This window comes from Solanum lycopersicum, chromosome 2, assembly GCF_036512215.1.
Source record: "Solanum lycopersicum chromosome 2, SLM_r2.1".
In the NCBI taxonomy this organism is placed as follows: Eukaryota; Viridiplantae; Streptophyta; class Magnoliopsida; order Solanales; family Solanaceae; genus Solanum; species Solanum lycopersicum.
The window spans coordinates 24,723,053-24,795,141 of NC_090801.1; the positions used below are offsets into that span (position 1 = coordinate 24,723,053).

General features: G+C 34.4%; 1 pseudogene; it reads left to right on the forward strand.

The window, feature by feature from the left end:
• The first annotated feature begins 48,130 nt into the window (after positions 1–48,130).
• LOC138341953 (uncharacterized) lies at positions 48,131–60,408 on the forward strand (annotated as a pseudogene).
• The last annotated feature ends 11,681 nt before the right edge of the window (positions 60,409–72,089 follow it).

The window sequence follows — 72,089 nt, forward strand, 5'->3', positions numbered from 1 at the left end:
AAGAAGTGAATGAAAAATGAAGATAAATAACAATAGGGTGTGGATAAGAAAGAAAAATAGGTTGGGGTTGGAATGACTAGAAAAAAGGTAGTGTGGGGAAAAAGATGAAGGTAGTGTTGGAAGAAGATGGAGTTTTTTTTTCTTTTTAAATTTACTTTTTTAAAAAATAATTTTAATAACTTAAAGTAAAAGTTGAAATTTCTAATATCATGTTCACTTGCCTTTGCAGGCATATTACTACACTCTCTTGCAAACTCATCTATATTAATTCTACATAAGGATAATCAATGGTCAGAGGGGTTTAATATATTGTTTTATGTTGAGTAGACGGGTCGAAATGACAAAAAACTAAGTAGAAGATTCCATAATACAATCCAATACAAGTACGAGGGTCCACCAAACTATTCTGCCTTTTTATTATTAATAAGAACAGCTAACCTCAATTAGCAAAGAGATGAGGATAACGGGACATCATGTCGGCTCGTCCTCCAATGTTGCTCTCTCAACTAGGTTGTTCATCCATAAAACCTTTACGGATGCCACCTACTTGTTTATCAACTTCTTCACTTGTCGATCAAAGATTTCAGTCATAATCTCTTCATAGGAGAGATTATTATCCACACCTAGACCTTCAATCGAAAGAACGGACTCGGGGTCATCAATGCACTTCTTAAGCATGGATACATGGAATATCGGATGAACTAAAATAGCTCACTACGTAATGTCAACTCATATGCAACCTTACCGGCCCTTTAAAAGATCTCATAGGGACCAACATAACGAGGACTCAACTTCCCTTTCTTGCCAAATATCATCACCCTTTTCATGGTGAAAGTTCCAAATACACTTTGTCACCTTCTTCAAACTCTAACTCTCTTCTCCTATTGGGGGCGTAGGACTTTTTCCTGCTATAGGTTGTTTTCAACCGGTTCCTTATGACCTGAACTTTCACTTAAGTCTTATAGATCAATTCAGAACCAAAAAGTGAAGACTTTCCAACTTCAAACTTACCAATCGGAGATCTACACCTCTTACCATACAAGGCTTCAAATGGATCCATGTATAGAGTAGAATGGTAACTATTGTTATAAGAGAACTCAAGCAAAGGCAAGTATTCATTTCAACTTTCCTTGAAATCGATCACACAAGGGTTTGAATAGTATTCTCCACTTGACCATCCATTTGGGGATGAAAAGCGGTACTTAGCATCACTTATGTACCTAACCTTTTTTAGAACGACCTCAAAAATCGAGACGTAAATTGAGCACCTTTATCCGAAATAATGGATAAATGGATACGATGAAGACTCACAGTTATATTGATATAGATCCTTGCATACTCTTTCACCGAATAAGTAGACTTAACGTAGATAAAATTCACAGATTTCGTCAACCACCCATATAGAGTCATTTTACCTTCGTGTCCGAGGAAAAACAACTACGAAGTCCATATTAATGTCTTCCCTCAAGCGGGAACTTGTTTTTCTTGAAGTAAGCCACCCAAATTTTGGTGCTCGGCTTTCACTTGTTGGCAATTTGGACACTTTGCAACAAATTTGCTATGTCTATTTTTTAAGTCATCCCACCAAATACTTCTCTTAGGTCATAATACATCTTCGTAGAACCTGGATGGATCGAATAACAGGAACCATGAGCTTTCTCTAGGATTCAATTTCTCAACTTATTCACATTAGGCACACACAACCTCTCTTGATACCTCAAAACACCATCCCCCTCTTAGGATAATGACTCATTCAGTTTTCCAAGAACCAATGCCTTTAACTCCATCAATTATGGATCAACGCATTGTTTAGACTTTACCTCAACCACAAAGATGATTCCGAGTTATGATGGACCATAAAACCATCATTAGGAGAATCTTCCAATCTCACACCCAAACGAGCCAACCTATGGACCTCTTTGACTAGGTCTTTCTTACCCTCTTCAAAATGCAATACACTACCCATGGTCATACGACTTAGGGCATCCGCAACCACATTGACCTTGCCGAGGTTGTAGAGAACACTAATGTTGTAATTTAAAAATAATTCGAACCACCTTCATTGTCGGAGATTTAACTCATTTTAAGTAAACACATATTAAAGACTCTCGTGGTCGGTATACACATCAACATGAACACCATATAGGTGATGCCTCCATATTTTCAAGGCAAACACCACGACCACTTACTCAAGATCGTGAGTTAGGTAGTTCTTCTCCTTAACTTTGAGTTGCCTATAAGCATATGCTATAACCTTTCCTTGTTGCATAAGGAAGCAATCCAATTCCACTCAGGATGCATCACAATATACAAAAAAACCCTTGGTACCCCTCTGGTAAATTCAACACCGGAGCGGTGGTAAGCCTATATTTCAAGATTTGGATGCTTCATTCACAAGCCTCCGACCACTCAAATTTTTACATTCTATTGGGTCAAAGTAGCCAAAGGAGATGCAATGGACGCAGAGCCATCCACAAACCTCCTATAGTACTAGCCAGACCTAAGAAACTTCTTATGTCGGTTAGAGCCAATGGCTTAGGCCTATTTCTAAGAGCCTCGTTTTCTTTGGATCAAACTCTACACCCTCAATAAAGATAACATAACCAAGAAACGCCACCGACCTTAACCAAAACTTACATTTTCTATACTTAGAAAATAGTTGGTGTTCCTTCAAGACTTGTAACCACTCTCAAATGCCCCATATGATCACCCTTATTTTTTTGAATGCACAAAGATGTCATCAATGAAGAATATGACAAAAGAATCGAGGTTGTTTCGAAACACCCTATTCATGAGGTCCATAAATGTTGTTGGGGTATTAGTCAACCTAAAGGACATCTACCTAAACTCATAGTGACCATATCTTGTTTGAAAGGCCGTTATGGGAATATCTTCATCTCTCACCCTAACTTGGTGATATCCCAACCTCAAGGCAATTTTGGAAAAGTAGCTTGCCCCTTGGAGTTGGAAGAAGATACTTATTCTTAATGGTCGCTTTATTTAGTTTTCGGTAGTGAATACACATCCTAAGCGATCCATCCTTCTTTTTTACAAATAAAACATGATCACCCCATGGGTAAATACTAGGTTGAATGAAGAATTTGTCTAGTAAATCATTGAGTTAAGCCTTCAACTCTTTCTATTCGGACGGAGCCATCTGATAAGGAGGAATCAAAATGGGATTAGTATCTGGTAGCAAGTCAATACACAAGAAAATTTCTTGTTCAGGAGGAATTCCAGGAAGATCATTATGAAAGACCTCCAGGAATTCCCTCACTTGAAGTTTACATAAACCTCTCGCTTACACATAGCATATACATAGGGAGTTTACATAGACTCCTCGCATAGGAAGCACTGCATAGACTTGTACTTTTATTTCATGTACATAATATAGCAATATAATATCATAGAAAGTCTAGGATAAGTCTCACATATAAACCATCTATGTCGAGTACTACATTCGGGCATAGCCCTTAGTTCATTACAATAAAAGCAAGATATGGGCATACACAATATCATCAAATAAGAGAGAATGAACAAAATTGTCTTAAGAATAAAACAATATCCAATAGCAAGATAGTGACATGTCCTCAGAAAGTGAGGACCTACCAAATTTGGAGGATAAGTATCCAAGTTATTTTTAAAAGGCCCATCTAGAAGCTCAAAGGCCACAACCTATATAATTGAAGAAACATAGAAATATGGGTTTGTATAAACTTGTAATAAGTATGAGAATATGCACATAAAACATTTGAAACAATGCATGAGGACGGGACATTTACTTTTTGAAGACATGCTATGTCATTTAGAAACCTTTAATGCACATACAAGATCACATTCCATATAAGGAATCACAATATCCTAAATCATGTTCATAATTAATACAACCTAACATAAGAACCATGTATATAACACAAGACCAACATCATCAAGTATAACCAAGTTAACATGTATCACAACATAATTGAGTACATAACCAAACCAACTCCAACATCAAGATATAACGACCAAGCATGTATAATAGTTCATAACATTCCAACACATACAAGAACCTTACTTATAATCCAACATCAAGTCCACAAATGCAGTGACAAAGTAAAGGCCCATAACCTTACTTAACCAAGTAAACCAAAAAAAGGATAACAAGTATTGTCTAACTTCATATTGCATAGAATCAAGAACAATAATCATCATACGTAGCAATATAGACCAGTAGCATGTTCATAAGTGAAACTAACATCATATAGGATCATAAACATGTATATTTAACACATAGGCAGACACTGTCTGCACTGCTTGAATTGGCAGGTTTTGATCAAATGCAAGTGTCATTGGGTGATCCTTGGGGAGTCGTACCCAGATGTTTCAATCCTAAACATGTTTCAATGATAGTTAAACACCTTTCCATCAAATTTCATAAATTTTTGACTTCTATAACATCGGGAAATAGGCTAAGGCACACTATCACCTCTTAAACTAGTCTCCGAACGTCATGAACGTTTCTTGACGTCTAGACTCTACAACTGCCTAAATGACTCATAAACATTATTTTTAACTTTAAAATAGAGTTATAAACTTAGACATTCATGGGATACTCTAGATTAGGTCTTGTACTTTTGGAGTGTTACACATACACCCGCAAATAAGGAATTGCACAAATCGAGGTGCACACTATTGTGCGATATTCTAAAAGTACAAATGGAAGTTTCTTATGCCATTGTCTGGTGCATTGAACCATCCTTCTGAGAATATTTTTGATATTTTTGTTGGTTTCCTCCACACCTCAGCTAGATTTTTTTTAGTATGTGGTAGTTTTGTGGTACACAATTTTTGAACTGCTCACATACCTCTTTCATCAGATTGATATTAAGGTTTGAAGCATTATCTGTGATGATATCTCTTGTGATACCAAATTGACAAATGATGTTCGAATGGACAAAACCCATGATCGCCTTATTAGTCTCTGTTTTGACAGTGATCGCCTTCATCCATTTGGTAAAGTAATCAATTGCGACCAAAGTGAATCGATGTCCATTAGAGGCTTTTGGCTCGTTTGTCCGATAACATCCATTCCCCATGCAACAAAGGGACAAGGAGAGGTCATGGAGTGCAACTCTAAAGGAGGGTAATTAATGAGATCACCATGAATTTGACATTGATGACATTTTTTCACAATGCGAAAGTAATCCCGTTCAATGCCAATAATACCCCGCCCGTAGTATCTTTTTTGCAATGACATATCCATTCATGTGTGGTCCACATACCCCTACATGTACTGCATTCATTATCTTCTGAGCTTCTTTAGCATCCACACATCTCAATAAGTTCAGATCCGGAGTTCATTTATATAATTCTTCCCTGCTTAAAAGGAAACCATTAGCCAGACGTCTAATAGTTCTTTTTGGCTTCAATTGGCATGTTCAGGACATCTCTATGTCCTCAAAAATTTATTGATGTCTAAGTACCATGGATCACCATCTTATTTTTCTTCCACTATATTATAACAGCCATGTTTGTCCCTAACATGAATGTCCAATAGAGTGATGTAAGTGTTTCCAGGATATGGAAGCATTGAGGCAAAAGTAGCCAAGTCATCAGCCAATTCATTATGAAACCTGGGGATGTATTAAACTCAATGGACCAGAACTTTTTCCTAAGATTTTCCGCACATTGTCTGTATGGAAGAGCTTGAGGTCTCGAGTTTTTCATTCGCCTTGAGCTTGTCGAATATGTAAATCAGAATCTCCTAACATAATCAATTTGTGCACACCCAGATATGTTGCCATATTTAGGCTCATGATGCAAGCTTCATACTCAGTCGTGTTATTTTTAAAGAAAAAATAAAGTCGAGCTGTTGCAGGAAAATGCTGCCCCATGGGCGATATTAGAATTGCCCCAATGCCGGTGCCTTTTGTGCTGATTGCTCCATCAAAGTACAATTGCCAAGCCTAATTTAAATCTAAACCTACTTCCTCAATTGAGTTAATCTCTTTATCTTGAAAAAATGTATCGTAGTCACCATCGACTATATTCTCTACCAAGTTGTTAGCCAAAGCTTGGGCTTTCATTGCAGTTTAAGTGACATATATAATGTCAAATAGTGAGCAATATTAGCCATTTCGTGAGTCTACCAGTTGGTATTGGCTTCTGAAAGATGTACTTCAAAGGATATATCCTAGATATGAGGTAAGTTGTGTTGAACGGGAGGTAATGCCTTAACTTTTTAGCTACCAAGTTAAGTAACAACATGTCATTTCCAAAAGGGTGTACTTGACCTCATTACTACTGAATTTCTTGCTCAAGTAGTAGATAGCTTTCTCATTCCTTCCTGTGGAATCGTGTTGACCGAGAATGCACCCAAAGGAATTTCTTTCACTGAAAAGCATAGAAAGAGAGTCCTATAAGGTTCAAGTGGGAACAATACGTGAGGGTTGGACAAATACTCCTTGATTATTTCAAAAGCTTGTTGACAATCTTCTGTCCACCTGACATCACCATCCTTCTTCAAAAGTCCGAAAATGGGCTCACAAGTGGTTGTGAGTTGAGCAACAAACTTGCTGATGTAGTTCAACCTCCAAAGTAGACTCACTACTTCCGTCTTATTTTTGGGGGTGATGAATCCCGAATGGCTTTTATTTTGGAAGAATCAAATTTGATTCCTTTTCTACTAACAACAAAAGTTTTCAGATGGAACTCCAAATGCACATTTTGCTGGATTAAGCTTGAAATAAATGTCTTCTCACTCTTTCCAAGAACTTTCTGAGATCTTACTCATGAACAACTTGTGTTTTAGATTTGATGATTACTTCATCGACGTATACTTCAATTTCTTTATGCATCATATCATGAAACATGGTGGTCATAACCCTCATATAAGTTGCCTTAACATTTTAAAGACCAAATGGCATGACCCTGTAAAAATAAGTCCCCCATGGAGTGGTGACAATAGTTTTCTCGACGTCCTCTTCATCCATCAAGATTTTATGATACCCCCCATAACAATCCACAAAAGATTGAATTTCGTGTTTTGCACAATATAAGCTAGAATGAGGATATTTGACCAGGAAAAGTTGTCCTTTGGACTAGCCTTGTTCAAATCTCGATAGTCAACACAAACTCTTGTCTTCGCTTCCTTTTTCAGAACAGGAGCAACATTGTCTAACTAAGTAGTAGAATGAATGACTTGGATCACATTTGCATTCAATTGTTTCATGATTTCTTCCTTGATTTTTTCACTCACATCTAGTTTGAATTTCCATCTTTTCTATTGGATGGGTGGAAAATTAGGATAGAATGGGCAACTTATGTACCACTAAATAAATACTCAAACCTATCATGTCATCATAAAACCAAGCAAACACATCTTTGTATTCTTGTATTCAAGGCCTCTTTAATTTCGTGATTGATATAAAGACTTATTATTATTTCCTTAACCTCCTCAATACTTCCCAAATTGATTGTCTCAGTTTCACTAAGATTAGGCTTAGGTTTGTGCTCAACAGTTCCAATTCCCTATTAATTTCCCTAAAAGCCTCTACTTCATCATAAGTAGCCTCTTGACTTGGTGATTCAAGAATAAACAACTCTTTGAAATCTGGAAGTGAATTCTGCATCCATTTCATGTTAACAAAGTCGACATTTACAGTACTGAAAAATAAATAATAAGAATTAGGGAAGGGGAAAAGAGTAAATTTAATATAAAATTAGAATTTCATTTCATTGAAATCGAAAAAGGGACTAAAGGGTCGACACTAATACAAAATACTTTGAATCATTCGGATCACAACACTGACAATAACAAAATAAAAAATAGTAAAAAAATAAACTACCACGAGTCCTTCCTTTTGGAGAAATGAGTGACTTCCCGATTGCTTAGCTCAGCACCTGAGCCCACAAGCTGCGTACCGACATGACTTGTACCTTCACAAACTTAGACCATGTTTACTTCACAAAAAACTGACTGAGATCCTCAATAACTTCTTCAGTGTCTTAAAGAGTAAATGAAGCTTCCATTTATGAACCCCAGGCTTGATAAAAGAATGAGAAATATGGGGAATCAGTTGCGGCAGCACCCAATCTGTTCCTTTGTTTGTGCCCGAGGCCAGAGTTGACTTGGTTTCCTATGAGTGTAATGAGATCCATAATTCCTTGTAAACATAGTCCCAAACCTTTACAATGTTGATAACCATATTTGAGCATTGTCGTTTCTACCATTGAAGCGGAAAAAAAGAGACATGGTTGGATGATGTGGTCTTTTTCTTTAAAGAGATCAATTGATAAGACCTCAATATACTAGTAAACAACAAAATACTGAATCATCACTGCAATTTTGTTATAGTTCCAAGGGACTTCTTTTGTATCAGTTATCGAAACTTATTGAACGGGCTTAACAAAGGTAGGATCTTTACACTTTGTCAAAGAACTTTGGTCCTGTTGTGTTAATGAAAAGCCTTTTGATACATACAACTTAGGAATACCCCGCTTTAACTTCAATACCCTTGGAAACCCCGGGACTCACAAAACTTTGGTAGCACGACTTACACCTTCCACACTCAGAGTTGCAACTCGTTCTAAACTCTTTATTGCCTTGTCTTCTTCTTTGATCTTCTTAAACAACTTTCCCATTTTTCCAAGAAGGTTATACTCCTGATCATCACAAACCATACCTACTAAGTTGTTTTGAGCTGGAAGTGGGTTATTCTCACATTGGGAGTATTTTGATAATCTATCACAACAACATCTCCATTATTGATTAAATTCTCTATTGCCCCTTCAAGGTCAAACAATTATCAGTATTGTGTCCTAGGGCCCTGAATGATACTCACTTATTTCATTGGCTTGGAAACCTGAAGCATTTGGATTCAGAAGATGTGGTGGGATACTCTCAATCACTCATATCTTTCTTAACTTCTGAAATAAGCTGGAGTAAGACTCTCCTAATGGAGTGAATTTCCATTTTTTTCTACTCTCGAGCATAATTTTGCATAGGAGGAGGGTTGTAAGGAACCTGATTAAGTGGTCGTTGTGGGTGAAGGTTACTTGAGATGGGGCCCAAATATGTGGGCGATTGGGAGGATGCACATATGACTGAGCATTGAAGACTATGTATGGAGATAGAGATACCGCATATTGAGGGACATAAGGGTATTATTGCTGAGGATAGCTAGATTTTCCCTAAATTGGTGGGTAAGGAAAATTAGAATTCCTCTAAGCACCCCTTGACCCTGATGCCAGCGAAGAAACTTCCTATTTTCTTTTATGATTTCCAAAACATCCTGAACTACCTTGAACGGCCTGTGTGGTACCTTTGATTATTGCTTGGCTTAAAATTCTTCTTGTCTTGAGATCATTTTTAGACCATTTCTCCAATTTTTATTACTATGTGAAACATTCTTCCCATTGTGGTTTTCAGGAGGTGGAATAATCTGGATCTTGAGCCTTTATGAAGATATCAACCAATTCTTGCTCATCTAATGATTGATTAATTCGAGATGCTTGATCCCTCCATTTGATAGCATATTCTCTGAATCTTTCATTTGGCTTGTTTATGATATTGTAAAGTGTATTGCAATTTGGCATAATGTCGACAGTGTACTTAAATTGTCTAACAAAATCTTGAATCATATAATCCCATATGTGCTAGTGGGATATTTCTTGGTAAATACACCATTCTGAGGCTACAACAGTAAGGCTCTCACTGAAATAAGCCATAAGAAATTCCTCTTTACCCCTACACCCCGAAGTTGATTGCAGTATCTCTTAAGGTGAGATATGGGATCACCGTGCCCATCATACTAATCAAACTTAGGGATTTTGAATCAAGGTGGTAGGTTGACATTTGGGAACATAAACAAGTCTTTGAATGCGACAATTTTGTGACCTCCTAACCCTTGCATACTTTTAATGTGTTGCTTGATGCTTTTCATTTTTTTCAACATTTCTTCTTGCTCTGAGCCTTGAGTGGGCCTGTCAACATCAATGGGGGAGACAAATTTTACAGAGTTAGGGCCCCAAATGCTATCGAGAAGTATAGTGCTACTCTGAATCAGTGGTGAACTGTCTCTCTTGAGCTGCTCTTTGCGTCACAATTGGTTGTGGGAGAGTATACACTGTGAAGATGTCATTAGAGTTGGATTATTCTTGAATATCATGGCTTGAGGGAATTTGTTGATTTACCGACCCCATAATTATCAAATGGATCATACCCTAGAGGGAAAAAAGGGTTTGATATTGTGACATGAGAAGATGAAGATCGGGTACTAGTGATCTCAAGAAAAACAAGAATAGACGTTGGTTGTTCTTGGCCATTGGCTCAGGCTTGCAACAATTGTGCCATAACATGTCTCAATGTTCAATTATCTTTAATAGTGGCTGACTCTCTTGTTGTTGAATCAATTGGAGTATCCATAGGGTCCACCATAGTTTTAATATTAGTTGTCATTGACGGTCTTCCCTTAGACCTTGTAAAGTATGAGTGTTCAGCTAGTTTAACACAAACCAACCAATGAAAGCCAACTAAAGTAGAATGAACTGAACAAACTTGTTATGGGTTAGACAATTTTACACATCAATCACACATTTTTTAATTACATAGTATCATGAGTTTAGAAGGACATTGTCTCATTCCAGCTTTGTTTCACTCGTTATCTTTCTTTTTTCTTTTTGAAAAAAAAGTGTTGATCGAACCCTTTGGAGGTTGACTACATACCATGTTGTCGCATGAATCAGATCATTACGTAGTTTAGATATTTAGATAACTCAACATAATTAATTTGGTATAGCAAAATAATGCCCTTTCATTCATACTAAAAACATCAGGCAAAACAACAAAACTAATGGATTCAAACACAAACCTAATCAACATGATCTCCTTCAAATCCAAACTTTAAATGGAAACACTGAGTTTTACCAAAAATAAAATGAAGAAAACAAACAAACTAAAACAACTAAACTTCTCTTCAATATCCATCACTTTCCAGGGGATTTCTTTTTCCTCCCTAGGTCTCATGCAAATTTAGCAACACCTTTGGCGGATGGAGAACAATGGCCCGTGATTGCTCAACCATTTCAGGATCATTCATACGACAGTGATTTTTAATAACATGGATGGTTTGTTCTACTAGATGATGAACTTGAAGCCTAGCCCTTCCCATATTTTGATGATAGATATTTAACCAAGCCTGATGATCACCAAGATTGTTTATCAAGAGGATCTCTCACTCCTCTGTTGCTTCAAGTTGATGGTAAAGGGTTTCTCTTTCAATGATCATTTGTCTTTGCTCCTCTTCAATAATAAGACAACGACTAATTTTTCATTTATATTCTTCTAACTGATACATCCCACACGACCTTCTTTTTTGAATTTCTCCTTCTGCCGCTTATGTTCTCCTTTTTGATAGTGCATTACTCTTTAGATGCCACTATGTCCTCTACAATCGAGAGATCTCAAAAGTCTGCTCATTTTTTATTTTTCGTGCCAAGTGAATTCTACTATCCAACTCTTCTTCTTACCAGGATAATTTCTCCTCTGCATGCTTCAATTCCCCTTCCATATCTTGCAACTCCAGATGGTGGTTTCTCCACTTTGGACTTGAACTTCTTGCCGGACAATGGTGGCCTTGGCCTTCTTCAACTCTTTTTTCAACTGTCTTATAATGTGTTGATCCTTTCTTTTCCTGCTAGATCCTTCAGGAGTGTCACCAAATGTCATTGGATCATGAAATCACGATACGAACCCATGAACCACTTTTTCTTTATCTTGCTCCACGACCATTTCACTTAGCTCAGAAATTATGCTGTCGTACCAAATCTTAGAATATTTTTGATATTAAAGGCAAAACCTTGTGGAGTATCATATGCTAACCTACTCATATCATCATTAGGTGATATTTCTTGAACTTTAGCCAGCTGACTCATAACCCGACACAAGAAATGAGATACCACTAGACATGCTAATGATATTTATAGCTGCGAACCAGTAATAATTCCACACTATTTCATCAGACGTGATCACCGAAAGTTTTTCTTCACACGCTATAATTCCTTTTGGAAAATAAACTTTTGATTCCCTTTCCTTATGGGAGGAAAATATTACAGCCTTCAAAGTACATTTCCTTCATTTAAGCATTTAGTCAATGCACGAAACATATATGCTAGGATAATAGGAATAATAATTGGACTTTCCATTGTGGTAAACGCTTCACCACACCCGCTAAACGAATGTCAATATGCTTGTCCCATTTGGGGAAAACAATGAGCCCTAAAAATGTGACCATGAAGGCAAAACATCCATTCGACTTCCAAGCCTCTTCACCCCCTTGTTGCTTAGCTAGTTCCGATAGTTTTTGAATCCATGCTTTAGCGATGCCTCTCGTATAGAAAGTCCAGTGAGACCCACCAATTTTCAAACTCTCTTTATCTATTTGGTTGATCTTGAGGAGTTCCATGAAATTTTTGACATACACATTTTTTGGAATTATGGGTCTTTTATTGCATAGATCAGCATCTCGAACAATGACCCCTTTTCTATGAAGCTGGCGATTTCTTGTAAAGTTGGTGTCATTTCAAATTCAGAAAATAGAAATACATTATTTTTTGGACCTTAGAACGAAATCAATGCCTCGATCATATCCCTTATAGGGTCAATCTCAATAGGATACACTAGATGCCCCAAGTGTTCTTTTACTCTCTTTTGCTCATGACTCCCCATTTTCGTCCATCATCGCCATAAATCTTTAGGTATTGTGTCAACAATTATGAACTCTGAAATTCCTTCGCTTTTAGGCCTTTGGAACCTTGTCCTTTGGTCGAAGGTGCCATTTGTATCTTTAAATAGAATTCAATTAAAATTTTATGACAAACTCTAACAAAGGGAGGAAAAAAAGTAAGAAAAAAGATAAAACACCCATTTTTACAAACACCGAACCCGAGAAGGATTGCCTACAAATCTTTTTTTAGTGAGAGTGAGGTGTGCGTAGTTAATAAGAAAAAAATAAGACTTGCCCTTGGAAGATTACTCATTTTACTTCGACACTTTACTTTTAACGAAAAAGAAAAATCACAAAGCTATCTTTAAGCTGGTCAACAATGTAAAGGACTTCTGAACCAATTATTTTCACATAACACATAAAATGAACATCTTGGTCTAGAATGAGTACTTATCTTAGATTTTGCTACGTCAAATGCACATGATGCAAATAAACGTAACATACATTGACATATTTTATAGGTTTAACATTTATATGAAAGGTGTCTAGACTGGCTTCACTAGAGTGATAACTCACGCCGGGGAGGATAAGCGTACCGGTAGAAGAGCTGTTCCGAGTTAATCAGTGGTCCAACCGCGCCTAACATGTGTGACAACCTAGAATCAGGAGTGTAACTGCACACTGACTCATCCTAGACAGAAGTGCTAAGGAGCGTATCCATACACACACTGTGTAACAAAATTTCCAAGACTTAGAGAATGTGCAAGAGAAGACAATTTATATACAATACACATATCAAAACAATGAATCATTGAAATATAACAATTAGCCAACAAGTATAAAATTTATCCAAATAACCAAAATATCCAAAAATAGTCAATGTACAAAGCTGAAATTCTAAAAGATGTCCCCAGCAGAGTCACCAGATCTTTCACACGTATTTCATTTACTATTTTTCAATTGTTAGGGATATGACGGGTTTTTTGAAAATAAAGTAAAAAAAAAATATTTTTATTGTTTTCAAAGTCGCCACTTGAAATTGGATTTTTAGTTGTTCCAATCACACGTTAATTCCTAAATTAAATTAAAAAAACTCTTTAATATTTTTAGTATACGAAAAATAGAGATTGGGTAAGGTATTCTATTACCGGCGAATAGGTATAAGGCACCTTGAGTCCCGTGGTTCTAGCATGGTCTTTTTATTAACTTATATTTGGCTAAAATAATTCTTTGGATAAAAAAGAAATTAATTTTAGTTACTATTTTTTAAAAAATTTGATTGTTGTAGGAGTGTAACAACACACAAGACTTTTTTTTTATATATAAATGGAAACACAACAAGGATCGTCTGAACGCATGATCATATTTAATTTTTTTTAAAAACAACTGATATTAATTGCTCAATTTTTTTAAAAAAATAATGATAAAAATGAAAAAATAAATATGATGCAATATATAGACAAGAAAATGATTTTATTTTTTGCAAATTGCGTATTAGTATTTATTTTTTATCAAAAGAAAAAAATAAGTATTTTAATTTTTTTAATAGATTGATAAAATTTCATACAGATCCATTTTAGTATAATTTTTGTTTTATACAAAATGACTACATTACTCTCTTTAAAAGAAGATTACAAATATAGTCAATTTTATATAATAGTTGGATTACTAAGTCAAATTATCCTATTTTGCATTTTTATTTTAATAGTCATTTCATATATTTACTTAAGGAAAAAATATATGAAAAGACCATATTTATATTATTTCTTAATTCTAATTTTTTTTTTGTAAAAATGAACAGATTTACATTTTTTTGCAAAAATGTCAAGATTTTCATTTTTTTACAAAAATGACCAAATTTATATTTTTTTGCAAAAATGACCAGATTTATTTTATTTATTTATTTTGAAAAAAAATGACTAGATTAGAATTTTGCAAAAGAAACAAATTTACTTTTTGCAAAAATGACCACGTTTACATTTTTTTTGCAAAAATGACCAAATGTAAAAATGACAAGTTTTACATTCTTTGCAAAAAAAAAAAACACTCTCAAATTTCTTTCTTTTTAAAGAAAGTGAGCAGAAACTAAAAATAACTTTGTGATTACTATTTATTTTTATTTTTTTTAGCAAAGCATGTCTACTTACTAATAATGAGGTAAAACTAAATAAAACACCAATTAATAATAAATATATATGTATATAATAATAAACATGAGCATATGAGAATCACAATAGACTTAACTAAATAAATAAAAAACATAATACAAACTAGATGACACAATATTAAACATAATCATATGAGAATTACAATAGACTTAACTAAATAAAAAACTTAATATAAACTAAATGACATAATAATAAACTTATTTACATGAGCATCACAATAGACTTAATTTAAAAAAAACCTAATACAAACAACTTAGTCAAAACATAGAGAACATAAACATTAATTTATGATTAGATGTGAAATGTAAAAGGAAATACCTAAAGTTAATGACAAGCAAAATATGGAAGCGAACTTAATTGAATGTCAAAGACCACCAAAGATGATTACTTTTTTTAAGAAAGAAGAGTTTTTCTTATTTATTTTTTTGTCTGTCCTCTTAAAATGAAAGAAGAATGAGGTTTAAATAGGTGTTAGCATTAAAAAAAAAACACTCTTCTTGAAAATTTAAGAGTCAATGCATGTATTGAACTCTTTGTTTTCTCAAGGTGCCACACAAGATGACCAATGAAATTTCCCTCTTTTTTTTCCAGATTAACTAAAAGACTCTTTTGCCCTCTTAGATGACCCATTTCTTTTATTTATTAATTGAATAGTAGTTATAAGGGTCATCTAAAAAATATAAAATAGGCCCAAATGTTATTTTAGATGACCATTTCTTTTATTCATTGATTGAATACTAGCTAATGAGCCATCTGAAAATTCTAAAATAGGCCCAAAATGTTGACCATTTCATCATGACACAAAAATCAAAAGAAAATCAGTCCACTAACACAAAATCTAAACATCTAAACTATTTTGAAGAACGAACACAAGAAATTAAGACAAAAAAATAATAATAATAATAAAAATAAAATTCAAGCAACAACACCAACTTGATAAACTTAAAGAACACTAACAAAACTATACAAAATCCTAAACCAAAAAAACATATATGGTTACAAAAATGATATAATAAATCGGGATAGAGGCTGAGAGGAGAAAAAGATTGACATAAATTTTCGGGTAAATGAAAGTAGGTGGTAAACTTCGCTGAAAAAATTTCTGAAGAATTTTGGACCTAAAATTTATATCAAATGACAGAACTTGAAGAGCTCTACACATTTATGTAAAGTGTTTGGGATGGAGATGACCGGAAATTCGTAAATCTGAAGAAAAAAAGTAAAAATTCATATTTGATTTTTCTTAGATCTATGGAGTTTGACTATATATATGGATGAATGGCTTGTTGATTTAGTGTAGACGAGGGTGAAAGGAAGAGATGGTAAATTTTTGAAAATATTTCCGGCTAAAAAGATGGTGGCCGTCGGCGGTGGTGGTGGCAGGACGGCGGCAGTGGGAGCAATGAAAAATAGAAAATAAAAATCTAAATAAAAAATGTTAATTTGTTGTATTTTTGTTAGGGTCAAATAATAACCCTTGGATTACAATATTATGAATGGTTGAGATTCAATTTTGACCATTTCTATTGGACTAAATTAAAATTAATTAGGCCATCAGAAATTAATTTAAATCAGCCCGATTCAAACAAAATTGGGTATTTGGGCTAATAAAAATAATAATACGAACAAAAATAAATAACTAAAAACTACAAATTAAAATATATAAAAAAGTTACTATGTATTATAGGTATAAAATAAACACGTCAAAAATTAGGTATTCACACTTCCCAATGCTCTTTTCCCCGATTGTCGAGAAATCTCCTGACAACACCAACTGCGTGAGCAATATCAGGTCTAGTTCATACCATTGCACACATTAGACTTTCGAAGACGGAGAAATATGGAATTTTGGCCATGCCCTTTTTTTCCTCCTTAGCTGTAGGACACATTTCTTGCTCAACTTCAAATGACCAGCAAGAGGTGTACTAACAGGCTTAGCATTCTTCATATTGAAGCGATCTAGTACAAGTTCAATGTACTTCTTATGGGACAAATAAACCTTCCTTTCATCTTTGAGACAAGTAATTCTCATGCCCAAAATTTTCTTGACATGACCAAGTCTTTCATAGGAAAAGACTCACACAACTCTTTCTTCAACTCGTCAATCTTGTAAGTATTATTTCCCACAATCAACATATCATCCACATACAACAAGACAATAAATTATTGTTAGAAAATCTTTGTACAAATACACGATGGGGTCTGAAGAAATCATCTTATAGCCTTGCTCCCCCATAACAAATGCAAACTTCTTGTAGCACTGTTTAGGAGCTTGCTTTAGGCCATATAGACTCTTTCTGAGTTTGCAGACAAAATTTAATTTACCTTCTACTTTGAAGACCTCAGGTTGTTCGATGTAAATCTTTTCTTCTAGATCACTGTGAAGGAAATGTGTCTTCACATCCACCAGCTCAATCTTTAAATTAAGGCTGGCAGCCAAATCTAAAATGTACGAATTGAGGACATTTTCACAACAGGAGAAAATATTTTGTCAAAGTCAATTCCCTTTCTTTGACCAAATCCTTCAACAACCAATATATTTTTGTATTTGAGCTTCAAGTTATGTTCTTAAACTTTTACTTTGAGCAAAGACTTGTTTTTCAAAGCTCTCGTGCTTTTTGGGAAAATTTACCAACTCATAAGTGTGGTTCTCATGCAAACACTTCAATCATCTTGCATGGCCTCAATCCGTTAATCCTTGTGCTCATCTTCCACGGTCTCCTCGTAACATGTAGATTCTCCTCCGTCAGTGAGTAACACATACTCATTAGGTAAATAACGAGAGGAAGGAAACTGCTGTCTTGTGGACCTCCTAAGCGAAATATTTAATTCTTCCACAACTTCATGAGCAATAGGATCAGTAATAACAATATCATTGTTATTATCAACATCAACATGTTGACCCGATACATGATTATGGGTGTCACCATGATCATTAAGCCCAAAAAACATCATGAATACTTGTGTGAGGAACTTTCATGATGAACTATACCATCAAAGTTTTGAAGATTTTACCTTCTCTGCTTTGTCAATATCTTCAATTGTTTGATTCTCCATGAAAATAATATCACGGTTTCTCACAAGTTTCTTTTCTATTGGATGATATAGTTTGAACCGAATTCATCAAGTCCATATCCAATGAAGATGCATTTCCTTGTCTTGGCATCTAACTTTGACCTCTTATCTTTCGGCATATGTACAAAAGCTTTGCAACCAAATACTCTCAAATGGTCATAGGAAACATCCTTCCAATACCAAACACTATTTGGTACATCACTTTGAAAAACAACAACATGAGATAGATTAATAACATGTGTAGCGGTTAATAAAGTCTCACCCCAAAATGAATTCGACAACTTTGCTTCATAAAGCAAACATCTAACTCTTTCCATCAATGTCCTGTGCATGCTCTCAACCAAACCATTAAGCTGAGGATTCTTGAGAGGAGTACTTTGGTGTCTAAAACCTTGATATTTGTAGTATTCATCAGATGGTCCACAATATTCACCACCATTATCAGTACAAATACATTTTACTTTCTTTTCAGTTTCTCTTTCAACTGAAGCCTGAAACTCTTGAAGACACCTAACACTTGTTCTTTAGTCTTCAATACATAGACCCAAAGTTTTCTCGAGCAATCATCAATAAAAGTGATAAAGTAGAGTGTACCACCCAATGTCCTTGTCTTCATTGGACAACATAAATTAGAGTACACCAACTTTAGCAACTCTACCTTTTTCAAAGGAGGATAGGTCTTAAAGGAAACTTTATTGTTTTTTACTAGCAAAGCAATGCTCACACTTTTCTAATTTAATACTTTTGAAATTTGATGATAATTTCTTTTTGGCTAGAACATTAAATCCTTTCTCGCTGATGTGGCTAAGACACTTGTGCCATAATGTTGAAAAGCTAACGCTCTCAACCGCATTAACAATATCAACACAAGTACAGGCCATGTCCAGTATAGACCACGACGTTTATCACCACGAGCCACAACCAAGGAACCCGTAATGAGCTTCCATTTTCCATCACTATTGGTACTAAAATATCGTTCATCATCTAAAACAACAACAAAAATCAGGTGCAGACGAACATCAGGAGCATTTTTCATATTGCTCAAAACTAGTTTAGTTCCAACACTAGTTTCCAAGCAAATTGTAAACTATGAAGTTCTAAATGTTTCTAAAGATTTTGGTAGGGAACAAAGTAGAAGAAAGCCTTGAATTTCTTCATCAAATTTGATGCCCATAGCAGATAATTTGTTCATGATCCCTGAAAATTATTCTGATGGTCTGTCATCGGAGAACCATCATGATAATTTAAACTCAACATCTGTTTTATTAAGAAAATTTTGTTCTTGTCAGTCTTCTAAGCAATCAAACTTTTAAGATTCTCCCATAGGATCCGAGTATGTATATCCCAAAAATATAGTTCAACACATTATCGTAGAGTCATTGCCTAATGAATCCACAAACCTGTCTTTGTAGCAGATGTCACTCTTCATCTGTTTTATTATCAGGCATTAAGTGGTAATACTAGTTTGTGAAAATTCTTAACATAAAGTAGATTTTCAATTTTCCCCTTCCAAAAGTCTTAATTAACACCATTCAAAGCAGTCATTCTACTTGTGGTGGCTTCCATTGTTTTTCTAAAAAAATATAGTTATCGCAAATAAAATAAATTTTTCTGACGTGGAAATTCAGACTGTGCTGCAACCAAAGAACATATTAAGATAAAACCTTGGTTCTGATACCAATTTGTTGGGAAAACACATATAAACACAAAAACATATATGGTAAAATTAATGGAAATAAAATGGGAAAAATAACAACGCCAAGAATTTTACGTGTAAACCCTTCTAAATAAGGGAAAAACTATGGGCCAAGAGGAGAAATTGATATCATTACAGTAAGAAACTTTAAATTGTGTAGTCACGAATACAATACTAAAAGTGACTAATACACACTCAAAAGGAACAACACTCTTTTGGTTTCCACTTTACTAAAATATTGTTCACATTCTATTTTTCTTCATAGACTATTGTTCTTGTATAGTCTATAGAATACCTCACCTTGCTCTCAAAATGATTTTTTCTCTTTAACATAGTGTGTACTACAAATGATCTAGAATGCTCTATTTAAAGAAGGAAAAAATCATGTCTATGTAACAAATGACATCGGTAAATGTAGCAAAGTAAAAAAAAACATTGGCAAATCTTACCTATTTGTCAAAAAGAAAATCTTAATTTTAAACTTTTCTCACTATTAATTTTTAGCAATAACTTGTATAAATTGAATAGAAAAAGTTGACCAAAAATGTTGGACGGATTCCACACCCCTACCCACGACTCCCCCACAAATTAGCCCCCCACCCTATAATACTCCGAAAGTCTAAGACGTGTTCTAGAGCCTAACATATGTGTCAAAATGTTTAGATATTGTTTTAAGGTAACAAAATTAATATATGTCATTTAGGAAGTTTAGGAGTCAAAATTTTAAGGAACGTCCATGACGTTCGGAAACTAATTCAATGAGGTGCTAGTGTGCCTTCGCCTATTTGACTAAGTTATAGGAGTTGAAAAATGATAAAATTTGGTGGAAGGGTTTCTGACATTTATTAGAGTTAATTCATAGTCGAAATTTTCGGGTACGCTCCCCAAGGACACACCAAAGGCCCTTGAGGAGGATCCTTGCAACTTGGGGCAAAAGCTGCCCAAGACAACGTCCACGAACGAAACCAGTCAACTGATCGTGGTCCAATCGATGGGGTGTCGATTTCCTCCATAGATGGAAAATCAAAATATTTAGAAAATAATGGATTTTAACCATTCTCTAACCAAAACGACGGATCAACAGGACGAAGGGTCCTGGTGGCCGTCGATTGACACAAGATGTGTGGTCTCATCTGTGAGACCACTGATTTTGCTGCACCTTTTAGTTTAGTTAAATTAATTAAATAGGTTGTTATTTATTTAGTTAGGGGTTTAGGGAGGTCAAATTAAGTGGTCCAATCACCTATATAAAGACTTTAATCTAATTAAGCTAACCTAAGTACTCATAATTCCCAAACCCAAATTCTCCTCCTTCTCTCTTCTTTCTCTCTCCCAAGTAGAAGAACACCATAGAAGGTAAAATTCAAGGGGTTCTATGGTTTATAAAGACCTAAGTTTATCTATAAAACTTTATAAATAAACAAGATATAGGATTCCTTTCACCTTTGAGACTTCTTTCCCCAAAGGGTTCCTTCAAATTGATTTCAAAAGATGAGTTTTCATGTGGGTCTCTCCCAATCTCAAAATTAATATTTCAATTTGATTTGTTTATGGTTTATTTTTATTGTAATGATTAGATTATGATGAATTATGACTATATTACACTAATTATTGATGGATTGGTCTAGTTTGTAGAAGATGACATTTTCCCCTTAACCCTGGGTTGTGATCTTTAATTGAACAGTGTAGTATTAATTCAATTGGCTTGGCTAGTGTGTGAATTACTATCATATGTTGTTATAATTATAATTATTAGTAGATTTTTATATATTGTAGTCCAATTATGCTATCTCTTTAGTAATTGATCTAGGTTGTGCAGTAGAATATGAGTTTGACATAAGTCTCTAATATTAAGCTATGAACTAGTGATGAATTGTTGTATAATGGTTCAATTGACTTCATTATCGTGTTGGTTACTACTGTGTTATGATATTACACCCATTTCTGGGTCGAGTTTGAGCTTTGGTGGTAAAAAATTGATGTCGGATTATGAAGGAGACTTGGTAAGTCTTGTGATCTCAACTCTTTACTTCAATTATAGTTACTTGTAATTAAGTGATAATATTGTATTGAAGTATACAATATGATAAGATTGATTAGGGTTTGTATGATGTTGAATTAGAATGTCTTGAATTATTAGTTGTGAGTTGTTGGATAAGATGAAATGATATAAGGATGGTGATGATATACGTATGTGTCTTATCATAATCTGATTCTTTAAATATGATCACCTCACATGTATGAATTGAATTAAAAGGACAATACTCATGCAATTCGTATTGATCTATGATGATGATGGTGATTATACAAGGTATAAAATCTATGACCTACATTAAGCTATGATTATTAATAAAGACATTAAATACATTTCAAAAGGGACTCTAGCTTAGCACCAAGAGAACTTGTAGGTGAGGGATGACGCCTTCCCAAAGAGGAAAGGTAGGGTTCACCATGGTTCTCACGGGGTGGATATACTCATATTCCAAAAAGGTCATACAGTGATGTTTCTTTGACAGCCCCCAAGCTCCATAAACTATGTTGTACCATAGGAATACTAGCTGGTGGATCCACATAGATGCTATATTCATGTTTGGTACTACTTTGGTAGGTAGACCACCTTTCATCGATGTAATGTTTTACAACACCGGATTCCACACTTAGCTCTTGTAACCTATGTCGGTTAAATCAAGTATTTCCAAAAGTAAAATGAAGTAATGAAAAAAACACTAACTAGGGTGACTTAAGAGGTTTGACTTAGCCTAGGTAGGGGTATGGGACTCTACCTATGCCTTGCACTACTTTTCTTGGAGGGAAGCCTTAGGAGGTTGTTCTTATGCTCTTATGAAGTTACTATTATGTCTATGTTGACTTTACATGTCATTGATAGTATATGATGATTGGTTAGTCATATGAACATTTATTTGGTCTCCATTGCTAAAGTATGATGATATGTACTATTGATGATGTGCTATGTGAAGTTGGACATTGGTTATGGATCTTGTTGGGTTTACTTGATTAAGTAAGGTTATGGGGATTTGCTTAGCTATTCAGTTATTTGACTTAATAAAGGTTCATGGGTAATTGTATTGCTTTGGTTATGTTGAAATGAACTCTTATCCATGATTGTTGCTATTATAACTTGATGATAGAGTTGTCTTGATTATGTGCTCAATGATGTGATATGAATGTTGGCTTGACTAGACTTAGTATTGTTGGTCTTGTGACGTACATAATCTTGACTTAATGAATATGTCTTATTGATGTGTATGGTCTTCTTGAATGTGCATAAGGCTTTTCAAAGTGAATTGCATACTTTAACGAAATGTTCTTTTCTAGCATGATTTATGATGTATGTGCATATGGTCTCATACTTAGTACAAGTGGTGTACTAACCCCATTTTCTCCCTTTTTGCCAAAAATTTTAGGTTCTGGTTGTTTAAGGGCTTTTTAGACGACTTTTAAGGAAGATTTGAAATTCTCACTCATCCAAGTTGGGTAGGTCCTCCCTTTCCGAGGGCAATGCCACTATCTTTCCCTTTCATTTGAGTACTGAACATTGTATAGCCTATATGTGTCTTTATGTGATGTATGGATATGCTCAATTGATATACTCTTATTTTATGTGTGTGGGGGGGGTGTAGGTGGGTGTGTGTGTGTGTGTGTGTGTGTGTGTGTGTGTGTGTGTGCGCGCGCGCGCGCGTGTGTGTGTGTGCGTGTTTCATTTTTCACCCACAGCCTTGACCCCACCCACCTACCACCTTCTAACCCCCACCCCAAAAATATAATAAGTTTGTTTTTAAAGAATAGTTTCAACTTCAAAATTTCATTTTTTTCACCCCTACCTTGACCCTGCCCATCCACCCCTACAAGCCCCCCCTCCCCCCCCCCCCCCCCATCTCCCATTTTTTAAAGAAATTTAGTACAAAAAATATATTTTCAATTTCAAATTTTCATTTTTTAACCCCTACCCTCGATCCCCACCCCACCCACCTACCAGCACCCCGCCACACACACACACCAAAAAAATTATGTTTGTTTTTAGAAAATATTTATAACTTCAATTTTTTATTTTTTCACCCCTACCCTCGACCCCCCCCCCCCCCCCCCCACACACACACCTCATGAAAAAAATAAGGTTTATTTTTAAAAATATTATCAATTTCACTTTTTTTCTTTTCACCCCTCCCCTAGTCCCTCCCCCCCTTCCCCTAAAAAAAATTAAGTTTGTTTCTAAAAATTATTTTCAATTTCAAAAATTATTTTCTACTCTAGTAAAATAAATTTTTCAAAAATATTTTTCATTCATAAATTAATCACTAAAATCTTTTTCGAAAAATATTTTCTACTCACCAACCAAACATGAGAAAATAAGTCAAACTTCTACTTGTTTTTCAGGGAAACATTTTCCTTCGTACCAAACACACCCTTAAAGTATCTATTGATTATAAAGGTTTCATACATCAGTTAGAACTCAAACTTGGGAGTTTTACTATGTTGGTTTGATCCAATGACAATTTTTTGAGGAAACATAACACATACAACGACACATAATTTTTTTTAAAAAAATTAATCTATCTTAGAATTTCTAATTGTAGCTACTCTTATTTTTCTTTCTTTAATGTGAAGTTGTGGTTGTTAGGGGCTCCTATAGTTGTTATGCCACTGAAAGGTGTTTTCCTATTTGTGTTAATGTGTACATATTCACATACTAGATGACCTTATGCCTGGTGACGTGGCATGCCTTATTGATGAGGTGTGTTTTTTATCTTCTTTTTTTCAATTGTAGGGGCTTTATCTTATCTTATAACATAACATTTCAAAAATACATAGAGATTGCAAATTCTTTGCGAAATTATTTAAATCAACATCTTAATCTCTTCAAAATCATATTAAGCAAAAACCTTGTCTCTTCAAAAACAGTTTCACGTCAAAATCTTTAGGCCTTTAATCCCAATGTCCAATGCACCCAAAACACAAAAGGAATTAATAGAGTAAAAGATTCATTGTTTTTAATGTTAACTTTGGTTCCTAATTACAACATCAAGGAGAACATGATGAAAAACTTCAGAAAGTTTATGCTTATGATGATCTCTACCTCTACTCGACGGACCCACTAGAATGGACTACAACTATTGAGCTAAAGGAATTGGATTTCGTGTAAATCACTGCTCTGTCTGTCGCCTTCAATTGTTGTTGCGTTCAATTTTTTACACGTGACAACAATTCATATTACAATTCCACTTTCTTCTTATCCCTTATATAATGTATATTATTATAATCAATTTAATCGATTGAGTTGTCTTCTTGTTTCCTTCTATAGTATTTCATCTTTAATTTGTTTTAGTTTCAAACTTCTTCATCTAAAAACCAATTTAATCCTATAAATAAAATACACTATTAATCATAATTTATAAAATCCATGTTAAGGAAATATACAAATATTAAATATGAGACAAATAATGGTTAAAATTATATATTTTGACCTCACATCAATAGTTAAGGTGACAAAAAACCCAGCTCCTGCGAGTTTCACCTTCACCTGGAATCAAGCTTATATTTAAAGGAAGTATGAGCATCAAATTTCCACATAAACATTTTTAGTTTATTGTTTTTTTGTTCTTTATTTTTACTTTATGTTAATGATTTGTTTTTATTCCCTAAACCCAGAAATTGAATTTTATTTGAGTAGAGGATCTACCAGAAATAACCTTTCTATACTTACAATGTAGGGGTAAGTGATAATGCTCAAATGTCCTCTTTATAATCAATTAAAAAGGACAACAATTGTAGTTAATAAAAACCAACAAAGAGTCGGGATCGAAACCCACAGGAAATGGTATATCATATAGAATTCTTATCAAGAAATTTGGATTGCAAAATTTCTCACTTGTAATAGTAAAAACAAGTGGGTGAATGATTCCATCAATTTAATAAAAAGATTTGGTTATCAATTGTCACAATTAAACTAAGATTTGGGAGAACTTAAGAGTTAACAAGCAATCTAGGGGTGCGGGGGATTGAAAATCCATGTCAGTTTGAAAAAATTGTGTTTCTCTATAGTAATGAGAATTCATGAACGAGCTAGGTCATCTTCAATAACGCTAATCATCTTTCTATCTCAAAGCATCTATGCGTAGAATCTCCTTGTGATGTCATCTATATGTCAATCTAAACATATCAAAATATTTCTTTACTCTCTCTGTCGATGAAGAAATAGGGCAAATAGCCTTAACCCATAACATTTATTTTCAAGAGAGTTACATACATCAAATCTAAATTGATAATGTTAGACTAATTAGTTGTTTTAATCAATATCTTTCGAGCATCAACAAGAGTTGGAAGTAGGAGTTAAGTTTGTAATCTTACCCATAAATTAACACCATGCTAATTACCCAAATTTATGCATGAAAAAAAACAAAATAGAGCATAACACAATACACACTACATTCAATTAAAACCTAACCCCATAATTACATCCCTAGATCTTGGGGTTTTAGCCACCCATCAAAATATAGCAAAAGAAAACATACTTTTCATAAAATCAGTCATGCGTAATATAAATTGAGCAATTACAAGTAAACTCACTTTTAATTAAACTTCAATTTGTCAAAGTCAAGAGCAAAGTTGAAAAACTCCAAAATTTAGAAAGTGTTCTTCACAAATCAAGTGCTTATCTCAAATCTCAAAAATTTTAGATTTCTCAAAAACTTTTATTCTGAACACATATTTTCTCTCTTCATTGGGATATTTATAGTTTTCCAAAATTTGGCCTAAATACCCAATGCGCATCTCATTTAATGATATTAGTATCGCTCGCCGAGCTTTTTTGGTGAATTGTCAATCAAGCTTCAACTAAACTTTCTTGTTCTAGGCTTTAGGTATTTGAACCTCGGTCGGAGAGCTCGTTTGAATCTGCCTTCACTACTAAAAAATAGGTAAAACAGTGATGGACGACTTCACTTATCACACTGTCCATCGCTTTTTACTAAAAATTAAAATTATTTTACAAAAAGCGATGGACTAAATCTCTTAGTGCGTTGCTTCTAATATATTTTATTTTATTAATAATTTTTTTATTATAGTGATGGATGGCATCTTTAAGCCTGTCGCTTCTTGGTCAATAATATATGATCAACACTTCAATGAAGCGGCGAACATTGGCATTTACTCCGTCACTTTTGGTCAAAATATAGGTCAAATACTTTAAAAAAGGGACGGGCAAAGAGACGTTGTCCATCACTTTTTTTTATTATGTTACATTAGTGACGAGTTTTCTCCAAAATTTCCAATTTCTCTTTCTCTCCTCTCTCTTCAATCCCTCCCAGTTGCCGGACCATCGTATATTGCCGCCATGACCATCCGTTGCCAGCGCCATCATCTTCCCCGGTGCCAGCCTACCCTAGTTGCCACCCCATCGCCACCACCTTCCGTTACTGCCCCTCCCTCTTGTTATAAGGTTATTGTTCATTTTTTTTAAAAAAAAAACTAGCAATTATATTTGATTTCTTAGGTTGTATGTTTTTTTATTTTACTTAATTGTGTTATTGAATTGTTGATTTATATTTGATTATTGTTAGTTAGGGAGAGAATTGATAATTTTATATTTTAGAGTCATTTTTCTTCAAATTAGAAGTTAGAAGTTAGAATAGTTTAACATTGATAGTTGAAATTTGGGCTAATTGAATTTCTAAACTTATATACATACATACATACATACATTCCGTCGACTTTAAAAATCGTGAGGGTTCAAGTCCCTCTATCCCCAAAAAGACTATTTAACTCCCCAACTATTTATCCGATACATACATACATACATACATACATATATATACATACATACATACATACATACATACATACATACATACATACATATATATATATATATATATATATATATATATATATATATATATATATTATAGATATGTATCTATGACTATTTAATAGATTAGAGATATGAACTTGAATTAATTAATTAGAATTAACTTGAACTTGAGACTAATTAGCTTGAATATATAACTAATTAAGTTTAGAAACTAGGTATGAACTTGAATTGAAAACTTGAACTTATGAAAACTTGAATATATATTAAACTAAATTTAGAACTTTTTGTGCTAAACGATCGAGGAAGATCAACATCTAAAAGAGTTAATACAAGACTATATTGATTCATTCATCAAAGTAGGAGATATGGTTGGTGCTTCTAAATTTTTAAAATTCAATTACAATTGTTTACAATAGTGTGTTACTGTCCATCTAGTATTGATACTTTGCTTTAATTTTATCATAATTTATTTGTGTTGATGGAGTGTTTGTTTCGCATAAGTACCAACACTAGTTAATCATATTGATGACAAAATTATTCTTCTTAGCAAGATCGATTTGTGTTAATCTAGAGTTGACACTTAGCTTTAATTTAAAAATGGAAAAGGGGCTAAAATACCCTTGAAGTATTGAAAACGGTACAAAATTACCCTTCATCCACCTATTGGCTCAAAAATGCCCTTTTCATTCAACTATTTGCTCCAAAATACCCTTGTCATCCACCTTTGGATTCAAAATTGACAACTTCTTTAATTGTTTTAAAATTAAACTCTTTAAATTTTTTTAAAATACTTGACGTTCAATAATTGATTATAATTTAATTTTTTAATATAATTTATAAACAAAATCACTATACACTCATTACTAACTAAACTCAACTCAATTAATAATCCAATTATAATATCAAAATCATCATAAACACTACTAAAACACGGTGAAATTATAGATTACTGAAAATGACATCCAAAATTATTCGAGTCTGAATCGAAAAACCCAACTAAATTTAGGTTGAACCGCTTATTTAGGAGGACACTTTCAATAGGAATCTCTTTCAAGATTGAATTAGAAATTTATAATTAAATGTAAAGAAGTAATACCTCCCAATTAATTCATGTATTTTTTAAAATATAATTTTATAGATATTTATGATTTGTTTTAAAACCTTTAGTATATTATTTTGAAAAAAAGTTACCTATGAAGTAACATCACATAATTGAGATTTAAGAATAATTAAGATGAACATAGTCAGACTTTTAAATTTATCGGTTATTTTTATTTAGACACTTGAATGTATGATAATTTACTTCTCTAAATATTTTCGCCTCAATTTTTTAAAAACACTCAATTGGCAGTAGCTTTTCTGTTGTTGCATTAATATTCAGACGGGTTTATTAATTTAGAGGGGTTTAATTAGTAATTGGCGGGTAGTGGATTGATCTATTAATTATGCTTATAAGTTAAATTATAACAAATAGTTGAGCGCCACGTATATAAAAAATATTCAAATAGTTTGAATATCAAACCGTTAAAAAAGTGGTCAATTTTGAACCAAAAAGTGGATGGGAAGGGTATTTTAGGCCCTTTTCCGATTTAGAAATAATATAGTTGTCAAGATAGGTAGAAACACTAGTTCATTCTATTGATGAAAAAATTGATTTTCTTGCAAGATCGATTTGTGTTCATCTAGTGTTGACGCTTAGCTTTAATTTAGAAATAATGTGTTTGTTTAACATAAGTACTAACACTAGTTGATCCTATTGATGACAAAAAAAATTGATTTTCTTGCAAGATCGATTTCTGTCCATTTAGTAATGACGCTTAGCTTTAATTTAGAAATAATAAGTTTTTAGGCACAAGTACCAACAGTAGTTGATCCTATTGATGATAAAATTGATTTTCTTGCAAGATCGATTTCTGTCCATCTAGTGTTGACATTTAGCTGTAATTTACAAATAATTTAGCTGTTAAGCATAAGTACCAACACTAGTTGATCCTATTGATGACAAAATTGATTTTCTTGCAACATCGATTTCTGTCCATCTAGTGTTGATATTAAGCTTTAATTTAGAAATAAAGTAGTTAAATTATTAAGTCAATATTAAATTAGTTAAATTGTTTTAAGTTGTTTAAATAAGTTATAAAATATAATGTGGTTTATTTGGTGGATTTAATTGTTGTATTTAGGAAAACTAAACTAGTAAAATTGTTAAAGTTGTTTAAATAAGTAAGAAAACATAATGTAGTATAATTGGTGGATTTAGTTGTTGTATTTAGAAATAATGAAACCAGCTAAAATGTTAAAGTTGTTCAATTAATTTAGAATAAATGTAGTAGTTTAATTGGTGGATTTAGTTGTTGTATTTAGGAAAACTAAACTAGTTAATATGTTAAAGTTGTTTAAATAAGTTACAATAAATGTAGTGGTTTAATTGATCTATTTAGTTGTTGTATTTAGGAAAAACTAAACTAGTTAAAATGTTGAAGTTATTTAAATAAGTTAGAAACATAATGTGGTTTAGTTGGTGCATTTAATTGTTGTATTCAGGAAAACCTAAACTAGTTAAAATGTTTAAGTTGTTTAAATAATTTAGAAAACATAATGTTGTTTAGGTAGTGGATTTAGCTCTTGTATTTAGGAAATACTAAAGTAGTTAACATGTTAAAGTTTTTTAAATAAGTTACAAAATACAATGTGGTTTAGTTGGTCAATTTAGCTGTTATATTTACGAAGCACTAAATTAGTTAAAATGTGAAAGTTGTTTAAATATGTCTGAAAACATAATTTGGTTTAGTTGGTGGATTTAGTTATTGTATTTAGGAAAAACTAAAGCACTTAAAATGCTAATGTTTTTTAAGTAAGTTACAATACATAATGTTGTTTACTTGGTGAATTAAGTTGTTGTATTTATGAAAAACAAAAGTAGCTAAAATGTTAATGTTGTTTAAATAAGTAAGTAAACACGATCTGGTTTAGTTGTTGTATTTACGAAAAATTAAAGTACTTAAAATGCTAAAGTTATTCAAATAAATTAGAAAACATAATGTGGTTTAGTTGGTGCATTTAGTTGTTGTATTTAGGAAAAACTAAAGTTGGTAAAATTTTATAGTTGTTTAATTTAGTTAGAGAACACAATGTGGTTTAGTTGGTGGATTTAGTTGTTGTATTTAGGAAAAACTAATCTTGTTTAAGTGTTAAAGTTGTTTAAATAAGGAAGAAACATAATGTGATTTAGTTGGGACATTTAGTTGTTGTATTTAGGAAAAACTAAAGTAGTTAAAATTGGTTAAATAAGTTGGAATAAATAATGTGATTTAGTTGGTTAAGTTAGTTGCTGGAATTAAGTCAATACTAAACTAGTCAAAGTTAAAAAAACAATAAGTTGTTTAAATAAGTTAGAAATCATACTGTTGTTTGAATAATGTCAAAACTGCTTGAATATCTATATTTTTGTAGATGAATCATCTTTTGTGGATGTATAATATACATTATGAAACTGGTGTTGGTTTGAAACTCGAGTTTGTTGACGGCGTTATAAATTTTACTGACCATACGATGACACTTGACATTTACAAGAATAATGGATTGGTTACGTGTCCTTATAGTGCATGTAAGTGTTTAATTTTTTATAACCAAATAAGGTTATAGTTCATTTGAACCAAATATTTTTTTTGTACCAAATAAGGATTTAAGTCGAGATATTTTGTATGAATTGATCATCGAGAAATTGATGGATTGCATGGTATGTTTTATAATTCGATGTCATTAAAGGTATACAATAGGATTGCACCACATGCTCAAATTAGGATTGAACAGGTTAGGGCTGAATAGATAGAGTTCATGAAATGATCAGTGATTCTTTCAAGTTTCAAGGTGGGATCTAACCCGAAAGAATAGTCTAGAAATCCACTATGTGAAGAGAGTTGCATTTTGCCGTGTAAGTTTCGGTTAGATTAATTACGATTAAATTAGATTTAATGTTCCTAATGTCTCTATAGACTCAATGGTTAATCTTTTGGGTGAACCAGTTAATATGAACTTTAACATACCAAAGAACTTCTATTAGGCAAAGCGTTTGGTGTTCAAGTTAGGATTGACATATGATAAAATTCATTGTTGTGTAAATGGTTGTATTTTGTTTTACAAGATTGATAGTGAATTAGAAAATTGTAAGTTTTGTGGACATGCTCGTTGTAAGAGGACTATGACTGGAAAGATGGTCATACTTTAGGCGATGCATAATCCACCTCATGTTCCTAGGTTAAAGAGGTTGTATCCATGTATGAGGTCTGCCCCACAATGGCATCGTTAATATACATGTAACTTCTCATAACTTGAATAAACTAAGAATAATCTAAGAAATCAAGAATAATAATTTTTGGGAATAAGTAGGTAAATCTGGAAAATTTTGAGCTTTCAAAAGCGAGTTTTGGTCATTTTCAAACAGCAATAACTTCCAGCTCAGGAAGAGTTTGGATGAGTTCTTTGTATGGTTGGAATCCCTTGGGAAGATATTTCCAACGTCACCGAGTTTGCGCAAATGCAATGTCGTATGACGGAGATATGTCCTTCGAAAGTTGGGTTGTTGGACTAAGGAAAGTCCAATTCGGATTTTATTAAGGGTAAAGTTTTCTTTTCACCCTAGTATTCCCTGATTCGTTTTAAGGGTTTACTAGGGTTAAAACCAAGTTCCTATTCAGTTTTAAAAAAATTAAGAACGCTTAGGTCTTAAGAGAAAAAGAGAAAAGAAGAGCAGATCAAGATTTTTTCAAGGATCGCCAAGATCGTTGCATGGATTTCGTCGGGGGTGATCCCTATCGAGGTATGTGAGATCATTTTGTGTTGGTTCCTTTCGCCCACACCCCATTTTTATTCAATTCAGCAAGTTAGATTTTATTTGAATGATGAACATGGAAGTCTTGAAGAAAAATTGTGAAATTCTTGTTGATTAAATTGCAGTTGATCTCTAGTAGATTATACTTATGTTCCCTGACTAGTTTTGGGTCTAATGTTTTGGGTAATGAGGTATTTAGTGATCCTAAGTGTTTGGGATGGGATCCATTAAAGTTTAGGAGGTTTAGAGATGAAAAACGAAGAAAAAGAGTCGGAGATCCTGTCAAACAACCCTTGGGGCGCTGCGCCTGCCAAAGCCCCTAAGGGCACGCTCTGTCTGATAGGCTCTGGCGTGCCGCACTAGACAGAGCGCCTCAGACCTTAGTATGTAGGATAAACTATGGCGTTCCGTGCCTCTCAGAGTGCCAAGACCCCCTGGAGACCCCGTTCTTACCCTATTTGTTTGTACTAGTTCCTAAGTGATGTATCTATAATTCCTAGTTGATTCCAACACTGTAAAGTATATCTAAACATCATGAAATCATCGATAAACACGAGGTCATGATCATTGAATCCATACTCCAATTCAAGGGAAGCTACGATCAAAGTTAAAAAAGTTAAGAGTTAAGTTTCAAGTTAAATAAAGAGCAAGAGTTGAGTTTATTTATCAAAAGCTATAAGGGAACTAAGTATTCCCTAAAGTTTTATAAATTTTTTCACATTTAAGTTTAAAAGAAACTAAGAGTTCAAAAAGATTTTTCAACAAAAATGGGAACATTAATTCCAAAAGGATTTTTTTAAAGCTAAAGGGTTCAGTAAATTATCTCAACCCAAAGGAAGAAAGTTTTGTAAAAGCATGAGCTAAAGTATATTTTGGGAGTATTATTGAGCACCCATTAAGGGATAAGAATTCATATTAACTCAAGTCTACATGTAATCCATGAAGCCATCATGGATGTTAATGGGTCATACATTTTTTCGATGATCATGTAAGTTAAGATTAGTGTTAAGTTAAGAGTAGTGGATCCAATAATTTAAGTAAGGTCCTATACCAATGGAAAGGTATAAGATGGTCCTTTGGAAACATGAGGTAAACCTTTTATCACCAATTAGGCTCATAGTTGTGGTTGTCGGCAAGAGAAAGAGAAAAGAGATAAAGTCAACAATGAAGTTGTCCCGAATTTTAAAAAGACACCTTAACTTTGCAATCGTCCTATTACCCCACTAAACAATTTTGAATAGATATAATTATATCATTTTTCGATCAGCCCCAAGTTTTAAGAAGCAAGTGATTCACACACCAATCATTATATGACACATGTTAATTTTATTTAAAATGTATTTTTTTTCTTAAGTTTTTTCCTTATTTTTTTTGAAAAACTTTATTTCTCTCTCTTACTTTTTGACTTTTATATTTGATTTATCTTTACTTTCACTTCATCTCCCACCTCCTACTTTCAAGTGATTCATTCCTCCATTTTTTTCTACATCCCATGTCAAATTGAGCCCTACTCCCATTTTTTTATTTTGTTTTTCTCTTCTGGTCAAATTCTTTATAGCATTCTAAATAAAATTAACATATATCATATAATGATTGGTGTGTGAATACACTTGCTTCTTAAAATTTGGGGCTGATCGAAAAATGGTATAATAATATATGTTAAAAATTGTGTAGTGGGGTAGTAGGATTGTTACAAAGTTAAGGTGTCTTTTTGCAAATCCGAGACAACATCAGTGGTGACTTTATGTCTTTTCTCGCAACAGAAACTCAAAGTTATATTACTTTCACATATAAGCCAAGTTAAGTTCATCTTAATCTCTCAAGCTTAAGTTGTTGTTTAGTATTCCAACTCGAATATGCGTACATTCAATGTACTGATGCTACTTGCCTGCATCGTTTTATGATGCAGACGAATGTAACAAGGATCAGCACCATTGATCCAGTTGAGCACACTGTATTCACTTGGTGAGACTCCTTGCATTCCAGAGGACATCCCTTTATTTGTTTCTTTAGCTTAGTTAATCAGGATGTTCTGGGGTTTGTCCCAACATTTATCGCAGTTATTAGAGGCTGCATAGATAAATAGATATACAATAAGTAGTTTAGTTTTAGAGTCTGTTTTATTTTATGACTTCATATGTTCAAGTGTTGAGACTTAAGTGTCATTTTGGCCAGATTATTATATTACATATTTATTTTAATCATGATCTATTTCTTGATTGAGTTGAGTTAAGTCTTCCGCGGAGTTAAATAAGTCAGGCCAAGGGGTCGCTTGGGGGACAACAATAGTCTACGAATGCTGGCCATATCCAGGGTGTAGACTCCAGGCTTTACAAACTTGTTATCAAAGCATAGATTTCAAGAGTCCTAGGGAGTCTATGAAGTCGTGTATGTACAGTCTTAGTCATCGTGTTAATCACGCCACATCTATGATTAGGAGTCTGCAACATTTAGGAACATCTCATTTCTTCACATTCTTTTCATGCATTAGAGTTTATCTCTAAAAAGTCTCTCTCTAATTCATGCTTGCGCGTGTTTTAGATCATCATGCCTCCACAAAGAGAAGTCAGAGGTCGACCAACCAAGAGAAATGTTGAGGAACACGAGTTACCCAATGCACCAGATGTGCAACCCCAATGAGAGGTTACCAATGCTGAGTTCCGGGAAGCTATTCGGACTCTAAGCAAGGCGGTCACTAACCAAGTCAGGCAATAGAGAGGAGCTCGACATGAAGGGATGAAACCTCGATGGTTTGTGAGTTTTTGAGAATGAATCCTCCTAGCTTCACTGATCAAGCACTACTGAGGATCCGGAGAACTTTGTGGAAGATTTGAAGAAGGTGTTTGAGGTAATGCATGTGGTTGATGTCGAGAGGGTTGAATTATCTGCATATCAAATGAAAAATGTGGCTAGGACATGGTTTGACCAATGGAAGGAGGGGACAATTGAGGATGCAACACCTCTAAGTTGGGCTTGTTTCGAAGAAGCCTTCTTGAAGAGGTTCTTTCCTCGAGAATTGAAGGAATCAAAGGTACAATACTTCCTCACTTTGAAACAGGATTCCACACTCACGAGTATGGTTTAAAATTCACCTAACTACCTAACTAGGCTCTGGAAATAGTGAAGGATATGAGGAGCATAATGATCTTGTTTGTTGCAAGTTTGGGTCGTGCTTCAAGCAAGGAAGGTAGGCCTGCAATATTGATTGGTGACATGGACATATCCACGCTTATGGTGAATGTGCAACAAGTTGAAGAGGATAAGTTGAGAGACAAAGAGGAATATCAAATTAAGAAAATGAAGACTCAGTATGAGTCTGGTAAAAAGAAGGGTGATTTAAGTCGACCACATTTTTAGAAATCAAAGGGGTTGCTAGTGCACCTATGCCCACAAACAAAGTTGAGTATAATGGCCAGAATTCACAGATTTTTAAGGCTAGGCCAGCCAAGTCCCAAGATAATGTGGAACTAGGAGGTAGTTGGGCTTCTGCATGTGGTAGGTCTGCTACAACTCAGCCTGGTAAATGTCATGATGGCCAGACAGGTTGTCTCAAGTGTGTTCAAGAGGGTCACTTCATAAGAGTGTGCCCTAAGAATAAGCAAGGTGGTGGAAATATGGGTAAAATAGCTCAAACTTGATTAGTTGCTCCACCAGACATGGATGTACCTAGAGGAGCCACTTTTGGTACGGGCGAGGAAGGGTGGGTGATATACCGTGCTTTCACGGTATTTTTAATGCTTTTTCCTTAAGTTTAGTGTGTCCAAAAGCCTTTTTCTATTAATTTTTATGTATAAGTTTCTCTTATTTGCATGAAATCTGTCTAAAAGATAAATGCGGAGGTTTTTTGAGCACGAAATGCAGAAAACTACAACCTACGGAACTTGTGACGGTTCATCGTACACGTGATGGTCCATAGGTGGAATCGTAGTGCAGTTGCTGAAGAAAGATGGGGAATTCTGACAAAGTGTGGGGTTACGGAGTGCGTGACGGACCGTCGTAGCCATGACGGTCCGTCCTGCTGGTTCGTCATGAGGATAAGAGAAGTAGTCCTAGTACCCAAATTCCAAGAGTTCAAGTGTTTTGGAGCGAAGAACCTCGACGGACCATTGTGCCTGTGACAAACCGTCATACTTGCCGTCGAGGGTAATGAAGAGAGCAGCAGAAGAAATTGCATAAGTATGGAATGGCGGAGTCCATGACGGCCCGTCGTGACCACAATGATCCGTCGCGAGGTCCGTCGACCCAGCCGCGTTTTGAAATATTTCCAGCAAATAGAGTCCTAATTTAATAAGGTTTTTTTTCTCTATAAATTGTTCGAAAAACCTCATTTTTGGGGTTAGACTCTTGTGATTATTATTACACTTTTGGAGAATCTTTAGTCTTCAATTAATTTCAGTAATTGATTGTTGGTGATTTTTGTTTATTAATCAAGTGAACTTCTGGATTTTATTCTTTCTCATTGAAGTAAGTGCATGAATTTTTATATTACATACTTGAATATTAATAGTACCACAAATGCTCACTGTTAGAGTTTTGTTTTCAGGGATACTTTCTGAGGATCCACATGCCTATATAGCTAAAGTAAGGGACGTGTGTAAAAGTTGTGAAGGGAGGCCTGACTTGGACTTGGATGTAATAGGGCTAAGAGTTTTTCCTCTCTTGCTGACGGGAGAGGCTGCTATTTGGTTCTTTGAGCTTCCTTATAACTCAATTTTCACTTGGAACCAACTAAGGGACGTTTTTAGCACGCTTATACCCGGTCTCCAAGAAACTAAACCACAAAGACAGAGTGAAAAATTTTGTGGTACTACCGGGAGAGTCAGTTAGTAGTTCTTGGGATAGATTCACCTCATTCATAAGAAGCTTCGCCAATCACCACATAGATGATGAGTCATTGAAGGAATACTTCTATCGGGGACAAGATGATAATAATAAAGTGGTGTTGGATACTATAGCGGGTGGTTCTTATGGCGAGTGTCCTTATGCTGAGATTGCTGAAAAGTTAGAGAAAATCTGCCAGAACAATAAAGCTTGGAGTACTAGGAAGTCAGATACTGGGAGAAACACCATCGCAGAGCAATCCACTCACAACCCAGCCACAGATGAGATTCGGGAAGAGATGGCTCAAAAGAGTACTGATCTTGGGTTGGTATTAAAACATATCATTGGGGGTGCAAAAAAGATAAATGCAGTTAACTACTTGTCTAAGCCACCACCACAAAATGATGAATGATATTATGTGGAGGATTCCTATGCAGTAAATGAGCAGACGGGAGGTTTTCGACTGAGTGCCCAAGGCTCAAATCAGGATAATTGGCGCCATGGTCAAGGGAACCAAGGTCGGATCTATGGTTACTATAACCGTGAGGGTCATTATGTTTGAGATGGAAACTACAATCGCGACAAAAACTTTAACAGGGGTAACTATGGTAACAAAAATGATAGGAATGGGCCCTATGTCCCTCCTCAAAATCGTGAAGATACTCCTAGGGATGGTGGAGATAGTATGGCGCGAGTTGAGGATATGTTGCACAAAATTATGAGGAGGTCCAATGCTAATGATGAGCACATTAAATTGTTAAGGAGTGATTTAGCGAGTATCGGGCAGAAAGTCGATACACATGCAATATCGATTAAGCAGATCGAGTTGCAAATGACCCAGTTATCTGTGACTGTGAACACACAGCAACCGGGCACTCTTCTTAGCAACACTGTCCAAAATTTGAAAAATGATGCATACTACATGGCAATCACTACTCGGGGTGGTAAGAAAACCATTGACCCACCTATACAGTCTAATAAGGAAACAATGAGAAAGGATAATGATAAGGTGGCATATGGTAGTGGTGAAACAGAAGATAACACTAGAAAAGATGTAGAAGTCTCTATAAAGGTAATTCCCATGCCTAGACCCCCCCTTCCTCAGAAATTAGAGAAAAAGACCGAGGATGGTAAATATCGGCAATTTATAGTAATTTTGAAGCAGCTTTCTATCAATGTCCTTTTGGTAGAAGCTCTAGAACAAATGCCCGGTTATGCCAAATATATGAAAGATCTGGTTACTAAGAAAAGATCGGTAACTTTCGAGGATGATGATAGAATGCAGCATTGTAGTGCTATTTCTACAAGATCTCTCGTACAAAAGAAAAAAGATCTGGGTGCGTTCACTATTCCTTGTACAGTCGGGTCATTATATTTTGCGAAAGCATTATGTTATCTGGGGGAAAGCATAAATCTCATGCCCCTCTCGATTTACAAGAAGTTGGGTTTGGGTGACCCAAAGCCCACTACGATGCGGCTACTGGTGGCTGATTGAATAGTGAAAAGGCCTATAGGGATACTCTATGATGTGCTAGTAAAAGTAGAGTCGTTCATATTTTTGGCAGATTTTGTTATTCTTGATTGTGAAGTCAATTTTGAAGTGCCTATTATTCTTGGGAGTCCATCCCTTGCTACGGGTAGAGCCTTAGTTGATATGGAAAAGGGGAAGATGAAATTTCGGTTGAACAATAAAGAAGCGACCTTCAACATTTGTAGGTCCATGAGGCAGAGTGGAGAGTTCCAATTGGTATCTGCTATATCCTACAAAGAAAAGATAAAGAAGGATAATGACCTAAAAAGTGAAAAACGAGAGTTTATGGTTAAGGATTGGTGCTTTTAGATAGTTCTAGGTAGCATTGTCTTCTGGGCAATCTCAAGTCCAAATGGACTGGCCCTTACTTGATTACCCAATTATCCCCTCATGGAGCAGTTGAGTGCGGTTTAAGGTGAATGGAGAACGAATAAAATCCTATTTTGGGCAACTTAATCGGCAAATGAAGGGATCGAGGCATACCATCTTGATGAAGGCTGAGTAGTCAAGCGTCCTCAGTCGTGCCGCGACGTTAAATCAGGCGATTGTTGGGAGACAACCCAATACTTATAGTTTTTCTTTTTAGTAATGGTAGCATTTTCTACTAATGCGTTTTAAATTTTCTGGCACATCACCAGGAAATTCTGCAGAAAATCACTCTGCAGCAGTCACTAACAGACCCATCGATGGCCTGTCACTCATGTAACGGACCGTCGCATGAAGCCGTCATGCCAGGTACGTCTTTTTGTTATTTTCAAAACTAGGTCACACGATATGGAACCAATTATGGACCGTCACAAATGAGACGGACCATCGTCGGGGACTCATTATGTCATTAATGAAGCGTACCCGACCCGACCTGGCTGGGGGTTCTAAAAATTCTTAACACTTACAAACCCAACCCCTTCATTTCACTCATTTCCTTCAGTCTTCCTCCCATTTCCCTCCCTTTTCAACTTCCAATTTCCTACCTCTCTTTTTTTCAACCAATTATTTTACCAAATTGCCCAATTTCTAAAATCCACTCTCTACTAGTCGGAGTCTGCTGCTGTGGTTTTCTACTTGATCACCAAGTAACTTCCTCGCTTGTTTGTCTCAAATTCTCAGGTATGTGTCTCTAATTCCCACCCATTTACATTTTATTTTTGTTTATCAATTTAGTATTAGCCTATTTTTTATTGATGGGTTCATTCTTTAATACATATTCTCTCCGACCTAGGTTGAGAACCCTCTAAATTATCTTGTTAAAACTCTAGAAATAGGAGCTTTAGCATTGCTAGTTTACTAGGTATTTGGGTTAGACAAACATAGATTAAAACACAAACAATTCCATTTGGGTCATAGGGGATGGATGGGGCATCTCCATTTCGGTCATTGAATGACAGAAGGAGACCCCGATGACGGACAACCGTACCCACGACGGACCGTCATTGGGTCCGTCCCGATATCCCCAACACCCTACTGTCCACTTATCTCCAAGTTTCCACCAACGAACACATGTAACGGACCGTCTTTCCCACGACGGTCTGTCCTGCACAACTGTTCTGGGTTTTAGAGACCCTGTTCCGAAGGGTCTCCCACTTTTTCTAAGTGTCCTTCAACGAACACATGCGATGGACCGCCATCATCACAATGGTCCATCCTGCACATACCGTCATGACGGTTAGAGACCCTATTCTTAAGGGTATCTCACTTTTTCTAAGTGTCCTCCAACAGACATCCACGACGGACCGTCATACCCTCGACGGTCCATCCTGCATAACAGTTATGACGGTCAGAGACCCTTCTCCTAAGGGTCAACATACTTTTTCCAAGTGTCCTCTGACGGACAACTATGACAGACTATCATACCCTCGACTGTCCATTTTGCGTAACCGTCATGACGGTTAGAGACCCCTCTCCTAAGGGTCTCCATACTTTTTTCTAAGTGTCCCATGATGGACATCGATGACGGACCGTCATCATCACAACAGTCCGTCCTGCGTATCCATCACACTTGTCAGAGACTTTCCTTTATGGGTCTCCACATAAACATAGTTCAAGTAAGACATTACGGACCCCATGATGGTATGTGGTACTCATGACGAGCCGTCACCTGGTCCGTCGTGTTTCACTGTTACTATAGAAATGTCATTACATCTTAACTCTTTTATTTATTTTGTGTCGTGTTGCTTGTCTTGTTTGCTCCTTCTAGTACTAATAGTGATTCTTTACAGGTACTACCTATTATGGCACAAAAACAAGATCGAGTTTACGCACATGGGCGATCGAAGTCTGTCGCCCCATCTACACGCCTGGTCATTGGATCTGATGATGAGCGTGACCCGGAGTAGGTGCCCCCGGGAACTTCCACCCCATCCCGAGCTGCACGTGATGCCAGAGCCACACCTAGAAAGGTGACGTCCGGCTTAGTCACTACCTCCCAGTCTGATGAGGAGCACACACTGACCGACACACCTTCTAGGTCAACTACTCATGTTGAAGGAGCGTCTGGATCCTTAGGAGTTTCGTGGTTGGAGGAAGCCTCCAGATCTGCTGAGGTCCTTGCAGCCGCCACAGCTGCACAGTCTATCTCGTCTGATGAGGCTGACAGTTTGCAATCCACTCCCGGCTCACGGACTCGTGCTCTCACCCCGGTTGCCGACCAGCCCAACCGGTGATATGTTGACGGGCAGTATCAAGTCTATTTAGACGCAAAGTTTCTGAATGACAAAGGAGTCATGACACGGACACTTACATTGGAACGGCTGGTCCTTATGAGAAGTGTCTCGACTATGCTAGAGATCCACAATCTCTTCACCAGACAATGACTGGAGTGGACATCGCGTTCGTTGGGACGTTATAGTGAAGACTTGGTTCAAGAGTTCTACGCCTCCTACGTGGCTACTCTTAGATCACGGATGATAGGCGGGTTGCCCCCGCCAAACAAGCTACACTGGAGCATGTCCGAGTACGTGGCATTCAAGTTGATATCTCTCTGCCTGCCATCCGCCGGTATATATACGGCGAGGATATTGATGCCAACCAGACCTCTCTCACCGCCGAGTTTGACTACCGATGGCAAATTGTCAAAGATGGCCAATTCCTGCGTGACACATCGCTGATAGAGACCACCAAGAGGTGGATGGCCCTGCACTTGTCTATTTATGTTGAGGGTGCTGAATGGGTGACCGAGCCGACGGGATCCATCAAGAAGGCTAACCTGACCTTCACGATGAAGTTTTTGTGGTTGATTTTCCGCCACTGACTTTCCCCCACAACCGCTGATATAATAGTCACATTGGATCGTGCAATACTGATGGCGGCGATGATAGTCGGGTTTGATGTGGACTTTACTTGGCTTCTACAGGCGGTGATGCACGAGAGGGCTTTTAAGGTCACAACTACCTACTCTTTCCCGTGCATGATATTTTCCCTATGCATGTCTGCAGGTGTGCCTATATGGCACGTTGATCAGCTCAAGACCCCACTGGGCACTATTGATATCGGCCTCATCAGGGATGAGGCCAATAAGTTGGATCCACGCAAAAGGCCACGTCTAGAGCTGCCTCCACTTTGTGACAATCTGGCTGATACAGTAGGACATGCTCGCACGGCTACGCAGGCGATTTCCAATGACACTACCCCGGTCGAGTCTATCCCGAGTAGTAGCACTGCGCCGAGCCCCTCTCTCTCAGCCCCTTTTCCCGCTCTAGTCCTACTTGCTAGGGTCCAGAAATTAGAGGCGCAGATGGCTACACTTCTGCATCACATCCAGCCTTGGATGCAAAGTTCTATTACTGAGGCAGAAGAACGTTTGTAGCCGAGAATGGTCAAGCATAAAAAGCAGAAGATCATTGAGGTTCATTAGTGCTTGGACGCTTTTGAGTTGCGGGTGCTAGCCCGGCTAGCCGCTCTGGTGGATGTGTTGACCCTTCAGCTACTTCGCAGAAATCGATATGATCTTAGATGCTAGGGTTCCTATGTTTGAGGCCCCTCATACAGAGCCTGCTGAAGACACAGTGACGGCGGCCTTATTCGCCACTTCTGAGATTCCACCACCTCCCCCTTGAGAGCATTCCAAGAGGCTTAGGGGTCGAGAGAAGGATGAAGCTCGAGCACGGAAGAAGAAGAGCTGTGATATGGAGGCTGCGAGGAGAGCCTCGCTTGCTGATGAGGAGGCGCGTCGGATGAGGGTCGTAGAGTCAGCTTCTTGAGCATCTAGCTCCAGAAATGTGGAGCTAGGAGGAGGCACTACTAATAGTAATTTTGATGCTGAGGACACTACTGAGAGTGTCCTGATTAGAGAGGTAGTCAGTTCCGGGGAACCGGACCCACCAACTTGCTCATCGTTGGTGCTTTGCGTCCCAGGTTTGCTTCACCTACCACTCTTGTATTTTAATTTTTTATGCATTGGGGACAATTGCATGTATTTTTGTTGGGGGAGGGGGGTAAATGGAAAGTGAGTGCTAGGGTGAAGTTTGAGTAGCCCAATTCACTATCCCTTTTTGGGGTTATCTTGCCTGTGTTCTTCTTCCCCAATAGACTGATTATTTTTACTGTTGAATCGGCATGTCTATATCTTGTGTACATAGTTTAATTCTAAGCATGATGGCTAAAATTATATACTGATGAAATGAAAATGATGCATGACTAGGCATAATAATTGATAAATGTGTGGCTCAAAGCATGACATAGAGGTAAACCACAGCATGACCTAAGTCTTGAATTCGAACTAGGTGTCTGATAATCTGGTAGAGTAATGAGATGTCAAGTGAGTGTGAGGAAGATTTGAATGGTCCACTATTTCTACTGAGCTAGAACTTGCCTGGTTAGTCCTACTAAAAGAAAGTTATAATAGATAATTAGGAAAGGATCATAGGCCCTTGTTCAATATAGCCCATTTTTAGCCTAAATAAAAGAAAACCAAATGAAATTAATCCTTCTTTGATCCAAATGATTTGAGCTTAAACTAGACCTTTCTTTTTCACCCCAACTAATCTTTTCTGAGAATAATGTGTTGGCCCTGGTTCTTCCTTGGACATGTGCTCCTTAGCTTATGCCAAAAGCATAACTTGAGGGTGACTAATGCAGTAAACAACCCATTTTATGGCCCTGAACTAACTTTGGGTATTGTTTACTTTGACTCATGACAAAGCCATGAGTTGAGGGTGGCTATTATGAGGAATGCTTTGGAAAGTGAGGTTGAAAGAACAAAATGAGAGAAATAACAAATGTAAAGTGACTCAAGAATCAGTTGAACAAAAGTGAAATAAAAAAATACAATAAATACAACCAAGAAAAGAAGAGGGTCACTTACACAAATGAAGAATGAAGGGAAAACAGCAAGGTGAAAGAATTTGATATACTAGGTGAAATAAAATGATAAAAAGTGGTATGTTTAGCCGATATGTCAAGGAGGGAAAAAGTCATTAAAGTGTACCTAAATATGCCCTACCTGACCCTGAGCCTAAGTTACAAGCTAAGAAAGTCCTATCGTGATCCTAAGAGTTGTATAGCGAACTTAAAACAGTGAAAATAAGGGTAAGCTTATGGAAATATGTATGAATGAGTGTGAATTTGTTCTGATAATGAGTGTTGAAAAGTAATCCTTATACTCAAACTGAAATCATTGTGTGAAAAATGAGGATTTTATTTTGAAGTGAGGACACTAGTTGCAATGCCGGAAATATGAGCACCTTGATGAGAAATTAAAGAGGATAGGTGTTAGTGCATGGTGAGTCTGTGTCATGGTTTGATTCCACATAATTCAAGACTAATAGTGATAGCATGCATAAATATGATGAGATTGATCGGGATTGATAGCCAAATGATTGCGAAAGATAAAACATGGATATTATTGTACAAAAAATTTGTTTTTAGTCATAGTGTGTCGCTTGAGGACAAACAACGAATTTAAGTTGAGGGTGTTGATATACAGTGGTTTCACGGTATTTTTATTGCTTTTCCTTAAGTTTAGTGTATCCAAAATCCTTTTTGTATTAATTTTTATGTAAGTTTCTTTTTATTTGCAGGAAATCTGTCTAAAAGATGAATGCGGAGGTTTTTTGAGCAAGAAATGCATAAAAGTACCACCTATGGAGCTTGTGACGGTTCGTCATACTCGTGATGGTCCGTAAGTGGCATCGTAGTGCATCTGCTGAAGGAAGATGGGAAAATCTAACCATTTGTGGGGTTGCAGAGTGCGTGACGGACCATTGTAGCCATGAAGGTCCGTCCTTCTAGTTTGTCATGAGGATAAGAGAAGTAGTCCCAGTACCCAAATTCCAATAGTTCAAGTGTTTTGGAACGAAGACCCTCGATGGACCGTTGTGACTTTGACGATCCATCATATCTGCCATCGAGGGTAATGAAGAGAGCAGCAAAAGAAATTGCACAAGTATGGGATGACGGAGTCCATGACGGTCCGTCGTGTCCACGATGATCCGTCGCGAGGTCTGTCAACCCATCCGCGTTTTGACAGATTTCCAGCAAATTGAGTCTTTATTTAATTAGGTTTTTTTTTATAAATAGTTTAAAAACCTCATTTTTGGGGTTAGACTCTTGATTATTTGAGCTTCTTTGTGGATTAAACTTTGTGATTATTATTACACTTTTTGAGAATCTTTAGTCTTCAATTAATTTCACTAATTGATTGTTGGTGATTTTTGTTGATTAATCAAGTGAACTTCTGGATTTTATTCTTTCTCATTAGAGTAAGTGCATGAATTCTTATATTACGTATTTGAATATTATGATTATGACTATGGGTAACTAAACTCCATAACTAGGGTTGCGGGAACCATAGGTGAATAATGAGGTAAAACTTAACTAAAATAATAATTCTAAAATAGTGTCTTGCATGTATTGATAATTCTTTTGCTTAGAAGTCTTTTTAACGGATGGTCAATGTTAGAACTCACCTTAATGCTACTTGCCGGACCAAGGAGGTAGATAATAGGAAAAGAATTATCAACATAGATTTAGTGTATACTATCGAATAGGCTAGTATTTATTGGTACGAGGTAATAACTTACTCAAATATCGAATACGATGCTTATTATGAGGTAAACCTAAGGGTTAGTATAGCAACACACGTAGCCGGACCAAGGTAAGGAGTGAAATATTCTAGATGTCGGACCAAGGATTTTGAAATACATAACTTATCACTTTGCATGCAATATACTAGGAAAGAATAGTCATAGTTAGAATTATCAAGTTAGAAACATGTGGGGAACACGTAAACCCTAGTTACTTTTATTAATTGATTAAACTACACCATCTGAAACTGTTAGTTGTCTCCTTTAGTTTAGATAGTTATTTTGATTCATTTAGAAGTAAAAAAACCCCTTTTATTGAATTTGCTTGCCAAAGAAATAATTGACTAAATAGTAGTCATAATAGATTGAAGTTATGTCTGAACTATTTTCCTCGTAGGAACGATCCCAAACTCATTAGTTAGGTTATTTACTTGATACGACCGCTTTACATCTTATTTGAGAAGTAAGTTTGAGCGTATCAGGGGGCAAACCATTTTTATCCAATAACTAGCCGCCAAGAGCAAGCGAACTCTCTAGGTGTAGTTACAGGTATGATCAAAGTCTTTATTTTTTATGCTTATGATTTTTAGACTCAGGAGCAAGTTTATCTTTTGTAACTCCTTATGTTTCAAATTAGCTTAAGATTCTTCCTGAAAAACTTTGTGAACCCTTTTTTGTTTCTACACCTTTTGGGGAGTCTATTCTAGAAGAAAGAGTCTATCGTGATTGTCCTGCTTCCATCAATGATAAGAGTACCAGGATTGATTTAAATGAGTTATACATGGCATATTTTGATGTCATTCCAGGTATGGACTGGCTCCATGCCTGTAATGCATTAATAGATTGCAGAACTCGAGTCGTCAAGTTTCAAATTCCTAATGAGCTAGTCATAGTGTGGATTAGTAGTTCAGTAATGTCTAAGGGTCATTTCATTTCATACCTTAAGGCAAGGAAGTTAGTTTCTAAGGGGTGTATATATCACTTAGTCCGAGTTAATTACTCAAGTGTTGAGGTACCTTCCGTTCAGACAGTCCCTATAGTCAATAAGTTCCCAAAAGACTTTTCTAATGATCTACCTAGAGTCCCTCCTGAAAGAGGGATAGATTTCGGTATAGACGTCATCCCAGATGCTCGTCCTATCTCTATTCCACCATAAAGAATGACACCAACAGAGTTAAAAGAGTTAAAGGAGCAATTGAAAGATTTTCTAGATAAAGGCTTCATTCAATCAATTGTCTCACCTTGGGGCACTCTGGTTTTGATTGTAAGGAATAACTATGGTTCCCTTAGTATGTGTATAGACTACCGCCAATTGAATAAGGTGAACATCAAGAATAAATATCCACTTCCAAGTATAGATGATATTTTTGCTAAACTTCAAGGTGTTTCTTGCTTTTCCAATATTGACCTTAGATCTGGCTATCATCAGTTGAACGTTAAGGAATGTGATATTCCCAAGACAGATTTTAGAATAATACATGGGCATTATGAATTTTTTGTCATGTCCTTTGGTTTAACGAATGCAGCTGCAACATTCATGGATATGATGAACAGAGTCTTCAAACCTTATTTAGATCTGTTTGTCATCGTCTTCATTGATGACATACTGGTTTAAACCAATGAAGAAGGTCATGCTATTCACCTCATGATAGTTCTGGAGTCTTTGAAGGATAATAAGCTATACACCAAGTTCTCCAAGTGTGAGTTTTATCTTAAGTCTGTGGTATTCTTGGGTCACATTATTTCTGGTGATGGGATTAGAGTTGACACCCAGAAGATAGAAGAAATTCAGAGTTGGCCTAGACCCAAATCTCCAACAGATATGAGGAGTTTCATGGGTTTATATGGCTGTTATTAGAGATCTATAAAAGGGTTTTCATCTATCTCGTCTCCTTTGACCAAGTAAACTTAGAAGGCAATCAAGTTTCAATGGTTTGAAGCTTGTGAGAAAAGCTTTTAGGAGTTGAAGAAGAAATGGACGATCGCCCGAGTTTTGATTTTATCGGTAGGAACTCAAGGTTTTATTGTGTATTGTGATGCATCAAGAGGTTTTTTGGGATGCGTATTGATGAAGAATGTCAAGGTTATAGATTATGCCTCTAGACAGTTGAAGGTTTTTGAGAAGAATTATCCAACTCATGACTTAGAATTGGCTGGAGTAGTGTTTTCTTGAAGATACGGTGCCACTACTTGTATGGTATTTATGTCGACATATTCACTGACCACAAGAGTCTCCAATATGTGTTCACTCAGAAAGAACTCAATCTCAGACAGAGGAGGTGTTTGGAATTACTCAAGTATTATGTCATGAGTATTCAATACCACCCAGGGAAGTATAGTGTGGTTGTTGATGCCTTAAGCAGGTTGTCTATGGGAAGTACTTCCTATGTTGAATAAGGAAAGATAAAGTTAGTGAAATATGTGCACAAACATGCACGTTTGGGAGTCAGACTAATGGATTCCACTGAAGGAGGGATAGTGGTGACCAATAGAGCTGAGTCATCATTAGTGTCAGAGGTGAAAGAGAATCAAGACCAAGGCCCCATTTTGCTTGACTTAAAGAAGAATGTTCATAAGAAAAGAGTATTGACCTTTGAACAAGGGCGATATTGTGTGCTGAAATGTCAAGGTAGATTATGTGTACCAAGGGTGGATGAACTCCAAGATAGGATCATGGAGGAAGTTCATAGCTCAAGATACTCCATCCATCCGGGTTCCACCAAGATGTACCGCGACTTGAGAGAGGTATATTGATGTGAAGGCATGAAGAAAGATATCATTGAGTTTCTTGTCAAGTGCCCAAATATCCAACAAGTGAATGTAGAACACCAAAGGCATAGAGGTTTAGCTCAGAATGTAGAACTTCGAGAATAAAAGTGGGAGAAGATTAATATGGACTTCATCATAGTCTTACCAAGATCTCGAAGGCAGCATGATTCTATTTGGGTGATTGTTAATAGAATGACAAAATCAGCCCATTTCTTGCCAGTAAAGACTACCTATTCGACAAAGGATTTGTCACATGCTGAAACCATACCCTAGAATCTAGGGGTGATGTCGGATTGAAACCGGTGTAGTTGACCTCTCGGAGTCTTGTACAAGCCCTTACATATCAATCATCGCATATACATAAATGAAAAGTAGTGCGGAATTAAAACTTTTCACCAAAACATTTCATAGTCCTTAAAAAATCATTCATATAAAGTCATAGGAAATACTAAGTCTTAATCTCATCAAACTTAAGACACAAGAATAATTGGGAGACAGTCCATACACAATACTAATATTGAAATACTTAGTCTATTACAATACTTCAATATGAAACATAAAAGACAATCTATTCCCTCGAATCGAATGAGGACATACGTCAAATTTACTTGAATGATGCTACTATCCAAGTCTTCACTTCCCGAATTCTCCTCACCTACCTGTAACTATAGAGATAGATAAAAGCATGGATTAGTACAACCACATGTACTAAGTATGACATTATGCATGAAAGTCATGAAAACAGAATTTTATTGGAAATATGAATCTTTTCATTTAAAAAATCATATTGTAATAATAAGAACACCATTTAACAACTTACAAACACATAAGATAACATTTAAACAATTTAACATATTTTTGAGACAACATTACAGTGAGCTCAACTCACTGTACAATGAAGGAATTCGTTGTTACAATGAAGTTGTTTTTTCTTCCTTATACGCTTCTTAACGTGGGGTCTTCTCACTAAAATCTATCCTAAGACTCACTTAAGCAACACACAGAGAGACCGCCCATACAACCTCCCTAAGCATACCGAAATGATCCTCAAGAATACTTATAATAAGACATATACACAATTACAAGACATCAAACATATCAACATGTAGATTAAATGACATTCTCATACCAAAGGCTTTTAAAAGACTAACTTAAGTAAATCAAAAAGATAACATCCATGATTGACCTCTTCAAGACTACCTAAATAATCCTTAAGAGTTCCTAAGTTTAGATCATGTCCAGATATTCAACTATTTCCTTAACTAGAGTCAATCTGAAGAATTATCTAGGTAAGATACAAAGTGACCATTCCTACGCTCCCTTCACACCTTAACTAGACAACCCTTAACTACTCTAGATAATTTCTTATTCATTTAACATACTTTCTCAACTTAAGTCATTACTTTCATTAGTTCATTTAGAATATATTCAACACATAAAGGACATTCAATTAATGGTCTTGGAGAAGACCTAATAAATCCAAATACACCTTAAAAGCCAATTGTGCAATGTGCAGATAGTATCACATACCACCACCTAAACTTTATAGAATATCTCTAATGCTAATAGGTATTCCATATGATGAGAATAGGCAATAACCTACATAGACCATGATAGAGAAACATGGAATCCAAAGTTCTAACCTACTCTGATGAGGGTGCTCTACATGCCAATGGTAGAACTTAAACACATCCCATGTAGGCACATGGTTAAGGAATATGAAGGGCATACTTTTCTAGTCTCATTTTTTAACTAGAACTACTTCCCTTACCATACTCACTCGTTGCTAGCCTTATTTATCTTAGAGTAATTTACACTTAAGGTTCATATAAAAAGGTTCCATATCAAGTTCATAACCGTATTACATTTACCCAACCAAAGAAAGGTCCACTAGGGCTACGTCCCAATGGCGACAAGAAGCTCATCATGACTTTCCTAAGGATTAATGTGATGCCATTCAAGACAATTAACCTTAAGTCTATCATTCCTTTACTTAGAAGGATACCATTAGGGCTTACAACTTCAACTATCATAACTTTACCACTAAGTTAGAGGTTCCACATAGAGACCATCTTAACTTCATTTAAGGTAGCATGTCATTCATACATTCAAGACTAATAGACTTTAGCATCCTTATTCAATCCATCACATATTCACAATAATACATACATCAAGAAAGGGACAAAAGTCAACAAAGACAAGACACCACATACTTCATTTTAACTAATAACACATGTCATTCTAGAAGCACATAAAAATAACCCTTAATCATCTTCAAGTCATCCTATAGACTACCATATCAACATATTTATGACCATCATAAAATCGTATTGTCGTGTAGGAATAACATACATCTACCCTAAGACTATACACACAAATCCACATTCATAGTCTAACATGTTGACCTACATAACATCAATATAAGAACACATATAGTTACACATTACTTAACATGTATATAGATATCATCATACTTCACATAATAAACTACTCAAATAATAACATTTGTTCAAGTAGATTGCCGGAAAGGCGATGATCATCATATTACTTAAAATAACGCCGACAAGGACACATCAATTGCAAGTAAAGCACATAACACCGCCACCATAAATGGACCATACCAATAATAACATAATTGAAGTCTAAATGATATTAAACAAATAAATTAAGGCAGATTACCAGCACATCATCCTCAACACCTCAATCCAATGCCAAATCACCACATTAGATATCACAAGGCTCTTACCCATGGCCATACCCAACAATTTCAACATAATTATAACAAAATTCATGAGATTAGGTAAAATTACTATATATTCATTAATACAATACAACATAGATATAAATTTACTATATTTATTACACCAATCAATAGCCTACATAAAACTGCATTAGAATTCCTCAACATTAGATTAATATCAAGTAACCCATAACATAGTCAAAAACTAAGGTCCATCCAATTCATGGTTGCATAGGTTATTTTAGTTTGAAATCATCAATACAATAAAAATTCAATCATTATTCAATGTCTAGAAACCATTAATGCAAGAACTCATTGAATAGATCAGATAAATGGACAATTCAACTTGAAAACTTTAGAAAACATCTTCGAAAGTTGGGCTCCTTAATGAAGATAGTTTCAAGGATTAAAATACCTACCTTGATTAATATAATTATTCAATTTGATGAAGAATATCCACTAAATTTGTCACTCCAAGCCTTTCCTTGAGTTTTGACTCCAATGGAGTTCTAGAGAGAGTTCTAAGGGATTTGGGTTTTGATTTTAGAAGAATGAAATCTTCTTTGTGTTTTAAGTTTATAAACACACTTCAAATACCCAAACGACCTCTAAGAAACCTCCTATTCTCTTATTTTGATGTTATCTGAAATTACACTTTCACCCCTCACTTACCGTAGCCTACGCAGAACACAGACCCCAAATGATGGTTGCCCATCGACGGGGCGTAAGTCCACACACGAACCATCATGTCCTCTCGTTGATGGGTTCAGAGGCTAGAAAATTGGAGATCAGATCCCTAGAATGAGTACCAAACGATGCTCTCCACCTATGGGGTGTCGATCAAGCTACTTGTCATCGTTTGCCAACCGTAGGTGGGACTGCCTTGGGCAGTTTTGGCCACCAATATGGGTCCTTCCTCAAGGACCCTTGGATGGTCCTTGGGGATTTTTTACTAGAAATTTCCATCCCAAACATGCTTGTATACGAGTTTAGAACCTCTCATATGAATTTCATCCTAAACGAACACTTAAAACTCGACAAAACATGCTTGGACACACAAGGTCATTTCAAGGCAACACTTTCGAACGTCATGGACGTTCTTGGACGTTTGACATCAAAACTCCACAGAACTCGACACACTGCCTATATACACTATAATACCTCATTTAAGGACCTTAAAACCTCATTAATCACACATAAACACACAGAACCACACATGAGACACGTTGGGGACTTAGTCGTCGAACGTCTTAGTCGTCCTTTGACATTTGACTTCAAATGCACTTAAACTCTTTGAAACTGACTCAATATAACATTATAGGCCTATTTAGTACCTTATACCATCATTACAACCATGTTAGGCTCTACTTCACCTAAGTCATTTTGTGAGGTTTTATAGAATTATTATAAGTTGTTCCTTGAAGAAGTGGTAAGACTCCATGGAGTTTCGGTCTACATTATTTCAGATAGAGGTGCACAATTTATTATACAATTTTTGAAATCTTTCCAAAAAGGTTTGGTTTTGAAGATGAACTTGAGCACAACTTTTCATCCTCAAACAGATGGACAAGTAGAGCATACTATCCAGATGTTAGAAGATATGTTGATAGATTTTTGTGATCAACTTCAAGGGAAATTGGGGTTATCAGATACCTCTCATTGAGTTCTCTTATAACAACAGTTACCATTCGAGCATCCAAGTGGATCCATATGAAGCTCTTTATGGGAGAAGATTCATATCTCCTATTAGGTGGTTTAAAGTTGGTGAAGCAGGGTTAATAGGACCAAATCTAGTTCACCAAGCTATGGAGAAGGTAAAAGTGATTCGAGCAAGATTAATGACGGCACAAAGTCACAAAAATTCCTTCACATATCTTAGGTTAAGGCCATTAGAGTTTGAGGTCGTTGATTGGGTGTATATTAAGGTTTCACCCATAAAGGTATTATGATATTTGGTAAGAAGGGAAAACATAGTCCCCGGTATATTGGACCCTACAGAATCTTAGAGAGAGTGGGAAATGTGGCTTATGAGTTTGAGTTACCCCAGAAGTTACAAGCGGTTCATCCAGTATTCCATATTTCTATGTTGAAGAAGTGCTTGAGTTATACTTCATTGATTGTACCAACTGAGAATGTGGGGATTAAGGATAACTTATCCTATGAAAAAGTTCCGGTTCAAATTTTGGATCGACAAGTTTGCAAGTTAAGGACAAGAAGGTTCTTTTGAGGAACTAATTCGTTGAGGAAGTGACTTGAGAAGCTGAGGAGGATATGAAGAAGAGATATCCACATTTCTTTTAATCCAGAGAGGATGTGAATCAATGTATTAAATTCTCTTCCTAGCACTTTATTAGACTATGTGTAAGCATGTTATTACTTGCTTTTGTTGTTGACTACTGAAGTAATGTTACTACCCTTTGCTTAGTGAAAGGATGAATATTCCCAAAAGGGAGATATTGTAACATCTGGTAAATTGAATTAACTAAGAATAAGCTAAGAATCCAACAATAATCATTTTTGGGAATAAGAAGGGAAACCTAGAAAATTTCAAGCTTTTAAAAGTGAGTTTTGGTAAAGTCCAATCCAAATTTTAGTAACGGTAATGTTATCTTTTCACCCTAGTATTTCCTAATTCATTTTAAGGGTTTATTGGGGATAAAACCAAGTCCCTATTCAATTTTTAAAAAATTAAGAACACTTGGGGCTTGGGAGAAAAAGAGAAAAGAAGTGAAGATCAAGAATTCTTCAAGATATGCCAAGATCGTTGCATGGATTTCATCGGGGGTGATGTCTATCGAGGTATATGAGATCATTTTGTGTTGGATCATTTTTCTCACACCTCAATTCGATTCAATTTTGCAAGCTAGAGTTTATTTTAATGATGAACATGGATGTTCTTGATGAAAATTGTGAAATTTTTGTTGGTTGAATTGTAGTTGATCTCTAGTAGATTTGATTCATGTTTTTGAACTGTTGTTGGGTCTATTATATTGGGTAATAAGGTATTTGGTGATCCTAAGTGTTCGTAGTGGGATACATGGAAGTTTAGGAGGTCTAGAGATTAAAAACGTAGACGAAAAGTTAGAGGTCCCGTCAGACAACCATTGGGGCGCCGCGCCTGCCAGAGCCCCTCAGGGCAGGCTCTGTCTGATATGCCTTGGCGTACCGTCTAGCTAGAGTGCCTCAGAGCAAAGTATGTCCGACAGGCTCTCGCGTTCCACACCTCTCAGAGCGCCAAGACCCCTTGATGACCCCTTAAATTCCCTATCTATTCATACTAGTTCCTAAGTGATGTACCTATCATTCCTAGTTGATTCCAACACTCTAAATACATCTAAACATCATGAAATCATCCATAGAACATGAGATCATGATCCTTTAATCCATACTCCAATTCAAGAGAAGCTAAGATCAAAGTCAAAGAAGTTAAGAGTTAAGTTTCAGAACAAGATTTGAGTTCATTTCTCAAAAGCTATAAGGGATCTATGTATTCCCTAAAGGTTTATAAATGTTTTCATATTTAAGTTAAAAATGAAACTAAGAATTCCAGAAGAGTTTTGAACATAAAGGGGAACATTAATTCCAAAATGAGCTTTTTAAAGTTATAGGGTTCAGAAAATTATCTCAACCCAAAGGAAGGAAGTTTTGTTACAAGCATGAGGTAAAGTATATTTTGAGAGAAGTATATAGCACCAATGTGGATATGAGAGTTCATATTAACTCAAGTAACCACGTAAACAATGCAACCATCATGGGTGTTAAGGGGTCACACTTTTAAGATGATCACATAAGTTAAGCTAGTGGATCCACTAAGTTAAGTAAGGACCTATATCGATGACAAGGTATAGGTTGGTCCTTGGGAAACGTGAGGTAAACCATTGTATCACCACTAAGGTTTACATTGTATATATATATATATATATATATATATATATATATATATATATATATATCGCATGTGTTTTAAATCGCTTTTAATACACGGTTTGATTTAAGCATATTCTTGAGTTAAGCAGAGTCAAGGTAAGTTCATTTTAATCCCTTCAATCGTACTCATTGTTTAGTATTCCAACTCGCATACTCATACATTTAATGTACTGATGACAGTTTGTCTGCATCGTTTTATGATGCAGACGTAGGTAACAAGAATCACCACGCAGTGCACTGTTGATCCAGTTGAACACTCCGCAATCACTTGGTGAGCCTCTTTGCATTCTGGAGGACATCTCCTTTTTTGTTTTTTAGCTTAGTTCATTAAGATGTTGTGTATTCTATTCCAACATCTATCTCAGTTATTAGAGGCTTCATAGACAGATAGATAGTTAGTATTTAGTTTTAGAGTCTCTTCTATTTTATAACTTCATATGTTCAAGTGTTGAGACTTAAGTTCCATTTTGGCCAGAACATTATCTTAGTATTTCTTTTAATCATGCTCTATTTCTTGATTGAGTTGAGGTAAGTCCCAGGTTATTACATTCAATATTTCTTTTAATCATGCTCTATTTCTTGATTGAGTTGAGTTAAGTCTTTCGTTGAGTTAAGCAAATCAAGCCAAGGGTTTTGTTGGGGCTAGCAATGGTCTTCGAGTGTCGGATACGTCAAAGGTGTAGGCTCCAGGCGTGACAATAGAAGGACATTGGGTGTCTTACCTCATCCCTCTGATGGTGAAGCATGGAAATATTTTGATAATGTATATCCTTATTTTGCTAGTGAACCAAGAAATGTTAGATTGGGGTTGTGTTCAGATGGCTTTACACCATTCTCTAATCTAGCATCGCCTTATTCATGCTAACCGATATTTCTTACTCCGTATAATCTTCCTCATAAAATATGCATCATCAGTCCCAAAATATTTCTAAGTTGTGTTATTCCAGGTGCCCGTAATTCATAAAGTTTGATTGATGTCTATCTACAACAATTGATAGATGAGGTCAAACAATTTTGGTTTGAAGGCATTTTGACTTATGATATATATCAACTAAGCAAAATTTTGTTTTACGTGCTTCTTTAATGTGGACAATTAATGACTTTCTTGTATACGGGATGTTGTCGGCTGGATGACGTCTAGAAATTTATCATGTTTGTATTACATGGAAAATAGTAAGGCATTCACTTTAAAGACTGACAAAATAAATACATGGTTTGATTGTCATCGCCAGTTCTTGCCACTGAACCATGAGTTTAGAAATATGAAAAGTGCATTTATGAAAATAAGGTTGCCTAAAGTTACAAAATCTTCACCTTCTAGACTTCCTGGATATGGTTTTGAACATAATTGGACCACACAAAGTATATTTTGGGAGTTGCCGTATTGGAAGGACAATTTGCTATGGTATAATCTTTATGTGATGCACATTGAAAAAGTTATTTTGATAATTTTTTTAACACATTGATGGATGTTAATGGTCAGACTAAAGACAATCCAAAAGCAAGAATGGACTTAAAGGAATATTGTAGGAGAAAAGAGTTATGGCTACATGAATTACCTAATAGTAGAATAGTTAAGCCAAAATCCAGGTTTTCATTCACATTGGATGAGAAATGAGAAAATTGTGAGTGGGTTTAAAATTTAAGGATGTCGGAGGGCTATGCTTGGAATTTAGGAAAACAGAACGATATGAATGAAGGACAATTGATAGTATGAAAATTCAAGCCTATCGCTTTTAGCCATCTACCAGAAAGGAAATGGAAACCAATCACAGAGGTAAGTCTTTTTTTAAAGACTTTTGTTCGGAAAAGTTGTTGGAGAGTAGTTTAGTACGGATGGAGGAAAGTATTGTTGTTATTACAACTAAGTTGGAGAAGATATTTCCATGTGGTTTCTTTGATGTGATGGAGAATCTTCCAATTCACCTTTTTATTCAAGCCCGTCTTGGCGGTCCGGTTCAAACAAGATGGATGTATCCATTTGAGAGGTATCCATTTGAAATATTCACTAAATTATATATATTCACCAATTCTTTTATCAACATATATATATACACATATAAATGCAGAAAAATTGGCAGATCCAAGCATAAAATTAAGTAAAAGGTAAAGATCGAAGGATCATTTGTTCAAGGTCATATTGGGAGAGAACTACTGATTTTTTGGTTCTTATTACTTTGGTGATGATGTTTCATGAAGGATAAACATGCCAAATCACAATGACGAAGGCAATGTTGATCCTTCATTTCCACCGATATCAATTTTTAATCAAAATGGTCGAGGATCTAAAAAGCATGGAAAGTGAAGATTCACTTATATGGAAATGAAATTAGTTGTGACATATATTTTGCTTAATTGACCAGAGATTCAACCATATCTCAAGTAAGTATTAAAAATATGTTATCTAATTACATAATAATAAGTGTTGATTAATTAACAAAATACATGAATGTAAAATAATCAGCTTGTTCATAAACACATGAGGTCACGAAGCCATCCATACAGAATTTTCGAAATGGCTCTACAACTATGTAAGTGTGAAATCACTATGTATTTAATAATATATTCAATTGATACTAAATTATATTACTTGAAATAACAATCACATAGGTTTATTATGAATACTCAAGTGTCCAACATTTTCAATTAGTGAAAGAAGTTGAACTTGGACCCCAATCTCAAGTACTGGCAATGCCTAAGTATTGTGTCAATGGGTTTATGTTTCAAACTGAACAAGTTTCTAGGAACAAGAAAACAAATAATAGAAGTGCCTACATATAAGGTGATGTTGATGGTATTGGTAGAACTATTGAATACTATGGTGTCCTTCATGAGATTATTGAAGTGAGGTATTCATGTGGGCCTACGTAGAAGATTGTATTTTTGGTATGAGTGCTTTGACCCATCATATAGAGACACAAAAGTTGACCATCAACAAAATGTAATAGAAGCTAAGCACTTCTGCAAATAATGAAGTTATGAGACTTCTATCATTTCACAAAATGTCAAACAAGTGTATTATGCTTCATAGCCATTGCGTAAAGACAAATCTGATTGGTGGATTTTCATAAAAAGTAAAACTATGGGAAGAATTGAAATTGACAATGCCTTAAATGTGGCGTATCAAAATGATGTTGCAAATGTTCAACAACAAGTTGATGTTGAATTGGAAAGCACACTAGAACATCCTTAACACATATTAGAAGAAGTATCTGATGCCGAGATACTGAATGCTGAGGAAGAAATGTCTGAAAATAAGGAAAATGAATCATTTGATGACGAATATTGGGATGATAATGTAAATGAAACAACTGAGGAGGAAGAATGGGAGGATGATAGAATTGAAATGAGCAAGGAGGAATAGTGTATAATTTATGAAAGTTATCTAGTATATTTGTAAGTTGTTGTATTATGGTAATATTTTATTGAATTTATGATTTTTATATATATTACACATATAATTTGCATACAGATGTCTTTAGGCGGTGAAAATGATAGACATCGCGAGCATCATGGAGTTAGCCAACATAAACAAGATAAAATTAAGAAGTCTACGAGACCCATAGATTCTGAGGATATTGCATGATATATTTCTTCTGCTCGAGAGTGCATCAACCATGATACACATGTACGTGTTTTACCATTTGGTACTACGGATCCTCGACTGTATTATCCAAATTACAAAAAGTAGTTGGTGCTTCCTATTCTTTACAGGCCTTGCCTTCTTTACGCCTTGAGGACCTTCCTGTATAAGATATTCATCGAGGACGACCCTTATCGGCAGACACTCCATATTCTACATGTACTCCATCTCCCACAAGTGTATCTTCTCAGTTATCTTTCATGATGATTAGAGATTCTAGTAGCGACCAATCAGATGTTATGGTCGGTACGCCTCCATTAACTCAGCATTATGAGCATGTATCAGCCTCAGCTATAGCTACAACTACACCTAGTTCTACTCCAAATGATGGGATGCCTCCTCTAGCCCCTAGCAGGAAAGACATACTTGATAGTGTTATGATTGAGCTTGATGAATCATCATAAGTTCTCTTTGTTATCTATTTGTTAGTTTATTTTATTAGTTTCTTATACTTTTATATAATATTAAAGAACTAGAATATTTACTATCTATTTTGCAGGTGGAATCCGACAAAGAGTGTTGTTGGGGCTATTACAGAAACTGTTAAGAGGCTATATACGCCAGACGATGTTTAATAATTTTAAGGTACACATTATTTAGTTAAGTTTGATTAGTATACATATATTTTTTTACTATCTAATTTATGATATTTAATATTTTTTATTCAGAATATGTGTACTTGGGAGGTGAGACACAATAAAGCCATCTCGACCACATTTGAGAGGAAAGCATCCGCCAGACTGTCTGCCTGGCTAAAGAAAGTTCGGGATGATGGTGAACGTCCGGATTGGAGGTTTCTGTATGTTCATGATGAAATTGTTCTGCATTGAAACACAGATAATTTTAAGGAAATATCCGACCAAGTATAAAAGGCTAAAGGTAGTCTTAAAGGTGGGTCGTTACACACCGAAAGTGCAAAGTTCGTTAGAACAATTACAAGAGAGATGGTAAGTTATAATTCAATCTTTTAAATAAATAATTAGTTGATTCATATATATCGTTATAAATTTCAGTTTTTTATTCATAGGAAAAATAATTGAGGCGCACTCCCATTGCACCAGAGGTTTTCAAGAAGACTTATATCAGGAAGAAAGAAAATGAGTCGGATCTGGATGTCTTGGTGGAGGAAAGAGCCGAACAAACTTTATAAGTTATTTAATATGAATAATATATATTAATATTGAATATATTTATGATATGTAAATATAGTGACGTCAATTTTTATATTTAATATGCAAAATTAGTTTCAAAATTACGTCGGTGAGAATGTAATAGTTTGGTTCAAATGACACATCAACTTTCCACCCAACTTTGGACAGAAAAAGTGATTGGGGGGACACACAAGGGTAGAGTCTATGGTCTAGGCTCTCAGAATAATGTAAGATGACTCCAGTCAGGCTTAGAAGGAATTGGATTGTCTAGTCAAGTTTAGACCCTTGACAGTGTTCAGATTGTTTCTATGTCGAATCATATAGCTAAAATTATAGCGGCACGGGCAGAGTCGAAGCAGAAGAGAGTAGCTAAACAACAAAGTATGAGTACGACGCTTTAGCAATCAAAGAACAAGTTATGAACCTCTCTAGTAGACCTACTACATTGGCTCCTGACGATAGTTGTGATGATGATGATGATTGTGTAGGAGTGACTCCCTAGCTAGTTTACATCTTGGACATTTAGGCATTTTTTGTACATTTGAACAAATTTTGAACCATGTTTTGAAAGACTTTATAAGTCTTTAAATATTGATTTAGATACTTTCAAACGTTATTTTAATTTTCTTTTTTTTGTTGTTGTGTACATTATTTATATAATTTTGTTTTTGATTAGGATGAATAGTATATGGAAATTGGGTTGAATTGAATTTGCAAGTGGGCAGCAGAAACTGCCAGTTTCTGCTATAAAAAAATTACAGAAAAAGCGACGGACATCGCGGTTTATTCTGTCGCTTTTCTGGGTTTTAATTTTTTAAAGAATCCAAAAAGCGAAGGACAACATTGTTTAGTCCATCGCTTTTTATGGATTTGCAGAAAATAAAATTTCCAGAAGAAACAACTTATAGGGTCCTTTTGTCCGCCGCTTTTCTAGAAATTTCAAAAATCAAATTCAAGAAAAATCGGCTTTAATTTTTTCATCTGCATTTTTTTCCTTTGTCGTCCAGCTAATCGCATGTATCTAGATGGGTAATAGTTTCAGCTACCACATCCTCATAAGTTGGTCAATCTTTCTTATCTGGCATTGGAACAATTGGAATCTCATATGCGACCTAATTACAGAGCAATACACATTATCTCATTTGATACATAACATTTACACACATTATCTAATTTGTACATAACATTTACAAACACATCACAACTACAAAAAAAATACATACTTATCCTATCAAGTTTGTTTGATGATACAAATGTCTCTTTGTAAGCTCCGCCCAGATGTGCACCATCGACAACAACTATTAGTTTGCAGTTTCAAATCCCCTAATCAATGGTCTTAATGCTACGAACTTATACATAAATTCATCTTCCTCAGTCTTCTGCATCCTTATATAAGAATTTGGTTACATAGTATTTAACAAGTATATGTATCTCAACAACTTTCTATATTCAGTAGATGGTTTATATCTTATAATTTCTAGCGCACGTTCTTTAGAACGTCATGCCTGCTGGTAAGATATTTGATCCCCATAGAATTCTCAAATATTTGCAATTGTATCTTTCGGTGTATGAATTCATTTATGGTTGACCAATTTTGGAAGAAGTCAAACCACTTGCAAATTCGGCTATTGCTTGATTTTTAGTTAGTACTCTATCCTGCATTGAACACGTATGCTCACTATTGAATTGTCTAGCTTTGGAAACATCATATTTTTCTTGGAGGAAGCCTTCATAGTTCATCCACATTTATTCGAAAATCATACCAACATATAGTTGTACAATTTTTTTCATAATAGTAATACATATAGTAGTAACATGTTAAAATAAATAAAACACTAATGTTTAAAGTAACCAAAGAACGATATACATGAATGTATCAACAATTTTCAAAGACCAACATAATAATTTAGTGTATTTTTTGTATCAGAGTAAATAAAAATGTATATATCCACGTATTACAATTTTTTTGGAATGTATCGACTATATGATTGTTGAGACTAAATTATTTAATGTTTAAACGGTACTATATTATCGTATCAAAAGTATTAACTCAATGTATCAACAATATTAACGATTAAATAAATAATGAATCATATATTAAATTTTTTTGGAATGTATCGACTCCCTGATTTTTGTGATAAAATTTTGTAATGTTTCAACAACATTCTCTTGATGTATCTACAATATTAACTTACTATATCATTATCAGTCAACCACAAATCATATTCAACAAACTAAACAAAAATAAAAAATAAAGACTTTCAAATTACTAATGTATGAAACAATAAAACAAAATAATTGTATCACCATTTATAGATCTAAAGAATCCAATACTCCTATAAATCTAATTTGTAACTTTCAGTTCTGGAATAGGGCAAGAGATTCTGTATCCGGTAATGTGCTTTCTACACACGTAATTTCTCTGAATGTTACATCGAAGTTATGTACATTACCGCCAATCTTTTCACTTGTTTCAATGCATAATGGATACATTGCAAATCCTAATCACTTTTTTCACTTCCAAATATAGTTTAACACTCATGTCGTTCTTAATTTTCATCGAAGACGAGTTACCTTCTATGATGTAAAGAATCTCAATATTTTTCCTTGACAATCGATATCCAACTCGGCTGAAATTACTACTTTGATATTCAAAATGAAATTGATTGTCCAACAACAACTCCGTAACTTTTGTAACTTTCATATTTCATTTTGCTCAAAATTGATATATTCATCGTGTAGCAGCAAAAATTCAGAGTTTTTTTTTCATACTTCTTGCTTTTTCAATGGATGTTCACAAATTGTTCTTCTATGTAGAAGAGATAATTTTGAAATTTGAATTTTGAAACGTCGGAGCCAATCACCTAGTAAAATATGGATTGTTTTAGACAGTTAGGCGTTAATTAAGCTAATTAAACAAACAAAATTCATTATTATGTTTTTTTTTCTTTTTAGCTTAACAATGTTACTTACCTTGTATCAATTGTAATGTATCAAAATGGTAGTCATGTATTATTCGCAAGCCTTTTAAGAGATTTTTTGTAATATGTAAATTACCTGGGATAGATTATAATTTATATCTTACACTATGTGATTCCTTTGATCTTTTTATTATTTATTTTATTTTATCAATACTTTAGGGGATATCTCAATGTTATTATTCATTATATCGTAAATATTGGTGATTCATTTCTTCTTTATAATAATATAACAATTGATTAAATAATATTCCTTTGCTTAGTAATTTAATAGTTAAATATTTCATATGTTTTTGAAAAAATTTATTTAAACCCAAATATCCTTGTTGATTAATTTATTTTTAAAAAAAAGTCAGTTGCTCAAAACATTTTTTTCCTATTCTCATTGAACCCTAACATTCATTTTTCTACTCTTGATTCCATTTCCAATTTATTTTTGTTCTCTCCTCAATATGAGACTTATTTTTCCCCTTAAAGAGGAGGATGAGTCAAGCAGAAAGAGAAGTGCACTAATGAAAAAATAGTTTGTGCATCCACCACAATATCATTAATTCCACCATCATGAAATTCAATTGAGTTGATAAGAGGATATTTAGTATATATATATATATATAGTTTTTTTAATTTTCCAAAAACTGCAAAAAAGCGACCTTGTGTGTTCTATTTACTACAATTTATTTATAAGAAATGCATTGAATCGTACGGTCTCTTTTTGAAAATTTCGTATGTTCTCTTTTTGAAAATTTTGTTATTGAGGCAATGAGAAAAAGCAACCTCATAAGGTCACTTTTCTAGACTAATAACGAAGTTTTACTTGTTATTTATGAATTAAAATGAATTTAATAAAATATAGAAATGTCTCTTTTTATAAAAATAAAATAAATAATAAATAATAAATAGTACATCATGAGGTCTCTATCATTAAAAATAAAATAAAAATAATAAATTAGCGACCACATGTGATTTCCCTTTCTCGTGAGGTCTTTATTTGATGACCTTTTGAGATCTCTAAAAAGGCCACCTGCATATTTGCGACCTATCGTTGAGGTTTATTTTTCGAAAAGAGACCATATGAGGTCTCTTTTATTAGGTCTCTTTTATTAGGTCTCTTTATAAATTTCTAATAGTTAGTTAAACCCAGAACAAACATATGCTTTCCCTCTTTGAATATTTGATATTACCCTACAATGGAATAATGTTGTTTGGAGTTCAACCATGGAGAGTGGAGGAGCCAACATGTGAATCAAGCTCAGATGAAATCGTCACCCCAAAAGGAGCCAGGTTTATTTGGGAAATGATGAAAATACATAGAGCTTTATAAAATAAAGCAACTCTTTATTCCCTCTTATATTCTGTTATATATTATATTAACTTATCAACATGTTTTCACATAATTTTAATATAAAAATATACATATATTTTGGCTTGGTACTTTTTCTTAAAATACCAAAATATGTTCACTTAGTATTCTTGAATAATTTTTTTAAGAATTCTTTTTGACTTGTCTTAAGTCATATAAGGAAGTCGATCATAAAAATGAAATATAGGGAGCAAAATCGAACTGGGCCTGTTTAAAATATTGACATATCCTGATCTCACTCTCTCTCTCTCTCTCTCTCTCTCTCTCAACTCTAACTTTATGAGTTGTCAATTTATTTAAATTTCTATGTTGCACGATATATTTAAGTATTTCATTTTGCAATAATCTGGTTAGTTCTTTTTTTTTCTTTCATCTCCTTATTAATATTTTATTTTTATTATTTAGATTAGTTTTTTCCCCTTTTTATTCATATTATATAACAATTAAGCATTCTATTGTCAACAATCAGGTTAGTCTCGCCTTCTTTTATTATAATTATTATTGCAAGTATTTTGTTTCTCTATTTGTTCTCCGGAGATATTGCTTTGCTTCATTCATAAATTGTGTTATTTCACTAGCTTTATATGCATTAGTTGTCATAACTCATATATTATATCATCTATTTCTTTAGACTTTTTTTAAATTAATGGTCGATTTTCACATGACTAGATTGCATACACTCATTTTAATTAAAAAAAAGTTTACATGCCTACCAAGATTTGTATTCATTAAATAATAATCGATTCATGCTTTGTTTATTTACATGTCCTAAAATTAAAAATAAAGTTTTTAATTATTTTTTTATATAGTATTTTTTTAGCTCAATAAATTATAGCCCTTTGTTTCATCACCTAGCTCCCACATAAATCACAACATTCAGCAGAGATCCACATTTCTGCATCTCGAAAGATACTTAACACCTTCTTTTCAAGTTAACTTGAACTTTTACTTGATCTATGATTTTGCAGACCCTTAAATTGTTCATTTGATAGATTGTTAATATAGAATGATTCTCTAACGCACATTTAATTCGTTAGGTGATGACTTTTCTTTTTATCTAGACTTAAAAGAGTTTTACGTCATTGCATTACCTATTTTTCGAAAAATAAGGCGAATCATATGCAATATTTTCTTATGGTATCTCAATATATGATTTACTTAAATGTAACAAGAGACTCATACTGTACATCTAAGAAAATAGTTTTTAAATCCATTATTCGGCCTTTGTCCTCTTTTTTACTTTAAGAAGTCAATACAATGTTTATATTTTCTTTAATTGTTCTCTCCTTCCTTGTATACCTTTTTCAATATTTGTACACTCACCATTTAGTAAAATGGAACAACTTAAAGTTAATCTTATAATACATAAATGGTGATAGTTCAAATATGAATAACGAACATTAATTCACATGTGTTGATATTTTGAGTCATAATATACCAACTTTCAGGCAATTTTTGAAAAAATAGAAAAGAAAATTCCAGATATACATTGATATTTGGTAAATGTCTATTCAAAGATACCAAAGCTCAGATGTTAGCATTTCAACATGGATTGCAGGGATGCGTCGTTGAGACTTTCTCCTCTGACTTCAATTCCATTTTCCTACCCTTTTAAAAATATCTCATTCAATTTATTGATTTTTTATCATACTAAAAGGGGATGTGTTTGTGTATTTCAATTAACTTTGTCAACGAAGTAATAAAAATAATAAGATGGATTCATAACACTCAGATTATGTATAGATATTGTTGGGTTAAAAGGTGCGAACAAAAAAATAAAAAGATGCGACTTTTATGAAGAGTTGCGACTTTTATGAAAGGTTGCAACTTTTATGAAAAGTTATGACTTTTATGAAAAGGTGGGACTTTTATGAAAAATTGCGAATTTTATGAAAGGTTGTGACTTTTATGAAAGTGACGACCTTTTTGAATGATTATGACTTTTCCAAAGGTTTATGACCTTTGCGGTAAGGCACAATAAGAACATTTTCGCACTACCATTTGTTTTCTATAAAATGAGGAATTTCTCTCATTTTAAAAATATAATTTTTGGACTTCTTCTACTACTACTTAATCTAGTATTCTAAGTGTACTTTACTGTCGTCGATTGACTCGCTGACACAAGCATTTTTTAAATCAATACACTGGTGATTAGATCATTCTATCCTGAGAGGATATATTCCAAATCAAACCTTAGATACTAAATAGGAATAATTTCCTTAAGGGTCACTGTACATTTAGTGGGCCTGATCTTCTTTTTGTTTTTCGAGATTGTGGTATGTGTTACAGATTTTAAATTTGTGAATTAATTTATGATCTTCTATACTTCACTGGTTCATTAAACATTTGTAACTTCGTGTTTATGCAAAGTTTGTTGGGATCAGTAAGATTCTTTAAACACAATTTTTTTTTAAGAAAAAAAATCGTATATTATTCTAATTTGTTTTTTATTCTAGTTTCTCTACTACTTTTAATTTTCTAGTTGTGAAAATATTCTTAAACTGTTTTATGTCTTAACAAGTTCTTCAAAGTTTTATGCTAAGTATTTTAGGAATACAATATGAACAACAATCTTAAGGAAACTACTATACTGTTAGTATTTTTTGTATACTAGTGATTCTGAGAATCTGATCATGGAAGTAGAAGATAAATGCATTACTTCTCCATAATCCGTTGCTTTGTTTAGAAAGATTGAAGTGAGAATGTATCAGAATTTTTTTTAGTATTCTGGTTAAAGATTACACCAGGCAACCTTCTAATTATTTGTCTAAGAAGGAAATGAGTTTCTAAGAGTTAACAATTTTAATTTTTTATCATGTGCATCTCTGAAAAAAAAAATCTGCAGACTATATGTTGTGGGATGAATTTTGTTTGACAAATAGTGTTTCCTTTAAAATTCTTTAGCTTGTAAAATGAGAGATGCACAATTTTGTTTGATAAAATACTATGTCAAAATGTTGTAGTTGGAAGACTATTTGAAAAAGAAAACATTTCTATGTGATAAAGAATATGTTTAATTTCGTTAGGAGACTAAATAAACTTTTGTAGTTTTGTACTCCTTGTGAATTTAATTATGTCTTATTGTTGTGGATTAAAAACTTTTGTAGTTTTCAACTCTGAATAAATTAGATTATGCAATTGGTTTGAAGAATGTAAAAACTTCACCTACTAAGTCTATGCTTTAATTTTGATTTTCTATAAAGTTCCCTATTATATAGAAACATTTTAAATAATAAGTGGTATGTCTATTTCCGATAGAGGAAAAAGAGTAGTGACTTAGAGTTGGCGAGTTTGTGGAATGAACCTTAACACTATGCAAAGATTGTCAAAGAGAATTGAAACTCTATAATTCTTTTGTAGAATAATATCTTCAAAAGAGGTTTCATACATCCATTTTTATAGTCTGGGAAAATATGTGAAAAATCATTTTCAAATTATTTTTGAGATCACATTTAAAATGTAAGGGAGGAAAAGATATGAAATTCAATGATATTTTTGAGATCACAGTTTGTGTCTAATTTAATTTGGAGGAAAAGATATAAAATTCAATGATATTTTTGTATTATGTTAGACCCACAAAATTCTTAAAGTATATTTTGTATTGTGGTTGTTGAATTTCTCTATTACTAATATATGTTATTTTTAGTACGAAACTACCAAATTATATTTATACTTTTTCAAAATGATTGAGTTCTTTTATGAAAAAATGTCACTTAAAATTTTGTGATTTTTCATGTAAAGATATGTCTATTACATATAATTATATGTATGGACATGAATATTGGTGAATATCATTTGTCATGTTTTTTAAAAGAAGCATTTGGACTATATCACCTTTATTGGACTCGATGAAACTTTGTTAATGGGTAGTTCCATAACAATCAAATTGAAGTTATGGAGAGGTCCTTATGAAAAAGACATTGGACAAGATGTTGACTCTAAACAATGTTTCTATCACGCAAAATTGCAAGAAGTTGGAACAAAATATTTGGAAAAAAAGCTACCTCACGAAGAGCTTTTCAAACTCGATATTTTTATTTGTTCTTACTTGCTTGAGTCAAAGGTTGTGATATGAGCACTTGGGGCATGTCAATTAAATAAAACCTTGTATGAAAAAATGATCAACTTAGAAGTTTTGTCTAACTGTGAGTGCAACAAATAAAAATGTCAAGTTCGTGTAGAATCTAAGTATGCTAAGCATTCTTATAAATTTATTGAAACAAGCATTTGGACTACATCACCTTTATTGGACTCGATGAAACTTTACTGATGGGTAGTTCTATAACAATCAAATTTAATGTTATGGAAAGGTTCTTATGAATAGGACATTTGGCAAGGTGTTGGCTCTAAACAATTTTGTACCACATAAAATTCTAAGAAGGTGGAACAAAATATTTGAGAAAAAAACTACCTCTCGAAGAGCTTTTCAAACTCGATATTTATATTTGTTCTTACTTGCTTGAGTCAAGTTTGTGTGGAATCTAAGTATGCTGAGATCTTATAGATCTGTTGAAAGGAATTTTAATATCTTAGAATTGATTTACACTAACATTTGTGATATGAAGCAAAATCATCTTACGGTGGGAAAAAGTATCTCGTTACTTTTATCGACAATTGCATTAGGAACGACTATGTCTATTTACTAAATGGTAAGGATGAAACAATATAAACGTCTAGACAATCTAATATTAAAGTTGAAAATCAGTTGGAAAAAAGATAAGTTGTGATAGGGATGGAGAGTATAAATCTCATTTTGCAGAAATGTGTTCGAAAAGTGGAATTATACATCAAATTGTTGCCTGTTAACCTCAATCTAATGAAAAATTGAACGTTGAAAGAACTGATGGATGTATTATTTATAAGTTCGGGTTTACCACAAAAACTTTTATGGAGGAACTATCCTTACTACAAAAGGAAACAACAAAAAGTTTTGTCTTCTCATAAAATAAACAATTTTATTTATTCAGTACACAATCTATTCTATATGAAAAATGGAAAGGAAGGAAATCCTACTTGAAAAATTTCAAAGTGTGGGGGTTTCTATCCAAACTCCAAGTTCCTTCTCCTAAAATGATTAAAATAGGGCCTAAGATTTTGGACAGTAAACTAAGACTTGAATAGTCTAGTGGAAGGTCTAAACGACCTTGGGAAGAATAGGAGGAAAATGTACTAATTAAAGAGATTTAGAGCGTAGTATATATCAAAGTATATCTACTTCCTTCGATTATGATTTTTTAATATTTCTTGTGTCTTCTACAGACTATTCCTTTTGGACCGATGGTGCCAATAGTAAGATTTTTTCAATCTTGAGCAATCCTATTCGAAGTTGGTTGATCTTCCTCCTGGAAGTAAACATTTGGGTACAAAGTGAATCCTCAAAAAGAAAATGAAAGTCAATGGAACTGTTTACAAATACGAAGCAAGACTTTTTGTCAAAGGTATTACACAAAAACAAGGTTTTAATCTTTTCAATACATACTCGCCAATAACTAGAATTACATTCATTTGGATGTTAATTATGTTAGTTGTACTATATTACCTCTAAATTCATCAATTTAATGTGAAAACAACTCTCTTAAATGGAAAATTTGAGGAAGAAATTTATATGGAACAACTCGAGGATTTTGTGGCTCCTGGTAAATAAAAGAAAGTGTGCGAACTTGTTAAGTAACATTATGGACTAAAACAAGCACCTAAACAATGACATAAGAAATTAGACCAAGTCATGTTGGTAAATGAATTTCAGAATGATGGAAGTCATAAATGTGTTCACATTAAAATCACAAGGTCATTGTTTGCTTGTATATTTGTGATATGTAGATAATCAATAGCGACACTAATGACATAAATGGTACTATATGTATGCCAAAAATCCAGTTTGGAATAAAAAATCTTGTAGTTGCTGATCTGATCTTAGGTATAAGAATCCTTATAACTCCATAATGTTTAGCATTTTCACGATCTCATTGCATTGAAAAGGTACTTGACTAGTTCAAATATTTGAATGTCAATATTGTCAAGTCTCCAATAAATGTGTGCTTTGCATTTTAAAACAGTGAAAGCGAAAGTAACTCACAATTATATTGTGCTAGAGTATTGAGAAGTATGATGTATATAATGAAATGTGTGTGATCTGATATAACATTTGCTATTAATAAACTGAGTTGGTTCACAGGTGATGACAATCAAACATATTAGATGGAAATAAATAGAGTTTGAGTATTTAAAAAAAATACATAAAACTGTGTCATATATTATAACAATATCCAGCAGTATTGATAGGATGTAGTGATGCAAATTTGATCACTGGACAAATGAAGTAAAATTGACGAGCGGATATACAGTTAGTCTTGGTAGAGGAGCAATCTCTTAGAAATATTTCAAAAGAGACATGTATCGCTAGCTCTACAATGATCTTTGAGCTAGGTGCTCAAGATAAGGTCAGTGAATAATTTTAAAGACTCCAGAATTTCTTGATAGTTATTCTTTTTCTGTCTCAAACCATTGGCATTAGTATGCATACATTTTGATAGTAATGATGCAACAGGTAGGATATGGAGCATGATCACTAACAAAAAACCTCACATTGCCAATAAATTTTACGAACAACTTAAGTTGGTTAGTATCATACTAACAAATTACCACCATATTTCTAACCGAAAAATATTTTAAAACTTAACAACGAAATTCTAACAGATAACAACATAAATTTAACTAAGTATTTTAGTTGGTAAATACGGCGGAAAAAAATTGCGCCAAATTTAACAATTTTCTATCAATGGATTACCAACAGAAATATTACTAATGCACACCTTTTGTTGGTAATATTACCAACAAAGTATATATGCGTTGGTAAATATGACAAAAAATTATTTATATAATTTATTAACATATTACTAATGAATTACTAACCAAACATTTACCAACGACAAGATTGTGTTGCTAAATTTACTAATCAAGTATAAATGTGTTGGTAAATTAGTAACGAAATGTAATTTATTGGTAAACTTTTCAACCAATATCAAATAGTTAAAAATTTTGCCGACCAATAAAGATTGTAGTTAGTAAATTACTAACATCATTAAAATAGTTGGTAATATACCAACCGATCACTAATCCATTGGTAAAATTTACCAACATATTAATTATTAGTTGGTAATATTACATATGAATGTTTAGTTGAATAGTAACTATTACCAACTCTGATAAAATTTATTTGGTAAATTATTAATTACTAACTTAATTTTTAATAGTTGGTAAATTTATCAATTAAAGATAAATTTGTTGGTAAATCAGCATCTAGTGTTGAGGCTTTCGTATTTAGTTTGTGACATTAGGCGTTTTAACTTTTAGATTTTAACCAAAACTTGACTTTGTGTCATTTTTTATCTTAAGGGAAGGTTGGTTCATGTTTTGAGGCTTTTATTTTTTGTTTGTGCCGTTAGGTGTTTTAGATTTTATTTTTAGGCCAAAATTTTACTTTGGTCAATATTTTTGTGAACGTGCTTAGATGAGAATTTCGTTAGCTTAAATAACTCCAAAGATCATTATTTATCTAGTAGGGTGGTTATTTTTGTTTTTGAGACTTTCATATTTTACTGTGCGCTGTTAGGTATTTTTGTAAAGACCTTCTTAGTAGTTTTATGAATTTTAACAATTATTATATATTAACCTTTTTAGTAATTTTTATAAATAATTTATGGCTTATAGGAATGAGTGACATGATTTTTGGATTTAATAGAGAATTATTTTCTTGCTAGTAATTAAAGAAAAGGAAAATAAATAAATAATAAATTAATAAACGAAATAAGGGCAAAAGCCCTATATTATTGAAAGTCATGAAAC